We start from the raw sequence: 60948 nt of genomic DNA, 5'->3' as shown, positions 1-60948 counted from the left end.
AAATCTTACTGAATTGTGATTCTATGATCCCAAAAGAAAAACAGTTAGTTTTTAATTGACGAAAAAAAAATCTTATTCGATGTTTTTCCATAAAACATATTTGTATTTGCATCATTGGAATACATTTTCTGATTGTTATTCACTGGCTCTGTACTAAGGAGTTATTTACTTAGCATCTATGCATTCATCTTTAGTAAATTGTGAAGGTAGCATTAAACGTAACAAAAAACAGGCATGTGCATTTAACTATAAATTACTAGGTGAAAATTACCGCTATTTACTGCGTTACAAGCAAAGAAACAAAAAAGGTGAATACGAGGTAAATGTTTTTGAGCTTTTCTTTTATATATTGCCTTTTTTTAAACACTTATTTTCTTCAAGCTAAAGATATTTACTATTTCTTGCAATAGAGTGTTTTGCTAACATCGTATTAAAGAAAAAAATCATTACCTGCGTCGTAAAATATGATAGGTATTGTTGTTAAAATTAACAACATGTTGTTAAAATAAAATTACACAGATGCTTAATTTAATTCATTAGGTATACATTCCATTAATCGGCATGTAAAAGATCCCTTAGGTCGTTTGACTGTGAATACTCTTGACAAAATTAAATTCCTTTTGCAGTTTCGCATCGAAGAGAGCTCATGTGTCTCCATCTGGTGGAAACTGGGCATTAAATTTTCCTGTGACATTTACATCCGCGCCTTAATGGTGGCATATGAATGACTGGATGCCATATCGTTGGTTCGCACTTGTTCCGCAAAAGACTAAATCCCCTAACACAGCCCCGTTAGAAAGAAAAAAATAATGATAAAAAACGGCAATACGCCTTTTCCGATATTTAAAATTTTTTCGAACAGCTTTCACCCTTTGAGGAATAGCGACTTCACTTGAGAACACCATTTATTTCTTGCTTCTCTTTTCTTTCAGCTAACTGAAATCACTGTGTCAGTTGGCTGAAGAAAGAAAAAAAAAATATATATATATATAAAATGGTTGCAACAAAGGAAGCCTCCGTCCCTCAAAGAGTTAATAGTTTGTTCAAGCTTTTAATTGATGATTAGGAATGATAATTAGAAAACGGATAAGATTGGAAATATAATCTAATTCGTGTTATCATAAGAATATTATAAATGTAAATAAATAAAAACTTATTCAAGCTTTTTAAATGAAACCTTGTTAATATTTTCGTTGAGAGAGTTGTGGGATTTTGCCTGAAATGTTGTTCAAATCGGACAGGGTTACGTTACGTAACATTCATATAGTTATACATTCGACTCCATAGATATAGATTTATTTATCCTCATATAAATAATGCCGATGATCGAGTAACCCGCGTGTTTCAACAATGAATTCGCACCACATTTTATTAAATTATCGCATGCATTTTTCAAGTAATTTCTAGAACAGTTTTCGTTTTTCGTTTTTCTTTTATTGTGCCCTTTTTATTAATAGAAAATATATCACTTATTTTCAGGAGGACTGAGGTTCCCCCATATTAGGAAACTTTGTATGTGATAACTTTCAGTTTAATGTTAATTTACAAACTGACAATAATTAATTTACCACTTAACATAAACTATTTTTAAACTAATTTTAACTAATGACTCTATTAATTTCAATTATTTAATTAATTTTAGTTAATTATCATATTTTAATGATCAGTTTTAATTGGATTTATCTTAGTATTGTGTAATTATCAGCTACTAATTCTGTTTTAGCATACCTCCTCTTTTGAAGTTCGTGCAACCTTGGACCCCCCCCCCCCCCTTAACAAAGTTCTAGCTACGTGCCTGGAAAGAGTATAAGTGACTCTTCTGAGAATATTTCGATATTTAAGTGCCCAAAACGTGGAATTTAGACGATCATCGTAAATGCTAATAAAAAGGGGGAGTGGCGGGGGCTCTCCCCCAAAATTTCTGGATTTCCGAAAGTTTTGGATGAGAACTGGAATTCCTGAAAACGCAATTGTAAGCCACGTTTTACAACGTTAGGAGAAAAGATTGAATTGGGTACTCTGCCCCAGAATTTTTTGAAGTTGAAGTTCCAAAACGCAGTTTTAGGCGAGTTTTTTTGATATTAAGAAGAGGGCAAGTTTTAAGGACCTTTCTTTGTAATTTTTTTTAAATTGAAATTTTTAAAATGTTACTGTGTGTAAATTATCCTATGCCTTTTTGGAACTTCGATTTCGAAACATTTCGGGGCAAAGTTTTAAATCCTCTCATCTTTTCCTCATACTTCATCGAAAGTGGTTTATTAGAAATGCGTTTTTATGACATTATGTAAAAAGAATGGGGTCAAAGATGGGACTTCCGGAAATTTTTTTGATACTGAAGTTCCCGAAACGCTATTTTAGATGATCTTTGGTAATTTTAAAGGAACGGGAGTTTGGGGGTTGTACCCGGAAATTTTTCGAAATTGAACTCCTGAAAACGCAATTGTAGGAAAACGCAATTGTAGGCCACCTTTGATGACCTCAAGGGGTGGGGTTCCGGAGTTCTTCCGGCATTTTTTCAAAATCAAAGTTTTAAAACCACTCAATTTAGTCTAGTACGTCTGGTTTAGTCTAGTCTATTTGACTCTAGTACGGTGATGGTAAGAGTCCCTTAAAGGGACCCTACTTTTACCTGCAGCGCTACCTATATTGGTTGCGTTCGGTGAGCTACCGGTAGCTCACCGGTTAAAATAGTGACGTCAAATGATGACGTCACCTCCAATGCTTTAGCATTAGCTGATGTCCTAAGCTGTCATGTGACAATCAACCGGCCGCTACTGGTTGAGCTCGTCGAACGGAAGCATTGTTTATTGGAGTTGTTTTTTTTTTAGTATTTCGTCCGTAACTTTAACTGAAAAGTTTGACAACAAAAACAAATCGATAACAGTTCACTGTACTGTTGCTGATACTTTTAAGAAAAGACTTTATTACTGTTTTCAAGCGTTCCAAAAGTATTTTTTATCAACATGAAAAAAACGCCAACTTAATTAATTGCCAAAAAGCGTTATTTCGTTCAGAATTTTAATACAGAATAGTAAAATGGCTGTCTCTGATAGTGATTATCCGCCCGACTGGAAAGATGATGTTCGTATGAATTTCCTTTTTAGTACTTTTAAAGAAAAATATGTAAACCCTGAAGGATGGGATGCAAAAATGAACTTTTGGACTCTTCTAATTCAGAGAATTTGTCTCAAAAGTACATGTCCATTAATTAATGAAGCTATATTATGCGCAAAGTTTGAAAGAAAAGGGAGACAACCTCAATGTCTTGATGTTGTTTTAGACCACATGTTAAGGTATTTGCAATCTACTGATTACTATAACTTCTCTAAAACACATAGTTCTTTGCAAAAATCGTATATGTCTGTTTTTTTTTTTTTTTTTCCATTTAGTTCGTTTTCAAATTTTCTCTTTTTCAATAAATTCCTCATTTTGGAACATAAACGCATACAATTTTTATGGAAAGGAAAAACATGAAGCTCATCTTAGTAGGAGGAACCCTAACTATTGGGCCCTTAAAAATGTTTCTTTACTAGTTGGTAAAGTCAAGGTTCAGGCTAATCTGGAAATTAAAAAAAGTTAATGCTCTAGTTGAGTTTTAGGAATTATGAGCCTCTTACCAGAAGAAGCTGTAGAGGCAGAACCTATTACCCATAAAGACTTAGGTAGCTTGATAGTGTTTTCCCCAGATTAAAAAAGGGCAACATGCTTCTAGATAAAAAGCACTTTTAAATAGAAATTTTGTAGTGGAAAGGAAGCTTTTTTCTCTTTTTGTTATACTATATGAATACAAAATAAAAGTATTTTTCAGTGTCAATAATTGTTTCATTTAATCACCAGTGATTGTAATTATTTTAATGAGAGCCTAAGCTTTTAATGGTTAGCTTAAAAGATTATGTTAAAATCTCAGATTTCCACTCAAATCAAATATGTATGAAACAAGGTCATGGGCCTAGCCAGAGGAGGGCAACTGCCCCTCCCCCTCCTAGAAAAGAACCTGTGACCTGCATGCTCTTTCCAAATGTCAGCAAAGAAAAGATAATTTAAAATTGCAATTTTAAAGCTTCAATTTCAAAAAAATTCCAGGGGACATCCACATAACTGCTTTTTCTGCTCCCATCTGACCTGAAATAGCGCAAAATGTTTTTTAGGGGGTGAAGGGGTGGGGAGGAAAAGGACTATAATTTCAAGCAATTTCTGCAATCCATACTAGGAAGGGGGGGGGGGATTAGGCAACTAAAAACCACTATCTTGTTGCGCCTATACTTGCCCCTCCTTAACGGGGATTCCTGGCTATGCTCATGAACTAGGTATCTACTAATTAAATTTCAAGACCAGGGTTGGCTTTCTGCTGGCAGAAACTTTTTTTCCCTGCCAGTGGCAGAAACTGGTTATAACCGATAAAAATTGGCGAAAACGAAAAAAGTCTTCAATAGTTCTAGTAAATTACTTAATCATATTTTTTTAAGTAAAATAAAAAATGCAAATATATTTCATTATTGTAAAAAATTAGAGATGCTTGTAACATTTGGATTAATCTAACGAAGGACGAGAATCTCATTGGTGCTGAAAAAAAATGAGGTACAGATTTAAGATGGGAGTTAGTGATTAACATTTGCTAGCTTATATGCTTCATCTAAAGTGCTTAAAGAGATGATATTGTCATGTGCTCAAGAATAAAGTGATAAGAGTTTTATTTGGCAGTATTAACATGGATTTTGTACATAACAGCTTTGCAAAACAAAGTAGAATCATTTCCTGAAATGTTATTTTCTAGTCAAGTTAGATGAACCAGTTCAAAAAAATTGTTTGAAACATGAAAGTCTCGTTAATCTTGGTTGTTCCTAAATTATAATACCTGTTAGTTCTGTTAGACTTTGTACAATCTTTTCTATTTTGAATGATGATGATTTGTAAATTAATTGTACTTTGGTTAGCATTTAATTGTTTTCCCTGAGCATTTCCTGTTATATGTCAATAATTACTTTTATATCATTTTGTGAGTTTCTGCCACAAATGTGGCAGATAGAGGTTTTTGCCATGCTGGTTTTAACCAGTTCAAGGCTGTAGCCAGCAGGGCAGGGAAGGTCAGAGGGTTATCACATTTAATTAATTTGTGAAGTGATAAATCTGAAGCAAAAACTAGCCAACCCTTATTTGCTGCGAATGGCTGTACAAACTTATGTAATGCACAAACATTCTATGTATCGGGGACAGGGGTGTGCACAGGGGGGGGGGGAGTAGGGTCACCTGTTGGCCCGGGCCCGAACTTTAAGGGGGCCCAATATTTTTAAAATGATGGGCAAAATATAGAGGTAAATAATATGGAGAGGGCCGGTAAAAGTGATTTGTGATGGACCTCAAAATTTCTGTGACCACCACTGGGGGGGGGGGGGGGGGGGTAACTTTAGTCTGAATCCCTGATTTCTGCTTGGCTGCTCTTGGAAGTAAGATATGGTTGCATTTTAGCAAGTTTTGTGTAAATGTGTATAGCATTTTTAGAAAAATTATACTATAAATAAAAGATCCTGAAAAAGGCCCTGAAATGCAACTGAGCTTCTTCTAACTCCAGAGTTTGATTGGGTCCTGTGTAGAAGGGAGACTCAAGTCTTTAATTTTCTTAATCTTATAAAAATATTAAAATTATGAAAGGAAAAAAAAATCTTCAGTCAGCGCTATGATCTACTTCCCAAGACAGTTTGAAGCAATTTGCAGTAACATTTTCGGAGTTAGTCAACCAAGCAGTTTTGAAATTTTAAAGTAATTTATTCTGTATTTGTTTGAATGCTAATTAATCCGCATTTATATTGCATTATGAAAATTAATTGTAAAAGTAACTTTATTGAATATAATAATTTATTAACCAAATTTTTTTTGGTTCAAAAATTTGAATTTTTCTACCAGGCTAAAATTTTTCAATAATGCTTGCTTATTTCACAAAATTGTAAACATCTAGGCACATTTGGACACTGATTTGGGGGCATGTATAGACAGTCTAAATGTACCCCATATGTTATATGTCTGTAAGTTTTTTACGAAATTGGAGAAATAGGATGCTTAAAATAATTTTTAAATAACTCTACCAAAAACTCGCTTTTTTTTTTTCCTTGTGTATAAGCTGTGTAATCAAGGTTTTGAACACTATGATAAAAGCTAGAGTTGTACTGAATACCATAATTGCTGAATCTCAAATACTTGGTTAAAATTCTAACTGGATATTTGGCCAAATACCTAATATCTGATTAATTTTTTTAAATCTGTAACATTTGTATTTTTGTTTTATGACAATTACAGATAATTTAAATCTGTTTTGTTTATTACATGAAGCAATGCACAGTTCCATTTAAAATCTTTTTTATCTATGTTAAAAGCATAGTTATTTATTTAAAATAAATAAAAAATGAAATAAATCATTCCAAAAACAAATTACTACAGTACATGACTAATCTGGGGTTAGTTGGGTTTATCAGAAATTCTACTTTGATAATAAGTTTCTTTCCTGAGACACGATTTCATAACTGATAATCATAATAACATGTTATGTTACAAATAAAGAATCTTGTAGAACCCCTAATGCCCTAATGTTCCAGCACCATACTTCGTCATTATTTACTCTTTTTTTGCTCATTGTGGATGGTGCATGTAATTTTAGATCTTAAAATATGCATATTTTAAATTCGCCTAAAAGTTGTATTAAATCATCTTTGTCATTCCATATCAAATCGATCAAAAAAGTAAGATTTTCAAGCTGACCTCTTCCGATTTTTCCAAAATTTCATACAGAGATTGTGTTTGGTAATAAAAGTAAAAACCCAAATTTTTAGATTTTTAATACAAATATTCTTTGATTGGGGGTCATTGCAAAAAATTGAATTTTGGTAGAAGGAGTAGCTTTTAAACACACATAACTTTTCTTCTAATTGCGCTACATGCAAAACCTTGATACCAGGTTAAAGCTCTTAAAACGTGCTTTAAGACGATATATATTACGTAATACAAAAATGTAATCTGAAGTTTTGAAGGTCATTCAAAATTACCTTTGACCTTGAATATTTCCAAAAGTTTTTATTTTAAAAATCTGAAATATATATATGTATATATTATACATACTATTGTGTTCTTCATTTGTACTAAGTTTCATGTTGGGACAGTTAGGGGATTGGCTATAATTTAATGTTTCATTCAGTGGATGTTTGACGATAAGTTGAAAAATAATGATATAGCAACGTTTGGCAGACGATAAATTAGAAATGTATAACAATTTTAAAATTACTTTTGCTCTTTTTTAAATATCGTCTGCAGATTGACTTACAGATGCTTTTTTCCCTGCTTGCGATGGGGTGGTTCCGGGTTCAAATCCCGGCTCGGGCATGGATGTACTTTCTCTCTCCTGTCTTTGTCCTTCCATTGTGTTCTTCATTTGTACTAAGTTTCATGTTGGGACAGTTAGGGGATTGGCTATAATTTAATGTTTCATTCAGTGGATGTTTGACGATAAGTTGAAAAATAATGATATAGCAACGTTTGGCAGACGATAAATTAGAAATGTATAACAATTTTAAAATTACTTTTGCTCTTTTTTAAATATCGTCTGCAGATTGACTTACAGATGCTTTTTTCCCTGCTTGCGATGGGGTGGTTCCGGGTTCAAATCCCGGCTCGGGCATGGATGTACTTTCTCTCTCCTGTCTTTGTCCTTTCCTTGTGTAAATGTGTTGTGTTGTGAATGGTTGCCTACGCTATTAACAGGTCCCTATGGTGTGTTAACGGGCGTGTATTGTGGAAGTTGGACTTCACACCAAATTATAGTACAGTTGGAAAAGTAAAGCAGCTCATTCCAATTTGCCAGCCTTGCAGGCACAAGTCAACAACAAGGTTCTCACCCTGATGAGTTGAATCAACTTTTTAGTTCATTCTACTCTTCAGGACATTGCCAAGCGTTCGCTCTACACGAGTAAATTTGTTGAGTCAACTCGGTTCAGTTTTAACAGCGTTGTGGGGTATTTTTAGAAGAAAATTGAGTCTACGTAATTGCTTCACGTGAAGACAGTGGAATATTCCAGTCAACGAGTTAACAAGCAACGATTTTGAAAAGTTGATTCAACTAACCACCTTGTGTTTATAAAGTCCTAATAGAATGCGACAAGTAATAAAGTGCTTTTAGAACTTTCTTTACCTAAACATGTGATTGCATTGCAGTTTTAGTCTGTTGTAAGCAAAGGCAACCCAAACTTTTAATTTTTTGGATGTCAAAAATTCTTAATTTGCTGAATGGAACTGTAAAAAGCCGAATGATCATAATTTTGTCAAAAAGAACTCAAAATTTTGCCGAATGATGATGATTTTGGTGAATCATCAGACAAAATTTGTTGAATAAGACATTTTTGGAAGCTCATATTGGCCTCCTGCGACCTTCCATCGGGGCGCATCTGGTTGTAATCCTTTTCATCTGCCATAACATTGTCTGAGTGAAGACTTGAAACCAGTTTTGTACAGAAACTGGAAGGAGATATAAAGATTGCTGAAGCAGAATGTAACCTAGCAAAGCATTGTCAAGAAGAAGTATATAACTGTTAAGTCAAGTTTGACTGCATGGAAAACTTGTATAATTATTTTATGTAATTTACTCATTGTACATCACACTGAGTGAATTTTTAATTTTTCTTATGTTGGTATTATCAGCATGATTATGACACATTTGGGTATACATATTTGACTTTCAATTGATGGCAATTGATTTTTGGCCACTTGGTTTAACATTAAAGTTTAAATTATGCCAGTGTTGTCCCAACATGAAACTTGGCACAAATGAAGAAAATAACAGTTAGTGCAAAATATATTTTTTTTTCAGATTTTTAAAATTATAACTTTTGGAAATACTCAAGGTCAAAGGTCAATTCAAATGACCTTCAAAAGGAAAAATTGTATTTTTGTATCTTGTAATATATCAGTTTAAAGCTCTTATAATGTTAACTTTCAAAACATATAAAATTCAAGTTTTTAACTTTATTTGTTTTGGAGTTTTTTTTTAATACCACTTAGTTAATGGGTATGAATCTTCAAAATATTGTTATAATCTGTGAGCACTCACTTTTTAGGTGTGTGAGTTGACATAGAATATCTTTCGTTTTATTTCAGCCAAAATCTCATAGTGAATTTCAGTGACTTCAGTAAGATAGAGTCTGAAAAAGGTTGGATTGGTTGGGGTTTTGATATTGTTGTTCAGAAACCTATGAGATGGGGATTTTCTACTGTTCAAAGCCTCTTACGATGGGCCAAGAAGGAAGAAAAATTTATTCTACTTCCAGTAGTGAAAGTAAGTATCTGACACGTCACTTTAAATATAAATTTAATTCTATTATGAAATATTGTAAAGAAAGCTGAAAGTTTTGTAGCTGTACTATGCTGTGTTTATTACAAAATAAAAAAAATCATGGTTCCCCTATAAGGTCAGTTAATACCTTGAATAGTCGACAAAATTTGAAAAATATTTGTAAGGCAGAGAGAAACTCACAACTATAATTTGTTAAATAGAGTATGCCAAAAGTTTTCTTTACTAATAATAAAGGTAAAAGTCTTTCTGTCTGGATGTCTGGATCTTCTCTCTCTGTCTGGATCTTCTCTCTCTGTCTGGATCTCTGACGCACATATTGCCTAGACCGTTTGGCTGATTTTCATGAAATGTGGCACAAAATGAGTTTTTAGCCTAGGGGTGTACACTTCAAAATGATTTTTTGAAAATTTGATTTTTTTCTTTTTTTTTTCAAAATTCCTCTGCAGCAATACTGAGCCAATTACCATAACATAGATGAGCAAATTTCCATAACATGGACAAGCAAATGAACATCGTATATTGTCAAGAAATTCATCATCCATTATTTGTAAATATACAGGCAAACCAAATGATCTTTTAATTTTCTACTATGGGCTAAGTTGTGCAGGTACCGCTAGTAATACGTAAAATTAAATCTAAGAGAATTTATAAGTTTCATAAAATTATTTTCATTTTTTTTTCTCAAAATCCCTGTAAACTTTTAAAATTCAAGTTAATGTGGTTTGATTATGGGCATCATCATTGTTGAAAAGTGAAAATTAGGAAGTCTTCTTTTTAAAAGCAGAATAATCCAACTAAAATATCTACTAACCAGTCAAAAAACTGAAAATAAATTTCAAATCTAGTAAATGATGAGGAATAATTTGTTATGCAAAGTGGTCATATTATAGTACATACATAAAAATGTATAATGTGAGTGTAGTTCTTAGAGTTGCTACTATAATTTTTTTCAAAATGTTAATAACTTGAAAACACGATATCTGGAATTTTTTTCTCTTCCCGAGAGATTCAAGATATCAAGGTTATAGTACTATATCTAGAAATAGATTGTTATTATGTAAAAAACATAAGGTGTTTTCTAATCTTTGATAAAAATTCTTAGGTTCTATATTTTAAAATCTTACTTTCTGACTATTTTAGGATCTGGCAGATAAAGTTTTGCAGCGCCACAGTTTGTTAGTAAAATCAGAACTAGTTGATAATATAATTTTTTTGGATGTGTTTGAAGAACAGTGCAAAGACATTTGTGAAAATATTAATTTCACACTTGCTGTGATGCAACTTCAGAAAGACTGCAGTGTTCATGTGTTTGAAGATGATGGACGAAAAGTAAGCAATAAGGCCATTCTCTTTTTACCATGTTTTATGCTTGATAGACACTGTTCAAGTACTATTTTTTATAGATATTTTAGGAGTTCAACCATCATTTTTATGCTAATGGCATTTAGTCAAATAACTAAGTAACCAATAGTTGACCTCAGGGCTGTATCCAGAAGGGGGGGGGGGTGACAGTCCCCCCCCCTGGAACCCAAAATATTTTGTACCGTAAAACAGAAGAAAGGTTTTTTTTTTCAATTTCTAATGTGAGAAAAGGAAAATAACAAAGTTTTTTTTTTTTTATTCTTAATTTTGTAACTATCAAACCAGTGAAAATTTGAAGATATACAGAAAAAGCAATTCTAGTTCTCATTAGCTGCAAAGCATACTTGAAATATAGACCCTTAATTAGTACGTCCTGCTCTCTTTCCCAATTCAATTCAGGGCCAAAGCAGGCCCCTTGTCAGTTTGGTTGACTTGCCCTCCTCCAGGGGTGTGCACAGAAGTTTTGGGGCCCATCAGAAATGAATTTTTTGGGCCCTCCTCCATATTGTTTACCCCTATTTTCAACCCTAATTTTGAAAATATTCTGCCCCTTCAGGCTCGGGCCCAAACAAACAGGTGTCCCTTCTCCTCCCTGTGTACGCCCCTGCCCTCCTCCCCCTAAGACTCTTCTAAAACTTACACTGCACCGATTTCAAGCCGATAACTCTCCAAGGGCCGGGCCCCTAGTTTTCTATTAGGCTAGTATCTGATTACCAAGAGTGCCTAATTCAGCTCCTTGATACATCCAGGGTAAAAAATGCAAAAATCATGAATTGATCATTTTTGAAGCATATTTCAAGATCAATTTTTGGGACTGATGTGTTCCATGTCTCGCCATTTATTTTTTACCGAATTCAATATTTTGGAAGTTTTTTTTATTATTGTTTGTTTTTATCTTACTTCTACTGCATCCCAGACAACCAACCAAATCCAAAAGCTATCTATGATAGGGATTTCAATACCAGACCAAAAATTCAACACCAGTATTTGGTACTTAAAATACAGCCGCCTGCTCAGTTATTCCATCTGAGGACTGCAGTTTCGTGCTTTTTAGCACTCATCAGCTCGAAATTAGCCCTCATCAGCCTTAGCCCTGGCTTTAGGGCGGTAACTTACTAACTTACTTAGCTTTGCCATCAATCTTTGAGTTGAACTGCACCATTGCTGAGGTCGTTCATCTGGTTTGCTAATTCTGCATTAGCTACCAGTTTGTTTGGCTCTCTTGGCTCCCTTAAGAGATTTTTTGCCTCCATCTCATGTGATTCCTATTCCCGGCTGATGAGTGCTAAAAAGCACGAAACTGCAGTCCTCGGATGGAATAACTGAGCTGGCGACTGTATTTTAAGTATTTCTGCCGTAGCCTTGGCTTTAGAGCGGTAACTTACTACAAAAATACCAGTATTTGGTATTTTAAAAACGTAATACCCAAATACCGGTACTAATACCTGTAGTATTTGAAATTTCTCATAAAGTGATTGAAAACATATTGTTTTGTTGCCGCATTTCAAAATTTTGTTCAAAAATTATATTATTCATGAAAATTTATTGTGAACAAATAGAAAATGAAGGAACTAATGTCATTTTCAAAAAATCAATAATAGTAAAAAACATAATGAAACATAATTTATTGAATTGTCTAAACCTTTCAATCATTTTAGTGCTCAACTTTCCCACAGTTAGTACTCTTTCTGAATTCATGCAGGTCAGTGATACTGTTAACAATGTGCGATTCATCTCCTCTAATTGTCTAGAAGTCTTTCACCTTCAAATAATTCGATAATTTTTAATTCCTTTTACAAAAAAAGAAGTATTGTATTCGCAAAAAAAAAAAAAATTCAGTCAAAAATTGGCCTTAATTTTCATTTTGCTCATCCCTGAATGAATGTTGAGTTTTTTTTCCAACCCAACCACACGTGGATAAGTGCCTAAGAATGTATAGGCGGGGGGAATATATCCATTTTGACAATCCCCTAGTTGATTACAATGAGTTCTCTCACGACGTCCATATGTACGTATGTATGTGCATGTGTATGACGCATAACTCAAGAACAGTATGTCAAGAACAGTAACTCAAGAAAAATTTAGGCAAAATTAACACATGAAAAACTTATTTAAAACCATATGAGGCAGTGAGAAGCAAAGGGATGTTACTGGCAAAATTAAAAATTTGGAGATAACCAGTACACATGGTAGATGAACCATGGGGCTAGAGATGGTACTAGTAGCCCTGGTAGCAGGGGTGTAGCTAGGGGGGGGTTGGGGACAACCCCCCTGAAACGTTAGTCTCGAAAAAAAAAAGAGAGAAAAAGAAGAGAGAAGAAAAAGAAAAAAAAAGAAGAAAAAAAAAATCAAAACGACTTTTTTCTGAGTAACAAAGGTCACTTCGCTTCCCCCCCCCCCCCCCAACGCCATTGAAAAACGCCTCCCTCTGCTATGACAACTTTTTGATAATTGAGTGAAATTTGACACTTCGCTTTAGAAATGAGATTGATTTGTTAAATCCACGTATATGCAGCCTTTCTTTGTCATAGATTCTGCAAATTGTTAAATATGTTTAATTTTATGAGCTGCGCAGTAAGAATATTGTATACAGTGGAATCTGTATATTTCGAATTTCACGTTAAAGAAAAAAATATAGATAAAGAGGTTTTGAGATACAGGGGCTTTAAGAAACTTTTTATAGAAATTTGAAATATGATGGTGAAAATTTGAAATGGATACTAAAGACAACATGGGCTCTTGATTAAAATTCCTCTTTATTAGTTTTGTTAGGCATTTATTCTATTATTACATTATTAAGTGCTTTATTGCGAGTTTAAGGAATTATTTTGACAGTAAAAGAAACTTTAAGCATATCTTTTTCAAGAAAAAGTCTTTTATTGCTTTTTGGTCCCTGATTTTTTTTTTTGGATTCATCATTTATCCTCTTGAGGTTAGCAATTGCTGCAAATCTAACTTGGCCAGTATTCTACGGTTTTCCTTTTTTCATCACTTGAAAAAAAAACTTATACTTTCTTTTCACGCCTATCATTTTGCTTTTCTAAGGAATCACAATTTTAAGAAAGAGAGCAACCAAAGAACAGTACTAATCCAGATAACAGAGTGAAATGGCTTTTAACTTGAATGACCTTTAACCATGAACTTGAAATTTTCATCTTACATGTCAAACCTGTGAATTTCACCCCTTTATTCTTCTTCCAAGAAAGTGCGCAAAACGACTGTCCTTTGGTTAATCTTTCTGAAAAGCCTATTCGTGGAACGCATTTCTCCCTTTTTTCCACTGCCTCCTCAGCTCTTAAAGACAATTCCTCTGTTTCTGAGTTGAAGAAAATGTTTTTGTTTGCTGCTTTAAAGATCATTGGGCTTCAAACCCGAAAATGATAGCATAACCAGAATTCTAGACGATAGAGGTTTTTGTTGGTCTGGTCTGGTGTGTGTCTTAGATCATAGTCAAAATGACCTTCGCTAACCAGAGTATTCATTGCAATCACATTGATTTTTCAGCCAGTATTTACTACGTATTTTTTTGGAAACGTACAGTCTGTTTAAAGTAGTACATTCTAAGTGAAAGTTGTTTCATAATGAAGCGAGCAAAACCGATAACAAGCTTTTTTAAACCCAAAGAAAAAAATTCAATTGACGAAAAGGATTGCTCTAAAAAGAGAAAGTTAATGCCCTCCGAAGAAAACGAAGTAGAGTCTGCAAAGCAGCATTAGTCCCATCGGACCCTTCTGAACGTAATTTTATTTTAATTCAAAAGAAAAACTACATAGCATTATATGAATAAAATGTTTAAAAACGAAATAAATCTAGATTATTTCTGTTAGCTTGGTTCGCATTAAAAAGTAGAAAATAAAAAAGACTTCTGTTTATAATACTTGAAAATTGCTGCTGCTCTCTCAAATAGATATTTATGTAAATTCTAAAGCAGCTAATAAAATTAAAAATAAAGACTTGAAAGGAGAATAGATGGTATGCAGTTGAGCGAATAACTTTCTACCGCCTATATTTCTTCCCAAACTTTTTTTATTCAAATTTTATTAACTGCTTTAGAATTAGCATAAATGTAAATACATAAAAAGCAACATATAAATGTAACGATATGAAAAGCAATTTCATTTTTTGTGGGTTATAATTCAAGAAGTCTTTTTTTATTTTATTTCATACTTTTAGTGCAAACCAAGTTGGTAAAAATAGTCTTTATAGTCTGACCACCGATGAGATTGAAAGTCAAACTGCCAATTTACTGGCGGAAATGGAAGTATCTATTAGCTTTCAGGGATGTCAGCTTTTGTAGATGTGTGTTAGCCTCTAAATTAAGGAGTCACACTGAAATGAATGGCACACGCTCATCAGATTTGTGATTTCCCCCTGATTTGGATGGACTGGTTTTGACAAGACGTTGCTGGAAAATTTCACTTTAAATTAAATGGAGGAAAAAGAAAAAAAGTTGAATTTTCCATAACATTAAAAAAAAAAAAATTCTTTGCTTTTGTTTTGTTTGACACAAGTATCGAAATTGGGGCACCCTATTCCAAAGTATGTACGATTCACCTCCCTCTTATTTTTTTTTAATACTAAAAAAATTTACACACACACACACACACACATATATATATATATATATAAAAGAAGTAACCCCCCCGAAAGTCGAGTCTAGCTACTCCTCTGCCTGGTTATATTTAAATGTGTTTTACTCATAAGTTGATAATGTCCAATTACATTCCTTTACTTTTCACTACTTCATATGTTATATTAGTATAGTTTCATTGATTATTGTAATATGTAATGTTTATATGTATTTTAGGATTAAGATTTTACTTTAAAAATTTTATTAGTTTTAATCGAGTCTTTTGGGCATTAGCTGTTTTACTCAACTTTCTTTTGTTAGCTACATTTACAAAATCATAAATTTCAGAAATAAAAAAAAAATCCGTTAGACAGTGCACAGCCATAAAACACATGTTCCTCTTTTCTTATCAATCATTAGTTTTACACTGAGGCATTATTAATCTTTATTAATCTTGTTACATTACTAATAGTTTTATGAATATAAAATAGAAAAGTAATATTGTATTACATTATATAAATGATATAATATATCATACAAATAGTGCATTATTTTTAGTTATTTTCAATAATAATGGAATAATGTTGATATGATTAATATATATAATTTTTATATTGCAAACCTTGCAGTGCGAAATATGAATATCGAAAATATCATGATATTTTCAAAATAAATATTGGGTATATAACAACTGATATATATCGGCGAATGCTGCATTCGCCAAATTGGTTATAGCTAGTGGAACTCTGGTCCCTTTATCTTTTTTACAAAAATAGTATTTAGTTTATTAAATTTGATGACTAAAAACTTATCAAAAAAGATAATGACTACAGCGTTAATGATTAGACTAATTTGGAAAAAAAAATCACACCATAGACTTTATTGACTGATCTTGGTAGCAATTTTCACAGTAAATTCTAAAATGTAAAATATTTTTTCTCTATCATGTAAGGGTTTTGTGTGAAAGGTGCTTTAACTCTCTGATGGTTTTGAATGTTTTATCAGGCCCTAGCAAGCATGTTTCAAATGCCTTTTACACTTATTTTTCTGATGCTAAATTTTTGTTGTCAAATGGTTCATGGTGCAGGGTGGTAACTAGGCATTGATAGAAGGTAGAGCACTTGGTTTACATGGCAAGTTACTCAAAAAAAAAAAAAAAAATCATGGGGAAGAATTTTAAGCATCTTACCCACGACCCAGGACTGTCAGAGAGTTAACGATTTACAATATAGGCATTTACACTGAGGAAATCGTGTAATGTTCACCTAACTAAAAGGTCTGACTCTAAGGAAAGTCCTATAATGAAGTCCAGCAATAACCTGCAAGCATACTTGCTCCCTACTTATCTATCTTGATATATCCTTTTTTTTAGCTGAATTGTGCATTTGTAAAAAAAATGTTTAGGATGGCAAATTAGCTCCAAATAACATGAATTAATAGTTCTTACTAATTTTCTATTTTAAAATTAAGTAGTTCGTTATTCAAACCAATTTTTTCTTTCAATATTCAATTTATTTATGTATTATTATTAGTGTTTTGAACATGAGTGTAAATTAAGTGTTTGCACTCATAATAGTATAGCACTCCTCCTAAAAGTTGTTAAGTAGTGACTACATTTTGAAAGTTGTTTGTAATAAAAATAATTTTTCATTAATTCTCTGATTTGCATTTTATTCTTCAACATTTGTATGTAATGATACACTTTCAATGCACACTAAATGCACACACTTAGCATTTATTTGATTTTACTCAGTAATGTTTCTTCCGAATTGAACAAAGATTTCTCCTGTTCAGTAAAAATGCTGCATCTTAGTATATCAGTTAATCATTTTTTTTTCTTTTACCCTTATTTCATGCATTTTTAAACGTTGAATATTTTCCAAAATTTGTCTTCAAGCTGTTTATTTACCATGATCACAATTATGTGTATTCAGTATCAATGGCAATTTTTAGAATGAATAATTCTAAAATTATCTTTTGCATTTCCTCAATCTCATTTCAGGATTAGTTCTTAGTTTTTTTTTTTAATTGTCTTCTGGTTCATAAATCTCTTTATCTTTTTGAATTTAAATCATAGATATTCCTAAGTAAAACCTTATGCCTTAATGATTCAAAATTAATATTTTTTTAATCAATTTTTATAGGTTATAAAGTTTAGAAGATCTAGTGAAATTAAAGTCAATAAACTTTCAGAAGTTGACAAAGGTGTTCTAAGGTAAATTTTTTATTGTTAAAAAAATAATGTTCTAATGTGTTACAATGAAGTGATCTTTACCTTTTAAAAACATAAAATTTGTGTTATCAGAAGGAATGTTTGAATATCATTTTTGTAGATTTATTCCCTTACTATTACACTGGTAATGACATTGCATTTGGATTTCTTAAGGCAGAGAGAGATGTAAAAATGACTTAATACTGGTCTTAGAGAGGACTGTATAGCTTTACGTAAAGCACAGGCTATTTTTAAAAGATGAGTTGTTGAAGCGAAACGTTCTTCATGTAAGCTTGGCTCTGCTACTTGAGCATTCATTTAAACCCAAAATTAACTTGGAAGAAGCATGTTGATACAGCCATTGATAGAGTATATTCAAGATCAAGACAACTAAAATGTTTTGCAGGTGTCATTTGGGGCTCAACTCAAGATGTTTTATGTACGGCCTATAAAAGCTTGTCTTAGACCTGTTATTGAATATGGAATGAAGTTTCGATAATTTCCTCAGATTCTGTTAGAAGCAAGCTTGACTTTTTCCAGAACAACATGTTGCAATTTATTACTGGGGTGCTAATTAAACCACTATAGTTATTATGGAGCTAAAGACAGAGTTAGAACCTCTGAGTCAAAGGTGCAAAAGAGAGGCCATCAATCTTGTTGTAAAATTCCTATGCAGAAAAAAATAACTTTCTATCGTAATATGAACCAACAAGTAAGAGATTAAAAAGACTTAAATCATTCCTCTTGACTTTTCACGATCTTTGTGATGCGTATGATATCCCTACACCTATTTGGCTGCTCATCCCACAGGAATTGAACACTGTTCTTGATCTAGCTGTGTTGGAGGTTCACCTAGAGCTTATTTGGAATGTTAATAATTAGTTTTGCTCACAAAGACAGTTAAAAAGTGAAGCTTTGGCTACTATACATAATAGATAACTCTCCTGAATATTGGTTTAATGTGTACACAAATGGTTTGGCTGAAGATGCAATAAAAAATGCTGTTGTTATGTGTTTCTCATTGATTCACAAACAGTTATTTTGTCATTTACAAATGCAAAGTATAATGAAAATGCTCATGTCCAATCTTGTAGAATGAAACTGTTTAAACTTAAAATAAGGGAAAGTGTTGCGCTTCATTGGATTCCGAGTCATTGTGACATTTTTGGAAGTGAGCAGACAGATCAACTTGCTAAGACTGGATATTTTATGACCCAACAAGATTTTCCTCAACCTCTACATAATATTAAATGAATTGTTTATAATAAACTAAAAAATAACACAATTTCTTCATATAGTGATGCAGCTGGTTTTTTTTTTTTTTGCTAACTGAATTTTTATTGCATGTCCTTTAATCATTTTTTTAGTCAATAAGGTCATATTTAATTATCATGATTTTTTAAACAAATTTTAGCAATTGAGGTAATACTTTTTATTTAATTTAACAAGTGGCCTCTTTTTCTCTTACTCTTAGTCTTCGAAAAGCCAGGGACTCACTTTTGAATGATGTTGACAGACTTGAAGACGACATAAAAAGGTATGTTTTAGGATTGATAAAAACAAAATAATTAAGTTTTTTTTACAACTTCCCTAATTTGAATTATATCTTCGTCAGTATCTAAAAGTATTTGTTTTGATAGTTGGACTTTTATTAATTTGCTTCATAGTAAAATAAAGCCTGTATTTTATTGATGTCACTTAATTGCTTTGAATGGATATCGAAGGATGCTTATGAAATGCAATAACTAATGGATTAACAAATCATGCAATCAAAATCTGTATTAAAGTAGATTAAATAACTATGAGATAGTTAAACTAGAAGGAAGCAATGATTAAATTATAAGTCTTGATATGTAATCAATCAGATTTGTTTATATCAAGTAGTTATGAATGTTTTTTCAGTGATAAGAAACAATTTTTCATTTTCTTATAGACCACTTTATTGCTTCATTTCATAATGTTAATCTTTTTGTAGTTGCACCCAAGAAATAAAAGCTATGGTAAAAGCTGGAAGCAAGACGAAAGTAGGTTTTTATTTTCATATACTATACGTTGATTCTCTTCTAAGCAAAATATTTGCTATAATGGGCCCAAGTGAAATGACGATTCTTTATTTTCATATGTTATGCTTTATATCTCATGTGTTCAACTGATAAGATAATAAAACTGCATGCATTAAGTTAGACTTTGGCAAATAGTAATAGGTTTTTAAATTAAAAAACTTCATGACAATACAATAGTATTGTTTATTTATGTGTATTCATATAAACATTTGGAAGCCAAAAGGATATCTTTCGCATAAGGTTTACCCTACTAGCGGAGTGAAATATGTCCCAAATTTAAGTTCTTCAGGGGTGATTGTGTTCCGGTATTTACATCTTGATTTCCGGTATCTTCATCTTCGAAAATACCGGAACCATCCTATATTTTCAGAAAAACCCACTTTTGTAAAATTTAGGTCGATGTTTAATGAAACGCTGAAAGTCCAAATTGAAGACGTTTCGTTTGGTATAAAGCCCTAAGCTACCGTCATGTTTTGCAATCTCTTTGGTAATTATTGAAGAACAGCTGGGGTGAGAGATGGAATAAAGGCTAGATAAGAAGAGAAAGGAGCGTTACTTGATATTTTTCCAATTAATATTTTCTTTTCAAGATGTCTAATATCGTTTCTCTATTGCATATCTTAATATGCAGATGATGTAACTAGGGTTGCCCATTCCCCCCGACTGCGATGGCACCCCTCAATTTTACCAAGCCCCCCCTTTTCCCTCAAGAATTGTCACCCACTAATAAAAAGACTTAAATTCTTCTAAATTAATTTCTCCAAAAGTTTCTGTGGTATAATCTCCTTCATGACCCCCCCCCTCCTCCCCTCCCGACACAAACACATGAAAATCCTTGCTATAACTATATTATTAGATTAAATTGCTAAAATATTTATTCACCAAGATGGCCTAATGCTTTTCTCTGTTGTAGATGCTTATGTAATAGGCTTTACATTCCCCCCCCCCCCATTAAATGTTGAATTTAACTACTTATATATATCGAGATTTGGAGAGCGATATATCGTGGCATTAAAATTCGGATATGGCCTAGCCCTATTGTGCATTGATAATAATACATTCTGCCCCTTTTGCCCCAAACTTATTTAATTCTGAAATATTTATGCACTTTTAGAAAATGAATGTAATAAATGGTTAAGGATTCAGATACAATGGAGGAAAATAAAACATTCTTTGAAAAATTTTTAGAAATGTGAAAAATTAAAAGAGTTTAATTCTCTCCATGTACATGGACATATTAAGTCCAATTAAAACTTCGAGTTTTGCCCCAACAAATTTTTATGTATATAAATAATGTGTGCATACATGTAATGTGTATATGTATGCTCATCAAAACACTTTTTCTTCTTGGAAAAAAGTTCAGGTATTTTTTCATGGAGTCACAATCACCCCTGGTTCTTTCAAAGATGAGTTTAAAATGCATTTGCCCTAATATTTTCTGTCCATTTTCTGCTGATTCCATTGCTCATAAGTGCCAAGTCATAAATCAACAAAAGGTGGTGAATATGTTTCCTTTTTCTGTGCTTATACAGGACCGTGCTTATGAGGTGGCAAACTGTGCGGCCACACAGGGTCGATAAAATATTTCGAAGTTTAGAGGCTGCTGAAATATTACAAGAGAATAAAATATTTCTGTGTGAAATAGTTCCACTTAGTGTACGCAATTGTATTCTGAAAAGATAGAAAATTTGTCTTTTTATATTTATTTCTTTATTTTAACATTTTTACTTTCAAGAGAAACTTCGAACTTTTAATTTTTATTGAAAAATTTGTAAATTATCATGCGATAAATACCTTTAATGTTATGGATTTTTGTTTTTCAGTTTGCAACGTTTGATATTTTTCATTGTCGTGTCATTGTTTTAACTATAGCTTATAAACAATCTAAAATATAATTGTTTTATTTTAATGTATGCACATATTTTCTTCGTGTGCCATTTGCTTCTGTAATTGCTAGTAGTAAAAGTAAGTGAAACATGAACAAATTTAGGTGGGAGGGAGGGGCAGTGCCCCTTCAGTCTTTAGGGGACTTTTCACATAATAATAACACTTTTTTCAAAATTAAAAAAAAAAAAAAATGACTTTTTTTTTCTTTTTTGAATAGTTTAGAAGTGGAAACAAAGAGGACCTTACACTGTATTACAATCAGTAAACCTGTCACTGAGTTGTTGGAAACAACTACTTTGAACTAAAAACCATTAGAGAAAGTATATAAATTAAAATATCCGCTGAACAAGCCATCAATTCCATTGCAACACTTACAGTATTCGACAATTATTTCAATGAATTTGAAGCTAAAACAATAAATTAAAAAAAAAAAAAGAAGATTTACCTATAAAGCAAGCTATAGCTTAGGGCACCCGCTTTGTTAAAAGTTCCCTTCTCCCAAAAATTTCATGATTTGTTCCTAAAAAATGAAAAGTAACTTGAAAAAATTTCATTTTAAAGTGCTTGAAATCTCTGAAAATTTGGAAAAGTGTGGGTACAAACCAGATGTTTTAAAATTTGTAAAAAATGGGAGAGGGTAGGGGGAGAAATGCAAAAAAATGTCAAATTCAGCTCCTTGTCACATCCTGCATTAAAAATGTAAAAACCATGGTTCTCATGTGTCTGTAGCTTGAGATAAACTTTTGTTACTCACATGTTTCATATCTTGCTGTTTATTTAATCCTAAATGCAGTATTCTGGAAATTCTTTTGTATCGCTTGCTTTTTTCTTACTTCTACTGCATATTGTTAATCTGTTTAGCCCCCCCCCCCCCAAAAAAAAAATGTGTTACACTAATACTACATCTATTCCTTTTTCGTATTCTGCACCATTTGTAATTGCAAAAAAAAAAAAAATGCTTTTAATGAGAAATCTATATTTTTTTTCTTCTTTTAAACTTAAAATAGTTGTTTCTTACTAAGTTAGAACAATACTATAAACTGGTACAATCTAGTAATAAATTTCAGAGACTGGAAAGGGCAAATGAAGTGCCTTAAACAATTTGTTCTGGAACCCTTGAAAAGAAGTCTTTGAAATTCCTAAGCAAAGTGTGCTTCAATTTTATTTCTTATCAAATGTATAAATTATGAATTATTGTCTAAATGGGCAGCATGTTACTCTCTTGTTACCTATTTTCTAAATCTGTGCACCATTTCTTTTAAAGCATTTTTTAACTATCAATCATTTTGTATTTAATTCATTGTTGTATTTGTGGGTGGATTGGAGGCGTGATCAAAAACTAATTGAATTGAACCGACAGACGATGTAAGGAAATAACAATGCATAATGTTTCTCTTCTCCCTCGTTTTTTCTCTCTGCTGTCAATGATTTGTTGACCCGAAAATTATTTTTACTGTGTGTAATTGTAATTTGCAAAAGAGTATGTTTATGTTTGCCTATTTTTCCCCGAGATTTTTGTAGTTCCAATTACCCCTTATAGGGCTTTAAAATGCAGAATTTTATATCTATTTTACAAAAATTTCTCCAAGGGAAAACCGTACACACAAAAATTGGAGACATTCTATTCCCCATTTAAAAGGGAGCTCTATATCACTCTCTTGATACTATTTTCCCTAATAAGTTCAATTCAAGAAAGATAAAACAGCATATTAATAAAACGGCACAAAAAAATCAGGCATGACTTTATATTTCACAGGAAAAAAAAGACTACAACATAGTGTGAGCGGAGGGATGGGGGGGAGGCTTTAAAAATGGCCTTTTTTGCTACCGATAGAAAAGTTGTCCGGACTACAAAAGAGACACAAAACCTGAAATTGCTTAAAGCCTAGAGATGGCTAAATCCCACCCCTGTTCCTCAAAAAAAAAAAAAAAAAAAAAGCAAAAAAACAAAACAAAAAGGATTAATTTGAATTCTGAAATTTTGAATTCAAATTATGTTTTTCGCAATCACGAACTGAGACAGGACCCTACTCATTGGAGTTATTGTTTCTAGAAACAGCTCCTGTTCTCCCCTCCAAGCCTGCCTCTCCTCCTGGGCGGTTACGTGTGCATAGTTGTGTGTGTAAGTGTGTAGGCTTGTGTGTGTGCGTAAACCTGTGTGCATGCACGTAGGCGTGTGTGTGAGTGTGAGCGTGCGTGTGTGTAGGACATGGACGCCTCCGAGCAGGAGAAGCGGATAGCTCAAAACCGTAGCAGCTGCACCGCGCCGCACCGCCTGCAGAGGACGGTGGGCGGTGTTGCTCGCTGGTCCAAGTTGAAAAAGGCACAGACGCCAAAAACAGTCAAATGAGAACAATAAGCAATCGTGATTGCTCATCAAAAAACCTGTTAATGAAATGTGTTCGGGAGAGATATGTTTTAGAAGAGAATAAAATAACAAAAATGATTATCTATCAACTATTAAAACAAAATTTCGCACAAGGCCGCCAAAACTCTGTGCATATATCATGCAAAGCATGACGAAATGTTAGTTATGATGCTAGTTTTCACAAAACCATATTGCCATAAAGAGGGCACTGTTTTTTCTGATATTCTGTTTCTCAGGCCCTCCAACAATCATCTGTTTCACGGAAAAAAAATAATAGCATTGCTATTTCCTGTTCAGCAAAACAATTAGTTAAAATCTATCCTGTTTGAAAAAGTCAATCCTGTTTGTAAAAATTAACAAAACCAACATATGTCAAGATTCTGTATGTTTCTCATTTTGCATTATTGCACATTAAAATAAGAATGTGGTATGACTATGTTGGATCTGTAATTCGAACCAGGGCAAGCACTTAAAACTGCCACTTTTAGCTATCTTTCTTCATGTTTTCATGTCTAGTTAAAACTAAAAAAAAAAAAAAAATCAACAGAAATAGGGTGAATTTTCTGCCCCTCGGGAGTTGCCACCTAGGGTAAGGACCCTGGCTTGCTTGCCCCTTAATCCTTCCCTGATGGTTAACCACCATCTAAAAATGTCATTAATGGTAGATAATACCAAATATGATAAGTAAAATTAATTTGACTTTTCTTTAAAAAATGTCTGATTTAGTAAATTTTATGTTCATTTCTTATGCAAAAGCTTACTAGTATAAAACTGTTAATAATTATTTGTATGTCTAATGGAATATATATATATATATATATATATATATAAAAGATTCAAAAAGGTGCAAAAATGTAGGTATGTAAATGAAATAGAGATTACAAATAAACATAATATCGTAGGCACAAATAAGCTGCTTCTTCGTCAGTGGGTGGGAACAGCATACCCTAAGCAGAGCCTCACAGGTTTCAGAACGCGTCACGGGTCAGCAAGTAAACCAGATAATATCATAATAAACCAAAGGTTGCAACAGATACAGAACCAAAGTTCGTTCAAGTATAATGCAAAAGTTGCTGTAAATATAGAACAAATGTTCCTTAAAACCATTCATAATACAATTTTTGATAAAGACAAGATGATATAAATTTAAATGTAATTAAAGTAAAAATAGCATTAGTTGATTAAATGTTTAAAACCAACTTGCTGAATCGCAATGTCCCCACACATACCACAATGGCAAAAGGGGGGTAACAATTAATGCATACAAAAGTTTATAAAACTCACTTCTCCCACAAATTATTTTCATTCCAATTCGAATTCATCTAATTTCAGCATATGTAGAAGTATCAGGAAATAACATCATCTTTCCATAATCCAAAAATTATTAATCATCAAGCCAGTCTGCGCATGTCACACAAAATCTGACATCCAACTGAAAGTGTTCCATGCAGGATTTAAGCAAGAAGTAATCATAAAGGTTATCTGTGTAACTGTGTGCCCGAGGGTTAGGATTGATAATGCTGGTACTTCTGAAAAACTGGACTGTAATATGGAATGAACCTTAAAAAGAAATTGTTATTATCAAAAAGATTAGCAAATAAATGGAACATCTGCTTGTTAAGATTTTCATAATTATTGCAAATTTTACTGAACCTATTTAGTTGTCCCGTAATGATGTTGATAAAAATTAGTTTATGCAAATTACTATGCCAGTAGGGCATGGAGAAAGTAATGAAATTTGAATACATTTATTAATTGGATGAAATAGTAATATTTTGTGGTCTCTTTGAATTCATGTAAAATATACATGCAACTTGTCCTTTGATTGATATTCCTCACAATTTTGAATCTCTAAAAAATGATGGTTCTTCCCAATGACAATTATCAATACAATTATGATGATTTAATTTTGAGTATAATTCAGTAAAAAAAAGCAAAGTTCTCTCATATTTTTCCTTTTGTGCCTTATGAAACTCTCTTTGATGACAAAGTCAATAGTTGAGGCAAGACTAACTTTGAAACGTACTTCACATAATGTGATCAGGCTCTTTGTTGACATCACAATGCTGCTAAGTTAACATTGTGTAAAGTGTAGAATAATAGAACTCTTTCCATCCAAATCAAGGATGTTCCGTTTCATTCTTGGAATCAGATGTCACATGTTTTAGTTTCATCATTGTTTAATGAAATATGATTTCAATTATAAACATATACATTTTGCCATAAACTGTTTTTTAAGTTATAATTACTGGCATTAACAACAACACCATCCCTCCTCTAGTGATTGTAATCTTTAAATATTGTGATAACAAGGTTTTACTGTGTACTGTATTTACTGTATTGTATGTACTGTATATTCACAGCTACTGCCAACTTTTGAAATCTAAATTAGTAGCAAACGTTTGCCGGGGGGGGGGGGGGCGAGGAGGGCTCACGTTTTATGACACTCTAACAGACACTATGAATAATTTATTTTTAAATGTACAATGATAAAAGTAACAGTTTATTTTGAAAAAATATTATGTCTTTCTATTATGTTATCATTTATTATAAGTTCTTTTTGTTTATTTTTAAACAAAAATTTGAAGCATTATTGAGTACAAAAGCAATATTATCCAAATGATTAAAAATATGGGTATTATTTATAATAATTTTAATTTTTTTGGGACTACAAAAAAAGGAAAAGAAATAAAAATCGTAAGTTTTGGACACGTTTTCGTAGTATCGTAACTAAAGGCAGTAGTTCGTAGAAACTACGATTTTTTTTATAGCAACTGGCAGTTCTGTGCATATTACTGTATTCTTATGTGTAATACATGCATCACATAATTTCACATTTAAGTTATAATTGTTTACTAATAAACTGTTTTCATTCATAATATATATTTTATATGTGAGAATGATTTCATTGAAGTTTTATTTATTTTTTCATTTGTTTATACATTTGCTTCCCTGTTTAACGGTGCCCTATTTAACGACTTTCCCTATTTAAAGGCGACTTTTCATGGTCCCGGATTCTCCAGTGTAGTTTTAGAGGTATTCTATTTAAGGACTCATTCTACTTATGCACAATTTTTTGTGGTCCCCTGAAAGTCGTTAAACAGAAAGTCAATTGTAATTCTGTATGTTTTTTTTTCCATGTTTAATGGTGTAATTTTACACATATGTATATATTTATGCATAATGATTTACTGTTTTCTTTAGGCTATGGTGCTTTTAAAGAGGAAAAAAAGACTAGAAGCTTGTCTTGCGAAGAAATATGTCGCTTTTGATAACATAGAAGATCTCCTCTGTCAGTTACAGAATTCGGGCTCTGAAAAAATGGTAAATTGTTACACAACTTAATTGCATTGTTCGTAGGAAATGCCACATGTAAAAGCAGCTACTTTTTACATCATAGAAAGTAGTATTCTTAAAGTAAAGTCTGGCTTAGATGATACTAACTCTTTGAAGTAGTTATAAACATTGTAGACAACTACAATGTTTATAACATCTTCAAACAGTTATAAACATTGTAGTTGTCTACTAAAAATCTGTTGGGAGCCCTGAATGAACAATCATCCTAGTTCCAGTTATTGATTAAAAATAGTTTTATCAATGATGTTATGATTCTTCTCCCTTGAATTGAAATTTAGGAAGTGCAAATACGTAAAGTAAATAAATGAAAAAGTTTGCAGTTCATGCTATGGATTTTAAGATTGAATAATAATGAAATTGTATCGGGATAAGAAAAATAAATGTAGATTTAAGAAAAAAAGTGCCTTAAACAGTATTGGCCTTTTGTCCACTTTTGTTTATTAAAAGTCCTGGGCTGCGGAAAAAATTAGACAAAATGGAAGAAGTTGGACAAGATCAAAATCCACTGATTTTCTATGCGTTTAATATGTAAAGTTACTGCTATGATGCAATAGAATTATTACATAATTCAAATTAATTATAATTTTATCGCAATATTTCTTAATAGTAAAATATTTTTAAATTAATCAAATAATTGTAAATTAAATAACAATCTAATAAATGTACCAAAAAAAAAAGCAAATTACATTGGTGCAACTAGTTTTTTACCATAAAAGTAATCAAATTCAACAAAATGAAGCAGTTGAACATGAATGCATTACAATATTATTGTATGAAACAATAAAAAGAAAGGATTAATGTTATGGTGTAAATGTTTGTCAAAAAAAAAAAAAAAAAATCAATAACAGTAATAAATTTATTGATTAAAAACAAAGAATTTCAGATTAGTTTTATGAGTCATAATTCAGTCTAATGTCAAAGTAATAAATGTCACAATCATTGTGATATTTAAAAAAAATTTGGATAAAATTTTAAAAATATAGATTTTTTTTTTCTCTTTGAATTTACTTTAAAACAAACTAGGATACTGTAAAAAGTTATGATTAAGTTTGCTTTAGATACTAAACTAAAAGTGAAAAGATGTACATCTTAAAATTAAATTATACTTGAACCAAATTAATACTTCAACCAAAACAAAAGAACTTAGCTTTAAATTTACATTAATTTCGTTACAAGTAAATGTTTCATTTCAATGTATAATATAGCTCTGATAAGTTGAAGCTTGACCTTGAAAATGATTTTTCTGTCTTGTAGTGATTGGCACTGACTTGAGTTGGATTTATTTTCTTGAAATTTAGCAAAAGGGTCCGAAATTAAATCCACGCAGCAATAACACGTCCCTTTCCCACATAACTTCCCAAAAAGAAGTTAACACTGTCAGGGTCACGCTTCAACTTATCTGAATCACACTGTAATATTTTCTTTTTCAGCACCAACATGTTAATTCAAAAAATTTGTTAGTTCATTTTATGACTCTTGATTCCAGACTCAAAATCTTTATGATTTTGTAGCACTGGTTTTGATTTTGTAAATGCATTAATTGGCAGTAGAACTGCTCAATGAGGGATGAAGATGTTAATATTTACAGCAAAGGCAAATGTTTTATGAATTGTCATTCAATGTACTTTCACTTAATATATATAATTCCTTTTTTTATAAACATCCTAATATAAAAAAAAACTTCTATTTTTTTCTGATTTTACTTCAAGTATTTCACATACCGTACAATTGTGTATACACTAATGTGTGCATGCTATCTAGATTAAACAAAATTTCTTTAAATGAAAAGAATCAACATCTTTATTTTGTATTATTGAGTTCAGCATTTTGAATTTAGGAATTTTAATGTATTGAGAAAAAGTGCTAGAAATGGGCAAAATGATATTTTGTCCGGGACAGTTTTTTCAGGCTTTTTCCACCGTTTTTTCCCCACGGTGGAAAAAACGCTACAACCTAGGCCTGAAATGGTTTTGTTATTTGCAGTAAATTATTTCTCTGGAGCCTGATTTAGGATTTGGAGAATATTAGCTAGATTACTGATTCATGACGACAGATACTGAATATTTAGTTAAGAAATTGAAGTTTGTCTGGAAGAGCGTTTTATAGATGGCTACTCTCATTAACATTTAACCACCACAACTCATGTTAAGCCATTATCTCTGTTTATTTATTTAATTAAAAAAAATAATTTGCAAAAGAAAGCATAACAGATCACAGTTTTTTTTATTGCATTTTAATGTTGTTTACTTTGAACATTGCATTTTATTTACAGTTTACATTTTATTTATGTCAGGTTTTAGATGCCTATCGCACCGGTGTTCAGGCCATGAAGGCATCTATGAAAATAGATTTGGATATAAACAAAATTGATGAAACAATGGCTGAGGTGGAAGAGGTAAATTTAAATTCATATTTTTATCCTTTTGTTATTCAAATTTGTAGTTTTAAGTCCCATAAAACATTTTTCTAAAAGTTTTTACAAGGAATTAAAGTTTAAGTATGTTATCCTAATTAGTTTAAAGCATGCTTTTCATATTAACAAACATTCTTTTGTGATTTCTAACTGACATTCAAATTATTTTTGCTGAATTTTTTAAATATTAGTACCTTTAATTCACAGATTATATACAGTTAGACCCTGATTTAATGAATTCATCAGGACCAAAACTGTTATGCGTTAAATTGTGGTTATTCGTAATATCGGGGTGTGAAAAAAATTTAAAAAAGTTACCCTAACGTCTTAATATGCAACTGTGGAAAAATATCCATATTTAGAAAATGTGCACTTTTTATCCAGCATTTCACGATTTATTACACACTAATTAAATTTGAAATTTTAAAGTACTGTGTAATAGATGTTTGATGATTTCCTTAATACTTTACTCGAAATAAATCACTTTCGAATTAATGGAGAGAAGAAAATACTGTGTCATTTACAGCCTGCTGCATGAGATTAGTTTCCAGGCCATGTAAAGCATTTGAAAAAGTAAGTTTTAATGGGAGATTCATTATAGCTTTCTGCATCGGAATCGCTATTCATTGGTTACCCCTTAGCCTGTCAAAAATGGCTGATTCCGAGAAAAGTCTTTCTCTGCTTCGGACAGTATGGATACTATCATTTGGAAAACAATCCCATGTTTCCTAACTCAAATTAATAGTAAAAAAATATTTCGGCTGTTAAAATAATTCGTTAATTCAGGGTTTGACATTCGGTGAATAGGGGTTTTTGCCTTCATTTTAATCGGGGGAAAAAGAAAAATTTGCTGAATCGCGAAATTCGTTAAATAGAGGTTCCTTAAATCGGGGCCAGACTGTAGATATATATCAGGGAAGAATTTGTAAATTTTCCAGTTCGGGAATGATAATGAGGAGTAGCTGAATCCTGAGTCCTTGAATAGGCAAAAAGACTTCAAGTGTGATTAATTTTCTGAGGGGTAAAGTATTAATCAGTGACATTTGATGTAATGTGTCACTTCAAAACCGCAAGCAAACACAGAGAGATTGCTTCTTTTTTCTTTCATTTTTAATTAATATCCAATAATTCAAATACATCCCTGATTGCCCGGACATTTGTGGCTGAAGTACGATGTGTGAAATATTTTAAAGATAGGACAAAAGATCAAAACTTAAGTTTAATACCAGGGGTGATTGTGGTCCGGTATTTTACCGAATTTCCGGTATTTTCGGACGTATTTCCGGTATTTTCATGTCTGAAAATACCGGAATTATGTTCTTTTTTCGTTATGCTTTTATCTCCCTACCTCTGCAATTTATTTTGAATTATATAATACTCATCAAATATACCTGCAAGAGCCTTAAGATGGACAACTATCCCTTAAGATGGACAAATGTCAAGATAATTTGTATAACACCAGCTCAAGTGTAACTTTGTAATCCATTAAAAATTTAATTAAATGTGCACGCAATATTTTGACTCAGAACTATTTAAAACTATGGCAAAGGTGCACTTAAGTAATAGAGGCCAAAGATTACCCCCCCCCCCCCCCGTTCTCGCTTTGAAACTTTCAGGTATTTTTTGATGAACTCACAATCACCCCTGTCTAATACCCTTTATCCCTGAGGGATATTTATGCACATACTAAAAGCCAGGACTCCAAGGGTGAATCCAGAAAATTTTTAAGGAGGGGACGATTGTTTTTTACCCTTTCCTTTTAGAAACTTCAATTTCTAAAAACTTTCGAAGTAGTGAATGAACCTCCATCGCTTACTCGTATGTAATCAAAGGTGTCCTACTGTTGTGTTTCTTTCAAAAAATATCCAGGTTGAGCCTTTGAATTTATCTCTAATATCATCTAAAATAGTCTAAAATTGAGATTTTGGAACTTCAACTTCGAAAAATATCCTGTCGAAAGTTGCGGTCCTAATTCCAGAGTAATATGAGGTGGGCTATGATTGCATTTTCAAAACTTCAAATCCGGAAGAATTCCGTGAAAGAGCTTCCTTTCTTCTAACACCATCGAAGATAATGTAAAATTGTGTTTTTGTAACTTTAATAACGAAAATATACTGAAAAGATATCTGCCTCCCTTGGATCCGCCCTTGCAGGACCCTATAATACCACAGTCTCCTCTTCGTCCCAGGGGTACAGGTACAGTTGAGAAAAAATAGAAGAGACGGGAGAACCTAAAGATTGAAGAGATCAGAGCATGTTTCACAAGTAAACCACCCACAGTGCACGTCAGAGCAGGTTCGATTCAAAGAAAATTCATAAAGTCATGTGCCAACCCTTTCACTTGATTTTCTTACTGTAAAACATTAGTTGAAATCAAGAAAAAAATATCAAAAACGGCTTTGAAGTTTGAATCAGAGACGTTTTTTCAAACATAATCTGATAATACATAAAAAGTAGTCGAAAACTTTGTACTGCATAGTGAATAAAATATGACAACGTATATAAAGTACAAATACAAAATGAAAAAAGGTTAAAAAACCAGCAAACAGCTGTTTCGGCACTCTAAAATACAAATGCCATCATCAGTGCAAATAAAAACGAGGACTGGTTCAACCCGACTAAAACACAGTCGAGGCGAACATTGGAATGAGAGACGAGTTGTAAAAGATATGAGAGCAGTACCGGAAACGATGACGTCAGGGTTACGTCAGAACTACAGAGGACAGTTGCACTCAGGAGAAAACGTCACGGACAAAAAATAAATCAAATAACAGACTTCCAAACATTAGGAAAAGGGGGAGTGCTAGACAAATCATTGACGGTTAAATTAGCATTTTTCCATATGTAATATGACTCCCAAAAATCTAAAAGATCTTTAGATTGACGTTTTCTCCTGAGTGCAACTGTCCTCTGTAGTTCTGACGTAACCCTGACGTCATCGTTTCCGGTACTGCTCTCATATCTTTTACAACTCGTCTCTCATTCCAATGTTCGCCTCGACTGTGTTTTAGTCGGGTTGAACCTGTCTTCGTTTTTATTTGCACTGATGATGGCATTTGTATTTTAGAGTGCCGAAACAGCTGTTTGCTGGTTTTTTAACCTTTTTTCATTTTGTATTTGTACTTTATATACGTTGTCATATTTTATTCAATAATCTGATAATCTTTATTTTTCAGGATTTAAAATTGATTAACTGAACTACAACTAGAGGAATAAATGAAGAGAAGAATTTAATAATTATGAAGGGATAAAAACAATAGAGTAGGCCCTCGTTTTACACGGGTTGATTTTATGCAGCTTGGATTATACGTGGTTTAAGATCTGACATTTTAATTTTATTATACGGGGGTGAGTTTCGGTTTTACACGGATGCGGAATGCAAACAAATAAAATTTTCCCCTCTTTCAAAATCCAAACTTCTAAAGATTGCAGATTACGCGTAATCAACTGCATTTTGGCATGATAATAATCAAGCATGGGCCACTGTGGAGGCATTTTATGCGATTGGTTCCAGAGCTCTTTCCAGAAGTAAAGTTATTGAACACTCACTGATCAGATCTCACTAGAAGAAGAGCTTTTAGGGGTGACAAAGGAGGCCAAAATCAACGAGGATACCGACGTCAGTGACACTCAACCAAAAACATTCACACTGAAAATTTTGAGCCATTCCTAGAAATTATCCTTCTTATTTGTTAGAGCAGGAAGATTCTGTCATGGAACTGACGCAAGTGATCATGGATGCATTAATGCTTTGCAAATAATTACAGAGAAAAATTCTTAATGACTGCCAAAAGACTATTATAGACAGCTCCTCTTTGTAAACAGAATACGAAATTAATTTATGTTTTCTTTGTGCATGTTGTGCATATAAGTCAATATAAGTACTCATTAAACTTATTATACAATTAGTCATCACTAACTAGAATAAAATATTTTGTTATCTACGGAACCAAAACCCTATTTTAACACTATTATTAGGTCTCAATTAACACCGTTTCGATTTACGCGGGATTTCCGTAGAATGTAACCCCCCTGTAAAACGAGGGTCTACTGTACTTCATTCGGTTTCATATAAACACACATTAAAAGCAAAGAACTCAATATATTTTTACATCAGTTGTGTATAATGTATCTTTTGTATGTTTTTTAAGTTTCTCATGATCAAAATTTATGTAAAACATGTTTGGTCAATGTAATTTTTCTTTCTAATTGTAGAAATATTCATAGCTATATCTTTAAACATATCTTACAATTTTTTCTAGAACCACAATCGAAAGTCATCGGTTAACCTTTAATTCAAAAATAAATGAGTGTTTAGTTAATAATAGCAATAAAACTGCATGCAACAAATAAAATTGCAAAGGCATCTTGTATATGTTTTAGAAAATCAAAATGAAAGTTTTGAGATACAAAATCATGCTAAGAAAAAATGGTTACTTTTGAACGCTTATTTTTGAATATTCTTCTCAAAGTTTAATTTATATTTTACATCAGTTCGAAAATTTATTAATAGTGTTAGTTTTAAATTTTTGGCATTCTTTGTTTGTGTATACATTATTGCTAGTTAGTATGAAATTTGTAAACATTGATTTCACTTTTTTATAAGAGTTATTTCATCACTTTTCACTCATTTTAAAGATTATTGCTCTTTTTCGGATCTTTTTTTCTTTCTGCATTTTTTTTATTTTTCCTAATATTAAAGTCAATAACATATGTATGTTAAAAAAGGTCCTTTCGGTAAAAATTTAAAAGATCTTTAATTTGTTTTTCAAAATATTCAGACCTGAAGAATAATTTTAAGCATCTTAATCACTCTTAAAAAATTACATTATCGTTCCCCTAAAAGTAAAATAATTAGTAAACATATCATTGAGTTTAAAAAATTGGAAACATTTATCCTACAAAACTAAATTATGTCAAATAATATAAGGAATATTAAGTAAAACAAATTTGAAGTTTCAGCTTTTTACCTTCAAATATCTAGATAGTTACACATACTAATGTGAGTTATCATACAATGTTTTAAATCTCTCACTCTGTTTTAAGTACTTTTATCATTGCCACTGAGTGCCAAGGCAAGCCCCTTGTCAGTTTGATTCCGAACCGTCCTCTTCCCATTACTTATACTACTCTGATTCTGAGCTGGGATCCTCTAAGGATTGTACCACTAGTTTCCAGCTAAACTGACATGGCTTTTCGTCGGCCCTGGCTTCTATATGGAACACACTTTGGCGGCCCATACATTTTTCTCGGCTTTGCTGTGCTTTTTGTTTAAATATTATGAGTTAAAAAAATAGAAATGTGAACATGTAAGCAAATAATTATTATAAACAAATAATATTAAGATTGTATTTCTACTTGAATTTTACAGGAAAAAAACTTTTTTTTTTGTTCACTCTTTATTCCCTCCCCTTTTTCTTTTCTTTTTTTAAAAAACTTTATCACTTCGAAGGTTGCCCACCCCCTTTTTTTTTACTTTACTAAAATGAAATTTGCAGCCCTTTTCTTAATAACTGGGGAAAATGAAGCATATCTATTGACATCCCTGTTCTCTGCATCCGCTTCTAGCTATAGGTGTCTTGCAATAACTTTAATCTTACTAATAGCTGTATTTATTTCTTAAATGAAATTTCAACTATAGCTATAAATTGTTGGAATGTAGTAAGTTTGGACCCTTATCACTCATTAATCAGGCCCTATATAAACACGCTAGCATAAACTTCTGTGCTAGTAGTGAGATTTTTCTTAATAATGTGTGACATGCAGGAGGCTGGGGCATAGAATTGAAATCTGGTTCCTCAAACCTAGATACTACCAAATAATTTAATAATGTAATATAATTGCTTAGTTTTAAACTTCTTTTTTTATATTGCTAACATCATTGATTGTTAATAACTGTACGATTGTAAATATGTGGCTATGAAAGTTTTCTATGGAGTATTAAGAATCAGAAAAATATACACTCCTACAAAACGCAGACAGTTTCTTTTAGAGTAAACCAATAAAAGTCCCAACCTGGACCAATTAAGTGTAAACCGTTACTTATGGAAATATTCTTTTTTGAAGTATTTTTTAGCACTAGTCCCAAATCACAATAAAGTATCAACTGTGCAAATAAATCAAGTTAACAAGAGCTATAAATAATTACTGTTAATAATAATAATATTTGTTTGCGGTTGTATTGGTTTATTAAAAAAAAGAGGAATCTTTTAGGAAGCCTATTAAAACTCCCATACATTTTGCTACTTTTGGGTCATCTCCTGAATTATACTAAAATATAAAAACTGCTAGTTTAAATGATTGGTATGTAGATATGCAGTGTTTTAAAGATCTATTGCTGACTGTTGGAAAAGATATGATTGTAATTTTCATTAACAATATTTTAAAAGTACTAGATTTTGAAAGTTGATCAAAGTTTTAATCATGCTTCAACTGAACTGATATTTGATGCAAATTCTTTTGTTTCAGGCTGTTGATGATTACTCTGAAGTTCAAAAGACTTTATCAAGACCTGTGGGGGCTGATAAGGAAAATCTAGAAGAGTTTGAAGATGAGTTAGCTGAACTTCTAGCAGCAGAAAAAACTCCACAGGTTATAAAGGTGTCAACTGAAAGACCTAAGGAGAGAGAGAAATCACCATCGGAAATTCACCATGAAGAGCTAATGAGAAGATTAGAAGCGCTACGAGGGCCTCCAGAAGGTAAAATAATTGATTTTTCTATTTAATATTCTTATTCAAAAACAAAATAGCAATTTGTTAATACTCTCAACTACAATACTCATTAACAACAAGATAACATGCAGCCAATTCTTAATGTAATTCTTAATGCATATTGTAAATTTAAAGCTGTTTATATTTTTGTAAAAACAAAAAGCAAGAAAAACAACTATAACAGAGCGAATTGCAAATGCATTGCAGTCAAATTCATGAAAGTTGAAAAAGTTCTTTTATCAATGCATTAATGTGTTGAGCATCATTATGTACTCTTAATTAGGTTTGTTGGCAGCTTAAAGCATTGCATACACTAAGTGCTAAAAAAATTGATGTCCTTTGGTAAACACTAAATTTTTTTTTAATTTGTAACACTTAACAGAAACTCGTTAATATTTCAGTCATTTTTCCATTCTATGATTTTTTTTTTAATTTTTAACATTTAAATGATCTTTATTGAACTTCCAATATAACTAACTTTTGACAAACATTCAAAGTTTCTAAGATAAAAACTAATGTTTGGTAAGAATACCAAGTTTTGATGCACTGAACTCATTTATGGCTGATCTAATAAATAAAAGACTGTAGTTCAAGGCTTAGGTTAAGTTCATGGACTCTTGGTTCTATTTGGGATTTCAGTCTCTTCTTTATTTTAATTTCAATTACTTATTTTTTTTTTTTTTTTTATTTTACTGATATGGCAGTGCAGGGATTGATATTTTCCAAATTGACCTCAAACCTCGAATTTCCCGGGTTTTTAGATTCTTGAATTGGAATTCTAGAAATCTGGTAAGAATATTTTAAGAAATGACTAGTCATAATTTGTAAATGGACATCCAAAGTGGCCATTATCAAAGATACAGGTTAATGAATTATTAAAAATACAGATTTGCATGTGTTATTTATAGTTTTGTTTTTCCAGTAACAACTAAGAATATTTCTTCATCAGGGAAAATGATGAGAATTTTTTTTTTCTAGTTATCTTTTAAAATTTGAATAATGACTAAAAACTCCGAGTTTAGATGCTGGAAGGGAACAACAGTTTTCTTAAATATCTTTTGACTAGGTCCTTTATGTCCCAATTCTACCTGCGTAAAGCATTTTCAGGCTTTTGTGGCATAGGTCAGTTTCACCCTTGACAGTGTGGTGTGGGTAAATGAGTTTCCTGTTCTGTGCATATGGATAAATAAATGCTTCTTCTTCTTGGGGTTAATGCCTGTATTCACATGATGTTGGATATTTTCAGTTTTCGCATATTTATATAATAATGGATAGTCTTTTTTTTTCAGTAGAAGTATCACTTAATAACCAGTCTATGTTTATTCTCTTCTAGGTGCTCCTCCTACAAAGAAAGCAGCTGAATCAAAACGACTGCTTGCCTAATATAGAATAATTATTTGATTATTTGCATTTCTTACAAAATGTTTTAGTGCACAATTATTTATTTTTTTTTATGTTGTAGTTTTCTTCTTACTTGTGATTGAGTTTTATGCAACTTTGAATAGCTCATAATGTAATGTGAAAGATTAATACAATTTTAAATAGTTTTGTAATTTATTTTATATATTGTAAATAAAAACCATTTTATGAACGTAGTACATATCTTTTAAATGTTGTCGTTGGGTGAGAAGACAAAAATCTTTCCAGGCTAGTGAAAAGGTTATACTTTTCACTAGTCTGGAAGGTATTAACTCTGTATGGATTGTATATGGGCAGTCTGTGTGCGTTATCACACTAATTTTAACATTCATTGTTTCCTTCCCTTGATTGTTGATCTGAATAATCATTTTGTGTTTGGAGTTTTCTTCTTCTGCATTTTATTGTTTTATGTTTGTATGTTAATTGAAAAATCTAATAGAAGTTTGTTAAATTATTACAAACTATTGTGTGATACATTTTCTGTGGACTGTTTTAAGTTCAGAACTTTGTCGAACCAAGGGGAAAGGAAGGAAAAAAAAGAGTGAGAAATGATGTTTTTTTATTTTTACTAAAATAAAACTTTTTATATTGCCTGCAGTCCTGTTAAGTATTAACTTGAACAAGACTTTCCCAGTTTTCAGTTCAAATAATCTTCAAATCTTAAAATACTTGTTGTTCTACAGTATACACATTACTTATTTTACAACTATATGAGGCATTTACAAATATTTACAACGGCATCTGTGGTGCATGGTTTTGTCTTTAATAAGGAGATATTTTAGTGCCATGGACGCAGAATCTATGGTCAATGCCACTGGTCTCATGTAATAATTAGCAATGTTTATGAAAACCTGTGAATTTTTTAAAATATCTTTGACTTTGACACTGTATTTTGCTGACAATGTTTGATGGATGTTTTGTGTGCAAAAAAGCAAGAAATGTAAAAATTGTGCAAATTATCGCTAGATTAGCAATTTCTTTCGATTTTGAATTAACACTTGTCTGTTTACAGGCTTGGATCTGTGCAATCTCAAACTCCGCAGTGCGGGAGAGGGGAGCACGTCCTTAAGGGGCCCAAAGGCCCATGAAATGGGAAAAAAAATTGAAAAAAATCAAGAACGGGACTTATGAACGCTACAAATACACAATACTGACTTCTGTGGAGAGGCCCTAGAGATTTTGTTGCAGGAAACCCAAAATTTATTGATCTGGGTCTATCTGTTTACTTCTTAGGTAGATGCTTCATAAGATGATTACCCAAAGCCTGCATGAAAGACTGTTAGCCATTGGTTAAAAGTTAGCTTTCTTCGGTCTCTTTTGATATGCTGTGCTTTACTGAGGGAAATGGAGGGGGGGGGGACCTAAGTATATTTCGTCAGCAGTTTCACTTTTATTTTTAATAAATACATTCAATTTGCGATAACTTGAATCTAAAGGGACTGACAACAAATTTCGATTTATCAGAAGTTCGAATTGCCACTAGTTTTGGTTTTCAACATTTTAGTATTAAAAACCATCGAATATTGTAATTAATATGTACATATATCAGACAAAATAACACAACCTAAGTGTTTTTAAGCACAATATGCACAGTGTAATCAAAAATATTGAGAGAAAAAAAATCAAAAGCATGGTTTTGATTTAGATACTGCTGGAACCACTTGAATAGAGCTGATTCTACTTCAGGAAAGGTGCACATCTTCTTTCGTTTCAAATTTGGATTCATGGATTCTACCGCTTTAGAAGTTTCTCTTTTTCTTTTAATATCATTGACAGAGTGTATTTGCTTAGACACATTTCATAGTAAAGAAAACTCACTCTGTCTCTCAGGAACTTACAGCAAAATATTGAACTAAAGAATGAAGGGAAACGTATCTTAACTTAGTTCAGACTTTAAATAAAGGTACAATCAGTTGACTTGACAGCTTAAAAGCAAATTCGTAGTCCAGCAACATATCAAAGTGTAAACAGTACAGTAAAACAAAAGAAAACAAGCTACCTCATTTTGGCATGTGTAACTCCTTTTTCACATTTTGGCTCAGCTAAGTCCCCAGGTACTCTTCTTGCTTTAGAGCTCTATTGTGCAGGAATCGCAAGTGAAGATGAGCACATAGTCTTTTATTTCTTTTTCTTTTTTTTTTTTCATTCTTTCAAAATAAATTTCGAGTCATCTTTGAAAAAACTTTGAGTAAAAGGAAGTTAACTTCGAGGTATTCAAAATAATTAGCATGGAATTAAAAACAAAGGGGTCGGGACTTGATAAAAACTTCGAGTTATCGCGAATTCACTGCTATTATTTTTGCAAAGAATTAAGATTCGTAAAAAAAGCACATTCCTTAGTCTTTTTACAAATGAAATGTAACTAAGTTTATGAGTTTTTTTTTTTTTAATTTCTCTTGAGGATTTAAAATACTAAGTTATCCATATAGTAATCATGCAAAAAATCTTCAGTGAAAAATGAGAACTTCATCAGTTTAAGTAACACTAATTAGATCATACAATTTTACTATCCAATATAGCAGTTTCATTTTTAATGAATTAAAATTTAAAAAAAAAATGCTTTCAAATTGCTATTCTGAATGATAATGGTCAATTTATACTAAACAATTTCAAACAACAAAAATTTTGCTTGAAGCATTTATGCTCGAAAGTGCCATGATCACAGTATCATTACACCTTTCAGCAAACTCTTCATTATCCGCGGAATTGGGTGGCACAAGTGCGGTGGATAATAGAAATTGCTGATAAACCACAAAGAGGCTAAAATGAGGGAGAAATAAGGTAAAAGTTGTCCTTCCTCATAAACTTAGCTGCATTGCTACATAGTAGTTTTTACAAACAGTAAAAATACACACAGTACAGTAAAAATGTTTGGCATCTTTGCACAGCAAAACTTAACATTAGAAACAAAATGAATGCACGATGAAGAAAGCACAAAAAATAAACAACTGAGTTGAAATGTACAATATTTTGACAAAAAAACAGCCATTGGTATTTGTTTTTTACTGCAAAAATGCATGTTCCAGATTGTTAATTGACTCCATGGATAATCAGTTGTTTACTGTACATGAGAGATAAAAATTGATGGTATATATTTTAAACCTCGCTGCACTAAGGTAACTATCCAAAAAATGTTTCTTTTTTTCTTGATACTAGTTTTAAAAAAAGTGTCCATTAGTTTTTTTTTTTTTTTCCTCTCTTTTTTTCTAATTCAGTTATGTATATTACTCTCACAGTTGCAGCTGTCACTGAGTTTTGAAAAAATAGTGAGGTGCAATAGATATTCTCAGTGTCAGTGTATGGTACTTAGCATAATTTATGTTAAACAACCCAAATTTTAAAAATACATTCAAAAACTTTTATTGCGTGTATAAATTTCTTATAAAACATGATGAATAATTAATTTTTTACACGGTTTCATGTTTAAAAGTTATGCAAGCCAATAAATTTGTAAAAACTATAGATTTTTATAAAAGGTATGTTGAAATGTATCAGTATTTGTACTTGTATTGTAAATGATGTTTTTAAAGTTTGTAAATAAAGTGCTTTGTAGAAAACTTGTGCACATGAAATTTTATTTTAGTGTTGTGAAGTTTAATTTTGTTGTCATTGTTTGTCGTTATCATTTTCACATTTCTTAAAATAAATCCCATCCTTTTGTCAAAAAGAAACAAAGGAGAGAGCTACAGTGAGAAGCTTGATAAATATTGTAAGTGAAATAAGTCATTTATATATTTGTATTTCTTTTATTTTTATCAAATATTTATGTTGTAACTTTCTCACAATTTTCGAAAATTTCATGCTGTCTTCAGAAAATTTTACTTGAGTTCACTATCATACCTTCTAGGTGTGGCTGGTAAAGCCAGATAGGACTCTCTCCACCTCTTATCTTTAATGTGAAGAGTCTGCCTGGATCGCAAGTCCAAATTTAATTTTTCTTTCATTATGTGTGCTATAGTGGAATAAGGGACAGGATTCTGTGGAATTTGTAGTATTTTTGTTCCCTTTTTTTGCTAGAAAATCAGCCATTTCATTGCCATATATTCCACAGTGAGCCAGAACCCACTGCCAAAAACCTTTTTTCCTAAGGTTTGTAACATACTTAAATTAGCAATGCCGTCTTTAACTTTGTGTGAATCTGCTGGCTTTGGAGAGATGACAGCTTGAATTGCAGACTTTGAGCCAGACAAAATAACCGCTTTATCAAAGCTCTCACTCCTGGAAATCAGTTGTTGTGATGCCAGCCTAATGGCTGCCACATCTCCATCAAATGCTGTAGTGAAGGAACCAAGGAACGAATAGAATACAAAAAGGTCGGAAAAAACGCCAGCTCCTGTATTTCCCTCTTATGAAAGGCGTGATCCATCCGTACATATATGTATCCAATCCTGATTTGGATATTTGATGTATATAGTTTCCAGAGCAATAGCTTTCAATTCCACTTCATCTGTTATCTTCTTATGCACCAATTGAGTCAAGGTAACCCTAGCCGCCAAACAACCAACAAATCTAGGGTCTAAAAGTTTGGGAAAAAGTCAGCACAGGTAGGGATATCAAGTCTATCCTTTATGGTCTGAAGTCTCTGAATAGGCCCTGACTGAGTTTTCAATCTTCTGCATTTATTAATGTCATAATCTCTCCAGTAGGTGTTACCTGGTAGACGTACTAATTTTTCAAATAGACATATTGCTTTTCCTCAATAACCTCTTCTACTGGTTTGTTATTAGTAAGTAATAAGAGCTTGAATTGAAGTCGTTTTTACTGCCCCTGTGATTAATCTCAGGATTTGATTTTGAGCAATTTCTAACTTATTCATTACCGTTTTGCTACATGTAATAAGAGGCTCGCAGCAATAGGTTAAAATAGTTCTTTTATACATTTTTAACGTTAGTTTTAATGTATCCCTGCTGCAACTCCATCTCACACCAGCAAGTATCTTCAAAATCCTTGATTTGTGTTTCATTTTAGAAGTAACCTCTTCAATTTGTGTTTTCCAACTTAGCTTTTTATCAAATACGACGCCAAGGTACTTGGTGGAAGTATTCCTATGCACAATATTAATCTCGGTTGCCGATTTACCGTGAAAGTCTGATGGACTGACTTTTCCATGTTAATTTCCATTTTGTTTTTATCAGACCCATCTCAAAGAATCATTAAAGCACTATTCATTCTACATGTCATCTGACTTAGTTTCTCACTTTTAGCTGATGCCTAGAAAACTGAATCAACCGCATAACGGGCGCACCTAACACCATCCACTTCCTGCAACGCTTTTAGGAGGTCATTTATGTACTTGTTAAAAAGGGGGTTGTACTTGAAATCCCTCCTTGTTAAACCGGTGTGTATTTGTTTAAATTTGAACGTATGACTTGCATATCTCACTGTGCTGTTGAGTTAAGCTTTTGAGCAAAAATAACATCCTTCCATGGATACCCAATTTTTGTAACTTTTCGTAAGTACAGTTGGACCTCCATATATCGAAGTAGCAAATTTCCAGAAAAAAATTCGATATGTAGAAACGGTTTTATTTTATCGTACAAATCTCCTAAATCACTAAAATTAAAGATAATTTTCGTGTATAAAACCCAATTTCTAATTTATACGAGCAACGGATTAAATGAAAGTTGAAAAATTAAAAAAAAAAAAAAAAAAAAACAGAAATTACATTTTTGCGCCGTCATACATCTTCATTCTTCTGCAATTAACTTGATTCGCAACATTATGGGGGTTTCGTTTTGCACGTGAGCCATTCCATTTCAGATCAGGCAGGGTCTGTCACATGACCATCACCGATTTTTTTGAAAAAATTACAGTAGTTACAACTAAGCGACATATGAAATATCCCAAAAGGATTTTGCAAGAAAATTTTTTTTTCTTCAGTTAGAGCCTATTAAAATTCTGCACAAAATCCGCCATTTTGGAAAAAACCGGCAAAACACTCCATTTGAAATGGACACTATTTCAAAAGTATTTAACCTATTCGAATAATTCTTTTTTCTAAAAATAAATAAGGACCCATATATCCTCTAGACATCATTTTTGAAAGTTTAGTTAGATTTTTTAATAAAGAAAAAAATTCATTTTTGCCGCGAAAAAACTGCATTTTTACCGATTTCATGATTTTTTTTCTCCATGAAAAAAATGTTTTTTTTTACTAAACGGAGATGGCAGTCTAAAGCCGTTATATGATAGTTTCATAATATATTTTATTAGAATTCTTGGATGCATACAGCCTCGGAAATAAAATTTGAAATTTTGAAAATTTTCAAAAAATAGCGATTTTTGAAGTGATTTTACTCAAAAAACCCATTTTTTAAAAATCTAAAAATTGGCTCACTTGAACCCCATATAATGCTTAACAAGTGGATAGACACCGCATCCAGTATTTTTTCCCATAAAATGTTTTATGATTTTTTTAAAGTGACCTTATCGCCCATGGCATGCATGTAAAATAAAAATTTCTAATAATTTCAGTCACTGAAAATCTGATCATATTAATGAATTAATGCCTAATAGCTACAATGATGGTGCACTTTATCAGCAACAAATAAAATTTTACTGACTTTTAATAATATAGCAATATCAAACCGCTTTTGATGACCCAGTCAATTCGTCTTTTTGTAAGACTCTGTGTGTAGCCTTTAGATAGAAGAGCCTTTGGTGATTATATTAATGACTAATTCAGTGGCTCCCAAAAGCGTTCGTACACCTTGAAATTTTGTAGTAAAACCAAAATAACGCAAAACTGAATTCGAATATGAAGTCCAATTTTTTTTCACATCATTCCTATGCCATTCTGAATAAAACCCAGCAGTTTTTTTCAAAATATCTGATTACCCAGTCAATTCGCCTTTTTGTATTTCGTTATATAAATATATTTTTCTGTTGATCAGCGCCTAATTGGTATGGGAGCTGAGCTCCCATACTTCCTTATTTGTTTAACTCGAATTTTTGTATTTTTGACCGAATTCAGGCCACTTAAGCATTAAAACAAGTTCTGAAGACTATAGGGATCCTGCACTTCTTTTGTTAGAAATTGGATCCCTGGCTATAATAGTCACCTTTAGTGAGATCTGTTTGGTTACCTCAACTTACAACCATGTTCAATTGATTACTTCTCTCAGAAAACAGGTGGGCTTTTTAAATTCTTAAACTACAAGTGAGTTTTACGGTTTGAATTTAGTATAAATATTCTTACGTATAAAAGTAATCATACGAGGTAGGATCCAAAAATTATGTGACAACATTCGCCAATGACAACCAAAGCACGAAATTAAAATTAATCGTTTTAAATGCATTGTATTGTTCTTCCCTTTGATGATTTCCCCTGTCGTGTAATTGAGTTGAAGAGAATGACTATTGAAAGAGAAAAAATATGATTTGTTGCTGCATATGAAAGTAACGGTGAATGCATAGCTTTGGAGACGAAATAAACTAATATTTATTTTTAAAAAAAGGAAAGATTTTAACTGTTACTGATAAAGTACATCATTATCATAGCTAGTCATTAATATAATCACCAAAGGCTCTTCTACCTATAAACTACACACAGAGTCTTACGAAAAGACGAATTGACTGGATCATCAAAAGCAATTTGTTACTGATATATTATTAAAAGTCAGTAAGATTTTAGTTGTTCCTGATAAAGTGCACCGTTTTTGTAGCTATTAGGCATTAATATAATCAGATTTTCAGTGACTGAAATGGACCTTATTCACGGTTTGGCAACGGTCCCATCAGCTGTCCGTCTGCGGGTATTTTGACCAATTACGTAGTGTCAGTAGTGCTAAAAAAACTCGTTTTATTTAAGGATTACTGGACTTCATGCGCATAATGAACATGTTAAGGGCTTAAAAAAACTTACGAATGCATGGAAAATGCCGAGAAACAGGGAAAATAAAAAGAGAATTCGAGTTTTCACCATGTTTCTGATAAGAAACCAAAGAGGCTTATTAAACCCATGAAAATACGATAATAAAGAGAGTATTTCGTATCAAATGAATCTTTCATCATTCTTTTACAACGTTTCTTAGTTAAAAACGTAAAAAACCTCCCATTTTTAAATAGAAAGAAGAGTTTATAAGCCACACAAAAGCAAGTGTTATTATACGCTGTAGTGCCGGATTTTCGTCTGCTACAGTTCCCACAATGCACTGCAGTGAGGGGTTTTTACCCGCAGTGACGTCAGGTGAATACTGTCCTTTATTAGACATTTTTATTTTACATGCATGCCATGGGCGATAAGGTCACTTTCAAAAAATCATAAAACATTTTATGGGAAAAAATACCGGATGCGGTGTCTATCCACTAGTTAAGCATTATATGGGGTACAAATGAGCAAATTTTTAGATTTTTAAAAAATGGGTTTTTTGAGTAAAATCACTTCGAAAATCGCTAATTTTTGAAAATTTTCAAAATTTCAAATTTTATTTACGAGGCTGTATGCATTCAAGGATTCTAATAAAATATGTTATGAAACTATCATATAAGGGCTTTAGACTGCCATCTCCGTTTAGTAAAAAAAACTTTTTTTTCATGGAGAAAAAAAATCACAAAATTGGTAAAAATGCAGTTTTTTGGCGGCAAAAATGAATTTTTTTCTTTATCAAAAAACCTAACTAAACTTTCAAAAATGATGTCTAGAGGATATATGGGTCCTTATTTATTTTTAGAAAAAAGAATTATTCGAATAGGTTAAATACTTTTGAAATAGTGTCCATTTCAAATGGAGTGTTTTGCCGGTTTTTTCCAAAATGGCGGATTTTGTGCAGAATTTTAATAGGCTGTAACTGAAGAAAAAATTTTTTTCTTGCAAAATCCTTTTGGGATAGTTCATATGTGCCTTAGTTGTAACTACTGTATTTTTTTCAAAAAAATCGGTGATGGTCATATGACACTTTTCATACCTGCCTGCCTGATTTGAAATGGAATGACTCCAGTGTAATCGAAAGAAAAGTAAAAGATCAACCTACTTCACTTGAATGATTTATACTGAAGCTAAAAAACTAGGAATGATAACAGACAAAAGGGGTAATTTGAAACTGATTTTACAGTGACTCGTTACAACTTAGATCTGAAATAAACTTGAGGGAATTCAAGAACTCCAGAACGGAGCAACGACCTATCTACACAGCCCTCAACCCCAGATTCCTTATGAGTTTCGTAGCAACCTTTAGTGAACATAATTTTCTCCCCTAATTTTCATTTTTCATGAGACAAACAGTCTGAAGTGGAAAAAAAAATCTACGTATGTTTCGAAAACAATTTCGATATATAGAGATTTTTTCGATATATAGAAACAATTTTTCTATGTAATGAACATAGAAATTTGCTGAAATTTCGATGTATAGAAAATTTCGATATGTGGAAGTTCGATATATGGAGGTTCGACTGTAATTTCGTAGGAAATTAGTTTCAGTTTTGAAAAACTTTCGAAGGAAAGTCTCTGAACCGACTTCTTCCCCTAGCGCTATTTGAGATGTCTACAATCGCATCATTAAGACTTAAACTTGCAAAAACTTGGGGGAAGGTCTTCAAACTCTTTTTTTTTTTTAACATCAACCAAAGATCGTCTGAAATTGCCTTTTTAAAACTTTAATTCCGAAAAGGGAGGGAGATTCGAACCTCACTCCTTTCCAAAACGGCATCAAAGACGTCCAACCCTTGCGTTTTTGAACTTCAATTTGGAGAAACTGCCGACGCACGGTCTCTCAACGGAGGGGCGATCGCCCCCATCTCCCCTCCCTTATATCCGTCCCTGCGTAGTCTTTGGCTGCAAAAACAGCGCCAGTTGAAAAAATCGCCTTACTTTATAACTGAATCGTTATAATTAATTATTACTATTTTCTTATTTCTATGATATTAATATACATATTTAGAATTTTATGTTTAATGTAAGTAAGAAACTTGTTTGTAAGTAAGAAACTTACAGATATTTTGAAAAGACTCTTTCTCCCAGAATAGGAAAAAAAAAAGGCTTTTCTGCCCATCCGTTAAAGCCCAATTGGTGAAAATCTTTTATGTGATTGAGAAAAATTAATGTCATATACTTGAAATCAGTGCACCCAATAGAATAAAAGTCACTCATCAATGGTTACAATCACTTTTTCATAACCCGAATTTTGTTGGCCTGTGTAGTTTTAGAGAATAAAACTTTCTATTTTCTAACTGTTTTCAATTGTCTTTTTACTTAGCCCCGGTATCAATTATTGACATAGATGAGGATAAAAATCCTAAGATAGCAATAAATTTCATGCTTGCTCTATAGAAGCCTTGATTCTAAATTTTCATTATGATTGTTATTAATATTGCTGATGTAACGCAACGAATTTTTTGTAACAATGGGTTTTATATTTCATCATTTAATGGGGGAAATTACATGAAATTTTTCGTTTTCTATCATAAATCTATGATGAAAAAATGGTTAAAATCGGTCCAGTAGTTTTGAAGATTACCCCGGACATCCTTACATACAGAAGTAGCCATTTATGTATGTAGATGTATTTGAAAGTACTGTGCAGTGTTTTTAACGCAAACATCTATTGATCTTGCGTGGAATGATTCAATACAAGTTCTATTTCAAAATACATTGTTCCCTCCTTACTGTAACTTTCAAAACAAATTTATAATTTCTTCATTTTGAAAACTGTAATTAATCGCACATATTTCACTTTTCCCCACATTCTCCTGCTTTGTCACTGAATTCTGAATTGAAAACTAAGAAGTTACTCAAATATTTGGAAAAGCATTTGACCACAAATTAAGGCTACGACACGTGCAGCAGATAGTTGAATCAACTTTTTGAAAAGTTTACCTGCCAACTAGTTGACTAGCGTTTTTCGCTCCGTTCACACGAGGGAACTTGATATTTGAATCAACTTTTCTACTTTTCTTCTCAAAAGAAAAGGCTACATAAGGAGAAAAAATAATTTAATGCCTCACACCACTATTTAAGCCAAATTTATTCGAGCAGTTGCTCCTCAACGCTGTCAAACTAAACCAAGTTGGCTGAACTAGTTAACTCCTTTCAGACCTGGCGTCCGGAAACCGGACAATGCACTTGAGACTGCTGCTAATCATTTAATAATTGATTAAATTACTTGAGTTTTTTTTTTGTAGTTGACTCTTAACGTTCTGCTTATTATTATCTGTAAAAGAATTTTTCGTTTTGGGATTGACATCACTAACATGTAGAGGTCGGTAGATATAGAGTGGCTCATTTTTCCAACCATGGATTCTCGTTGCAAAAGAGATGTTTTCTTTCGGATTAAAAAGAAAAAAAAAAGAATATATATATATATATATATATATATATATATATATATATATATATATATATATATATATATATATATATATATATATATATATATATATATATATATATATATATATATATATATATATATATATATATATATATATATATAGTTGTTTGAAATTTCATCTTTTTTTTTCAATCTGAAATATTAATTCCAAAAATATAAATCCGGAATATTGAGCGTATCATAACTCCTTTAATTTTGCTCCTACAAATTTTAAATTTTGTGCATAAGAGACTCTTTCCCATATTACACTGTATAGCAAATATAAATATTTCTGGTTTCATATTTTATAATTCCGACTGAAGGGATTAACTCGTTTGTAGAGCGAAACTTGTCAATTTCCTTTTAGTTGATTCAACTCATTGAGAATGGTTGAGAATGGTAGTGGCATGTGTGCCTGATGAGTTGACTGTCGCGTGAAGGAGGTCGGGCGATTCCTTCACTTTTCTACCAAGTTATACTTCCTACTAATTCCCCGTTCGAAGGTTGATTCAACGAAGTTGCCTGGTCTGAAGGAGAAGGTTTCCTTTCTGGAATTTTGCTTCTTCTAAAATGATTGTAAACGTTTAAAGAAAATAAAATGTTTGACAAAGCGAAGTATGTGCTGATATCCTAATCACTGAATTTAATTAGCAGAATCTAAAACAGTAAGTTTGCAATTCAACCTAAAATTTTCACTTCGGGAAAGTGGCGTTGCTAAATTATTTTTTCCTAGTTCCAAATACTATAATTTATTTAAAAAAGTAACTGAAATATCTACGTTTTAAAGCTGAAACTAATCAAATAATAGTTAAAATTAATAAAACAGAAAACGTGCTATTATACTCGTAGATCAAAATAAAACGATTTTATATGCATTAGAAAAATTATTTATGCTTCACCTAGCAAAAATAGAACAAAAACTTTTTGTTTTAGAGTACAAACATTTCCTTTTGTTATTTTATCCTTTACCTATTTCTTTCTTTCTTTGTATGTGTGTATTTTTGCTTAAGGACGATTTGCCTCTTATTTTTTGTTCATATACTGTCCGAAAAAGTTAGCTATTTTATTAATCCTACGCAAATATGGAAATAACCTTGTGCTCGTGTTTAAAAGATAAAGTAAAAAGAAGGGACAGCATATGTTTAAAATAAATAAACAAGGGCAACTTTATCACAAATGTAAGGAAGCATGAAAAACCCATTTCCTTCACATGAAATTCAATTAAACTGCGATTACAGGTCTGATAACAAATTATCTTTTGTTTGCTCATTGTCTGTGAAATGCAATACACTTTTAGCAAGCGTTGAGGGTTGGGGAGGAGAAAAAAAAACTACAAATAACTGTCTAGCAAGCTGACAAAAACCTCTGCTTGCCAAAAGCAAACTTTTGCTGCTTGCAAAAGTTTTTTGTGAAATATTGTTACATTTTTGATATTATTAAAAAGTCATCGCCCGATGATGGTAGAGCTATTTCTTTTCCTAAAACTTTAGTGACGCGGATTTATACTTTTCCTATTTTTTATTGTCGGTAACATTCCCCTGAATGTTTTCACTTTTTACCAAAGTTGTAACTAACTTGGAAAATATTATTTCATTTTCAGTCTGACTATCAAATGCACATAATATGCCCAAAATATTTCCACATAAGTATGGCATAATTTTGTCTATAATGTGTGGTTCAGCAAAGAAGGCGCTCGGTGGAGAGTAAAAAAAAAAAAAAAAAAGAAAAAAAAAAAACATCGAATTCCTGAGAAACGGCAAGGCAGTAGACAGGATAAGGGGCTGTCCATTAATGGCGTCACACTTTTTAAAAATCTTTTTGATCTCCCTCCCTACTGTCATAAAGTTTGACAACCATTTTGAAACTCCTCTCGATTCATCCCTCCCCCCGAGTCAGTCTTATGAGTTGCACTCATTTGATTCTACCTCAATGAATAGGATCTGTTCAAAACTAAAATTTTTAACAATGTTCAGTTGGAAAAAAAATCTGAATTAATCAATGTTTTGGAAGAGAAAATCATAACACAGCTTCCACTTTTTTGCATTTGAATTATGGTCGAATCTTTTTTGTAATAACTTTCTGTTTACTATTCTGCCGTGGGCAGGTAAACGGCAGCATCTGCAGAAATGAGTGTTCGAGATATTTGGAGAAACGTGTTTTGAATTCAACTCTAACAATAGGAGAATGTTGTAATTTAGACTTTTTTTTCTCGTTTTTTTTTCAGCAGAAACCAAATAAACAAGTTTGTACAATAAAGATTACTTACAATAAATGACGAAATTGGGGGGAAAAAAAAAAGAAAAAGAAGAAGAACATTTACAGTTACTTCCTTTTACTTGCTCATGGCAGTATTGCTCAATCACAAAAATGGCAGTATTGCTCAATCATAAAACCGGAGTTTGTTTTCCAAAACCTTTGGTTTCGGCAGAACTGACTTGGCTGTTTTCTAAAGGTGAATTTAGTTGTACTTCTTTTAAAACAAAAGCTCTAGTCAAAAATGGCCCTAATCCCCACGCATTAGTTGAGAGCAATTTATTTAACGATTTAAGGTGTTTACTTGAAACTAGTTGTAGCGAAATATTTAAGTCAACATAAAATATTTTCACTGATTCTGAATTTCAGTTGTGTGTTCGTAAACGAAACTGTTTGTGAGTGTAATTCCACCTCTTAACTTTCAAGCAAACGACAGAACTGATCAATTAGTAAATTTGTGTCCGTCACCCCTCCGTAACCAACCGTAAACCCTCCACTAACCAAACATAATGCGGAACTTCAAAAAATGGCTGAAACGGGTGACGTTATTGAAGAGAGTTACGAAATTTACCAAGCCATCAAGCCATACACAAGCAGTCATAAGAGCGGTGAGGTTCGTGACAGAAGCATCACTTTATACGCACAACATATTGGCGTTCCGAAAGTTGATGCCAAACTTCGAAAATAAAGCAAAATATAAGGTATGAAATTTCTACATTATGAAAAAAAAAAACTGTGTATAAACTTTGGAGGTTGGTTGGGCGCTACCCTTACGAAAATGGTTGATAGAGCTTAATAGAATTCTATAGAAAATTATATAGAAGTCTATAAGAAAGTTCCTGTAGAAATTATTTCTATATAATTCTATAGATATCCATATAGAACTTGAGAATGAAGTTTCTATAGAGAATTTCTTCTATAAAGTTCTATAGAAACTGCTATAGAATTTGAGCATAAGGTTTCTATACATAATAAATTCTATAAAATTCTATAGAATTTGTTCAGAAAACTTCCCTTACTGTAGAATTTTGTAAAAAGTTGAGAATTCGTTCATATTGTTTACAATTATAGTTTTTATTAGTGTTTATATAATACTTCTAGTTTAGGAAGCCTAAAAAGCCCTAATTAATTAGGAAGTTTAATCCCTAAAATGAAATGGTTTAATTCCTAATTAATCTATTTAATTTTAAGAATAATTGTTTTAACAATTAATTATTTGTTAAGGTCATATTTTTTATTACAAGGGCGGATTGTAGTATGGTCTTTAATAATAATACTGTTGCCTTTTTCATAGTTCGATGAAAAAAATCGAACTTAATTAAATAAAAAAAATATACTCATAAAAGATTAAAAATTATTTATTATTTACAATGTTTAGGTTATTTTATAGTAATAATAAAACTTCTAAATATTGAAATTAATTCTAAAAATGTGAGAATTCGTAAAAATTCTTGTCAAGGTTTAGTAAATAAAATAATCAAAGTTCCAAGATGCAACTCCGTATTTTGTCGCGAGAGTTTGCCAGAAGTATTTCTCTCAATCTCTTTGCGCATGCGCCAGTCTGTTTTCCCTTTTCTGCCCCGAACGGCGCCGGCGATAGCGTCCATCTTGCACGTGCGATCCTCTAAGCGTTTTGCGATGAAAATGGCTGAACCTTGCCGAATTCGTTAAAAGTATGTATTATTTTTGTGTTGTTTTGTTATATTTGTATTTTTATTGTTATATTAAACAAATTGGGAATGAAAAAACTTATAAATAGTAGTTATAAAACAAAACTTGAATTTTAAATCCAGAATGAACTTTATTATGCATCGGAAATAGCATTTGATTTTACTAAATAAAGCTCATGACTGAGTAATGACATTAATTTACTAGTGATTTTTGCGTTATAAATTTATATGTAAGTAACAATAACCGAAAGTTTGGACGTGTTAACATTGTTTTTTTTTATAGTGATAGGGGTTTTAATATTTAATTAGCACTCCCAAATAGTACCACTGTCCAGTGTTATGAAGTGTCTTTATCTAACAATAATGTGTAATCGTTGTAATAAATTGCTGCACCTCATATTTTTAGGCATAATTTAGTTTTGTCAAACGTATATTAAATATGTAAAGCATTGTCATTGTGTTTTATGAGACTCTTAATAGGATCTAGAGGCTGTATAGGAAGATCTATATAGGCTCTATAAGAAGATCTATAGATACTCTATAAGAAATACCTGTATAGAGTTTTATAGAATTATGGCCCAATTTTCTATAGGGCAGCTCTATAGAATTCTATAAAAATAACTCTATAGAATTCTATAAGAAGTATATAGAATTCTATAGAACTAATTTTATAGAAACCTATAGAATTTTTCTCTATAGAATTCTATAGAAAACGGCCTATAGAAAATTGGGCCATAATTCTATAAGACTCTATATAGGTATTTCTAAAGAATTTTTTTATAGAATTCTATAGACCATTTTCATAAGGGTATGGTGGAGTTCGAGCGTAGCCACCTTCTCGTAGTGAATTCTGAGTTATTTTGCTTCGGGAAAATAAGAGAAAAGTTTCTGTAAAACAGCGACGCAGATGGTGCACCAACGGTTCTCTGGTGCTTTAATCTTTACAATTTTGTTTTAATACAAAAGAAATCCGTAGCGTAGTGTTATTATTAAAAACAGCTTTTATTTTTTAAAAAAAGTATTTAGTTAAAATTGTGCTTTAAAAGGTCAAAGCAATAAAAATTCTGCAAATATTCAAAATATCACCGTTCGAGCAAGGGACTTAAATATCGCGCGATATCAAAATATTTTTTTTTTCTATGAGCAAAGAATCTTACTAGACAACCATTTTCACTGCAGGTTATTAACAAAATATACGTAAAGAATTTAAAAAATAACTAATACATGCCAATTTTTAGATATTTGGTGAAACTTCAAGGGAAGGGAGCGGGGTGGGGTGGTCAAGGGGCCAAGTGGAATGTTAATACAGTGGGCTCTGGGCTCCTTCTATCTGAACACTCTCTAATGTGAATACTCCGATATTCTGAATATATTTTGATGGTCCCGGCGAAACTCCATAGACTTAGCATGGGCTTACCTCTCTCTACTCTGATCATCCTATATTATGATCATCACAGTATTATGAACGCTATTTTCAGTTCCCTTCAATTATCCTCTCTCTATATACTGAACATGCTCACAATTGGTACTCGGGAATTCCTATGAATATAATTGGAAATCCTAAAATACATTCACGATTTTATCATTGATTGAATGGCATTAAAGAGAAAAATATGGATAGAAGAAGAAGGAAAACTATTTTTCTGAATATTACTGCATCACATGAAATCATTCAGCTGAGCAATATGAGCCTGAAGTTTCCTGCCACTGAATTATATTTCAAGAACCCAACCATTGTATCAAGTCGTTATCAAGACCTTTAAAGTATGATTGTTTACCTTTAAGCAAAATGCGGCTGAGAGTCACCCAAAAACATTTTTACTTGGATGATAGCACATATCTTGCTTGAGGATACACAATTCAAAAACAGGTTAAAAAAATTTTTTCCAGGTATTGTTCCGATAGCTGTATTGTAATATTTTATTCGTTAATTTTTTTTTTTAAATGAAATTAATAAATGCAAGAGTTTAAGTCCTACCGAGTTGAATTAGACATTACATTAGCAAGGGCACCCATATAGGGGGTAAGTGGGGGCTGAAGCCCACCCCCTTTAGAAATTAGAACTTCTTCGCTTTTAGTACTTTTTTTCTTTGCAAAAATGTAAAAACATATCTTCTCCAGCTATTATTGAATACATTATTAAAAATGTCAAATTTTAGTAACTCTAATCTGCACTGAAATTGGTTTACATGCTGAAAATATCCTTCTTAATCATGGGAAAAATCTGAGCCCTAAACCTTGAAATTTGCATATGGGCGCCCATGTGCACTAGCCATTAATCCAAAATTCAACACCTCTCCTCAGTTACTGGGTAAAGTACTGAACATAGTCCACTAACGCAATATAATACATATACATACATTATCCAGTCTGCCTCTATAATGAACACCCCCATAATCTAAACATTTTTGTTCGGTCCCATGAGTGTTCAGAATAGAGAGAGACCGCTGTATATTTTGATTGCCGAAAATTTTTAAATGCGAACATTTGCTAACAATAAAAATTTTCTCACTACAGGCGATTAAAAAAAACGTACGTAAGAAATTTTAAATATTAAAAAAATATATTAATTTTTACAGGTTTGGCGAAGTACCCTGGCGGGAGATTTAAGCATATTTTAATTTCCAGAAGATTTCTTATTCTAGCATTTGATGCCAATACATTATTTTTCTCACCACAGGCGTTTTTGATTTTTGACAAAGAGTTGAAATCAACCCACCCTAGTATGCAGTGCATGATGAAACATAAAACTTTAAAATCTAAAACATGGCTGTTTTATTCTGACAGATTTTCAAATGCGAAAACAGTGAAAATCATTCTATGTCACATTCTTGAATCATTGTGAAGTTAAATGAAGTACAATTTCCAGAAACAATGCGATGCTTTTATTTTTTTACGTTAAAATTGACAAAGAAGTTTTAAGAATGTAATCATTTCGAATATGTTACTTTATTTTCAACATATACTTGGTTGTCAAAAATATGAAAGGTAAAAAATGTACTCCCGCTTTTATACTTTCTTTCGCACGTGGCCTTTCCTTAGGCTTCTTTTCATTTCAATTCTTTTTACTTTTTTTTCTTTCCTTTTGAATTACAATAATGATTTTTCATGCACTTATAAGATTTCCTGTTTTTGTCTTTGAAATATCAGAGAAATCTTTACCTACTTGAGCTTCGATTGCTTTTTGCTCATTTTAAAGCATGATTTTAGAAAAGATTGTGTCTTTAAATTCATTTATTAAGTAAAACTCCAGGCAGTATTTGAATATGTGTCAAAAATAACTCTAGAAGAAGGAAATATTTGTTGATATGAACAGGATTTTAGAAAATTTTACTCAAAATTTTAGGACGAAGAAAAACGATATTAAAAACAAATCATTAATGAAATTCAAATCCATAGAAATGGAAATTTCGACAAAATGCGTCTACTTTTAATCTAATATGAAATACTTTTTCTGCTTTCATACAGCTTTTCATTTCTCTAAAAGCCTACTTTTTCAAATGCATAACGAAATGAAGAAAGCCCGAGCAGACATGCATTGCTTGTATTTTGTGTTCGATTGCATGCATAAGTAATACTATTCATTTCCATGAAGCATACTTCTGTGTATAATATATTCTGGAAGCGTAGAAACGAAGAAAAAACTCCCATTTGTTTCTTCTTCAGACAGAAAGTTTATAATTTTATTGTTATTCGAACGACTAGAAAATCGCCCGTCGAGGTATGGCGGGTGAAAATTGCTTATACATCCGAACGAAGTCATTGCCTGTTTGGTGATATTTTGATGGTTGGAATTGGAACCTTAACTCCAGTGGATAAACCCTAAACTCCAGTAGATAGCGTTCATTGCTGACCCTTTTTTCGTTTCTTCATTCGCCTGAAATGACACAGTCTTATCAGTAAAACAGTTAAGTTATCGGATCGAGTTCAGCCTCGTCACAATTAAGCCTTTCCCTGCATGTTAAACATCACCAAAACATATTATCAAATTATCATGCCGTGACACTAGTTTCATCGTCGAAACTCGTGAGTTACTCGATCATTGGCTATTATGTATATGAAGATTTTAGCAACATGCAAAACAGAATGAATCATTTTTAAATAATATACTAATATTTCTAATCACTCCTTTTAGAATGATTTGCTATATTCACATTGAAAATCATCATTTTTAGTCCCGATATAAATAAAACATAATTTTACAAGGAACTAATCTACTTTAGTCAGGCTCGCGCCAAGCCTGATCCGCGCCGTCGTCTTTTGAGCGCCTTTATTTCCTTAACGTTTGGTCAAAATATGGTTAATCTCTCGGATGAGGGTTTGTAGACAAATGTAATATGGAAAAAATACGTTTAGCATTTAATTTATCAAAAGAAAACAATCTGTGTTTTTTTTTTTGGAACACAGTGTACATTTTTACTTCATATCTCGATATCTCGAAGTTATTTCAAGTAAGGGCTGATGTAAGGGAGTTGCGAACGAGTTTGACTTTTGAAATCTGATTTTTTCTCTTGGAAACCTTGCATTGAGCTGCTGTTAAAAAAGAGATGGCCAGTTTCAGTTAAGCAAAGCATTTTACTCCAACAATTAAAAAATAAAATCTTGAAATAATTATTGCTTATATTAATCTAATAAGTACTTCAAAAAAAAGGGGGGGGGGGGGGCGGGGAAGCGGCTATTATATATGCAGCTTAATCTTCTAATGTTTGATATACTGTCCAGAAAGCAAGATGTCTAATTCCGGACTTCGTATTTAGTTTGTTTCTGAAGAAAATATTTCAAAATGCAGAAATTTACGAAAAACCCACTTTCCCGAGGTAGTGGGATTTTTTTTTAAGGATGCATGCCCGAAAAAAACCGGGCGGGTTTTTTCGGGCTGGGTCCGGTTTGACGTACTCTGCCTTCGATATGATAATGCGTTTTTGGAAAAAGAAAATATTTTTAATACCAAAGTTAACGCTGGTCTAAATATATCTCTCTAACCTCCAATTGATAAATAATTATTCAAAGTTTTATGCCTGTTAAAACATGACAACAGAATACTGAATAGATTTCTAAATTGAAGAGGAGGATTCCTCCTTAAAATCTGAAACTGAAATCATTTTCGGTACAATCAAAATTTTAAAATACGGAACCGTTACAAAAGGCATTGAATTTAATATCTTTAACAATTTCTCCAAAGCTTTTTGTTTAAAATTTATTGCACAAATAGATAAAGAAATAAAAAGAAGGGGGGGGGGGGAGGAGAATCGAGTAATTATGGTCAAGTCGTTACTTTTCGGAACTAAAAAGTTAACCTAAATCGACCTTGCACATAGGGACGGCGCGGCCCTGACTAAATGTGTCTACAATATGCGTATATAAATATTACGCACATCTAAAAAATAAGCAAATGAGCTTACTGTATTTTTTATGCATGAAGGAGTGGAATTACAACGAATTAAAAATCACAAAAAGACTAATTGCACAAATTATAATACAATCTATTCACCGCAAGAACCAAAATGGGGAATAGCGAATTTCTTGCGCCTCGTATGCTCAACCATCTGTAATATGGATCTCAGCAAAAACAACCCTGTTGTAAAAAGTTCCCCGACAAGAAAACCTTTAACTCTTCCACACAAAAAAAAAGAAAAAAAAAAAAAAAAAAGAAAACCTTCATCCTAAACCCAAAAACCCTCAGCCTTAAAAAGTCATGATATCTAGTTTGCCCGCCAAGTATCTGCCAAACTATCATCCTCTCTGTTCTCCTCTTTCATCACACCTACTTCCGTTAAAATCTCCTCCCACCTTCAACTCCTCAGAAATATGGATAGATCCTTTAAATTGTTTATCTTGTTTGGCGGGAAGCTTTTATAAGTGAGGTGGTTGCTTGGTGAACAAAAAGCACACAAGTAACGCAAGTTGTTATTTCCTCTTAAACAAGAACTTCTGTCTAGAACTAAACGAGCCTGCTTTCCCGTATACCCATATCTACTTTCTAGTATCTGATCAATATTCTCAAAAATAACTAAAATCGAAAACGGGGTCGTTTCCAAAAAGTATTTTAAAAGTATTTTTTTTTCTGAAAGAGCATGCTTAAAAACATTGGATCTGACGATTTTTTAAATAATTTGTTTATGTTTAATATTTTTAAAAAATTACTTAAATCGGTGCGTTTTTATTTTTTACGCTTCTGCCGATGACATCACACATGATGAAATGCCATTCACTGTTGCCCTTCACAGAGCAAAATATTTAATTCGCATCCTTACTCACGTGTTTTGGCAACGATGTGGTTGATAGAAGTAGAGCGGAGTCTTTAATTCACTTCTTGATTATCATAACGTGGAAACGAGTTAAAAAGATGAGCCAAAGCGCATCATTTGTGACGTCAAAAAAACTACGCCTTGTTTGAAAAATCGGACATTTAAAAAAATTAATTAAAAAATAACTGTTGGGAAAATGAAAAAAATTTCTGAGTCCACGTTATTATTATTATTATTATTATTATTATTATTATTATTATTATTATTATTATTATTATTATTATTATTATTTTGCTTATTCTATCAATTTCAGTGATTAAAAGTAGTTTTTGACTGAAGGAAGCATTTCCATTGTTTCAAACATAATTTTTTTAATGTTTTAAGCTGATTTCTAGGAATAAAATACGCTTCACCCATCTAAAAAATTAGATGCGTAAAAAAAATAAATAAATAAACGAAAAAATAACGTAGCATCATCTTTTAAACAAAGCGGCTAATACACTTTTTTCCATTAAAAAATTTTTTTTAACCGCTTTCAAAAAAAAAATAAAAATAATAAGCTTATTAAAATAAATACATATCAAAAAAAAAAAAAATCGTTTGTTTTTCCCCTGTTGCCAAAAAATAATTTTTTAAATAAATTACTGTACTTTCCAAAATAAATAAAAACAATAAATGGTCAACTTAAAAAAATAATAATTTTTTTATTGTCAAAAAAAAAAAAAAAAAAAAAAAAAAAATTGTCAGCGCATATCTTTATGTAGAAACATAAAGGACTTCGAGTTTATCCACCGAAAACTGAATACATAAATTAAAATTTTAGAGTGAAAATAAAAACACAAGTCATTAACAATACTTATTTCACAGTTAAAACCATGGCTGCGAAGACGGAGTCAATCTCATTTTGAGATAAAGGAGTCGGAGTCGAATATCTAAGAATCGGAGTCAGTCATTTTCCCTCCGTGTATAATTTTTTTCCAAAGTTACGAAGTCAGAGTCGAAGTCGGGGGAGTCGTAGTCCAACTAATTATGGGGCACAGGAGTCGGTGTCGGAGTCAGGTGCGCCAAAATTTTGAGTCGGAATTGGGAGTTTATCGTCAAGAGTTATTTCCAACAAAATTTGTTTGAAGTAAATCAACCTTCAAGTGCGGAATTTAAATTGACTGTCAGTTTTCTCTTAGGCGCTAATGTTAATGGATTTGAACTGTTCAAAATTGAACCGAAAATTGTTCAAATCAAAAAGATCTTTTATATACTACATGGTTTTGCATCAAAAGCTTTGTCCTACAAAGTTTGTTTGAGGCAAATTCGCCTCTCAGTTCGGAATTGACTTGAATTTCCCCGTAGGCGCCAATGTTAAGTTTTTGTGAACTGTTCAAATTTGAACAAAAATACACTCTGTCGCAAAAAAATATATGCACCTAGAAGAATTAGAACCAAAATCATGAAACTCGGCACAAATGCAGTTTGGTAGCCGATATGCAAATGATTGAAATTTCAGCGCCAATGAAACAAGGCTGAGTGCGCTATGAGCACGTGAGCTGCACAGGTGAGATAGTTTAAAAGCATGAGTACTTGTGCCGTAAGGCTATTCAATCGAATCTGTTGACTTCGGTAGATTGTATTGTAAAATAAAATGAATCTAAGACGTAACCGGCGACGGTACGAACAGCTGACGGAGTTTGATAGGGGCCGGATAATAGGCCTCAGAGAAGCAGGTTGGTCAAACAGGAGTATCGGCCACTACCTCGGTCGAAGTGATATGGTAGTTGCTCGG

General features: G+C 32.1%; 1 protein-coding gene across 1 annotated transcript; it reads left to right on the top strand.

Moving 5' to 3' along the window:
* The first annotated feature begins 2932 nt into the window (after nt 1–2932).
* On the top strand, nt 2933–41237 carry LOC129234598 (charged multivesicular body protein 7-like). The gene is made up of 10 exons (XM_054868621.1): nt 2933–3293; nt 9136–9313; nt 10472–10660; nt 17408–17478; nt 18950–19012; nt 19451–19499; nt 26998–27117; nt 29444–29545; nt 36032–36263; nt 37609–41237. The coding sequence occupies exons 1-10, from the start codon at nt 3037–3039 to the stop codon at nt 37656–37658; spliced, it is 1311 nt and encodes a 436-aa protein (XP_054724596.1). The 5' UTR covers nt 2933–3036; the 3' UTR covers nt 37659–41237.
* The last annotated feature ends 19711 nt before the right edge of the window (nt 41238–60948 follow it).

This window comes from Uloborus diversus, chromosome 1 (assembly GCF_026930045.1).
Source record: "Uloborus diversus isolate 005 chromosome 1, Udiv.v.3.1, whole genome shotgun sequence".
Classification (NCBI taxonomy): Eukaryota; Metazoa; Arthropoda; class Arachnida; order Araneae; family Uloboridae; genus Uloborus; species Uloborus diversus.
This window is presented reverse-complemented; position numbering and strand designations above follow the sequence as displayed.

Excerpts from the sequence above, each read along its gene's own strand:
- LOC129234598 (XM_054868621.1), top strand. The coding sequence starts at position 3,037 with ATGGCTGTCTCTGATAGTGATTATCCGCCCGACTGGAAAGATGATGTT. Across the intron at positions 19,013-19,450 it reads CTTGAAGACGACATAAAAAG|TTGCACCCAAGAAATAAAAG; the intron begins GTATGTTTTAGG and ends ATCTTTTTGTAG. Across the intron at positions 29,546-36,031 it reads CAATGGCTGAGGTGGAAGAG|GCTGTTGATGATTACTCTGA; the intron begins GTAAATTTAAAT and ends CTTTTGTTTCAG.